This window comes from Aplidium turbinatum, chromosome 1 (genome assembly GCF_918807975.1).
Source record: "Aplidium turbinatum chromosome 1, kaAplTurb1.1, whole genome shotgun sequence".
NCBI lineage: Eukaryota > Metazoa > Chordata > Ascidiacea > Aplousobranchia > Polyclinidae > Aplidium > Aplidium turbinatum.
In genome coordinates, this window is record NC_137472.1 from 46,252,212 (window position 1) to 46,324,300 (window position 72,089).

Sequence of the window (72,089 nt, forward strand, 5' to 3'; positions counted from 1 at the left end):
ATTAACACAAGATCCTCGAAATTCAGACTTTCCCTCGTAAACAATACGTTTTTTTAATTGTGACGTAACAAAGTATGGTAAATACCATTCAAATCCCTTGACATTTCCTGCTTCACCAGCACGCTCAATATAGCCATTAGATTTAAGATCTTTCATGGTGTCAGTAAGGAAATCACGAAGTTCAGGTTGTTTTAAAGCCTTCTTTCTTAAAGCAGCAGCTCTATCTGACGCCAACACAAAATTGTTAGGTAGATCAATATCTTCCTTCAACGGAACAGGTATCTCAAATCGACCATCTTTCAACTCAATATTCGGTTCGACAAGTTCTCTAGCCAAAATGTCATTGCGAGACAATTCACAGGTTTCATTTTGCAAAGTCAAATCCTGAATGACTTTATTCAGGTCTGCTATTTCCATATCGCGAGACTCAATTTTACGCTGAAAGCCAGAGATGACATCCGACTCTGAAGACGTCTGCACTCTGCACACTTTAGCAACGCTTTCAACTAAGGGTGACTTACCACCACAAGCCAACCAACCGAGAGGAGTGAGCAAAGCATGCGGTTCACTACGATTGTCACCAACACGCTCTTCTTTTGCACACATCAAATAAGCGTTGTCGTTGCCAATCAGTACATCTACAGTACTACAATCATTCAAATGAAACATATTCACGTCATGAAAATGACGGAAACCACTTAAATCTTGTTTATGGGGTAAAGTTTTAACATCGTCAGCCCAAGCTGGGTTAACCACCGAGGTTATATCACAAAACAGTTCATCAGTCTCTAACGACTGGATGTTGAGTTTAACAAGGTCAGCACAAGTAGGTTTCTGACCAGCCAGAGTATCCATTTTAAACGACGCTTTATCATACGGTTTAAGACCAAGTTCGCACACCAAATCACTCGAAACAAAGGTCAACTGCGAACCAGGATCATGCTGACAATACACCAACTTCGATTTGCCAGTCATTGGATTCAAAACACGAGCAGCAGTAACGCGGTTAAAGGCTGCTTTAACATTTCCAATCTTAACATTACGCACAGGAACTCTGGCACCAGCCTCATCTTTACCGACCGAATCCAGAGAATCACGTGACGTCACATAAAAATCATGCAGAAGAAAATAGTGTTTCCTATCGTTGGTAGGTCCACACTTACGACAGTTATTTGCATGATTACAGTCTCTAACCATATGCTGGCGCAAACAATTCAAGCATTTGCCAGCTTTCACAATGACATCTCTCCGATCTTTAGGTGTCAAGCGCAAAAATTCTTTACAATTAGACAAAAAATGATATTCAACTTGACCACGTGACGAACAACAAAAACATGCCGGTATGTCACTACGTCTGGCCACACCGCCGCGCGGTGCGCCAACAGCAGCCGAGTACTGCGAACTCCCTGAAATCACATTATCATGGGGTTTTACCGACGTCTGCCTAACCGGACATGAAGGCAATTTTCCTTTGCCAAACTTTTTAAAATGCTGCGACTCACCAGAATCGCCCATTAGCATAATGCTAAAATCAGTCGACTTGCGCGTTTCCTCCCGTACTACAAAATCGAACAAACTCTGAAAAGTAGGTTCCTCAGTGCTACCATACTGATCACCTAAAAAGTCAAGATAACGCTGCTTAGCGTCAAACGGGAGTCGCTTAGCCAAATCCAAAACAAAACGTCCTTCTAATTTATCACGCTGACCATAAGCTTGCGCGTAAAGCAAACACTGCGACAATTCATCTTTAAACTCTTTCAAATCACTGGAAGAGATAGAAGTCAATTTGCTACCATAGCGATACTTTCTAATTTCTGGTTCTGCGAAAAGACCTCCACGAACTCCAAAACGTTGGGACAAGCGAGCTAACGACATTTCTATCCTGTCTTCCTCTGACAAGCCAGGAGTGTCAGAAACCAAATTAGCAATCGTTTGTGCAGCTGTTCTAACACAAGCTGCTTGCAACAAAGTCAAACGAGTTCCCTTAAAGGGCGAAGCTGCCATCAAGGCCATAACACGATTTTTAAAGAAGACAAATGGCATATTATTACCATCGTAACCAATCAAGGCCGCCTTATCGAAGAACGTCCTACTATTTTGGTATTCAAAAAAGCAATCCTGCTGTTGAGAACTCGATTTAGCGGGAGAAGACAAGCTATATCCCTTAAGGGGCTGAGTGGGCTCAGTCACATGCACAGCCCGATCACGATCCTCACACACGTTAAAATCAGGAGACACGATACGCCTCTCACAACCACCCAAATTACGTGTAGCTGGGCGATCAAAAACTAGCGGCGCTGAAAACTGTGAAGGGGGCAAAGCATTACTGCTAATGGCGGCCCCGTGACCTGTACGCTCTGGGGGAGGAGTTCGGTTGTAATTTGCAGACCTTGGCTCTACAGCCTTCGGAAGACCCTTAGCCGCGGCCCCGAGACCTCCTGAAACAGCTGGAAAACATGTGGATTGTACAGGTCCACTTACAGATTGAACAGGCGTCTGGAAAAGGTTAGGTAAATTAAACTGCGATTGATGTTCACTTCTGGAATGCCTAGAAGAGCCCTTCCTAGAGCTACGCCGGGAGCCCAACTCAGAACGATATTCAGCTAAAGCTACCTCCTTACGTTGTTCAGCCCTCAACTGTGCGTCTTTGAGTGCGAACTCAGCAGCTCTCGCTTCGGCTTTCGCGGCAGCCTCAGCTCGTACGGCCTCAGCTCTCGCGGCGGCCTCAGCAGCTCTCGCTTCGGCCTCAACTCGTATGGTCTCAGCTCTCGCTATGGCCTCAGCAGCTCTTGCTTCGGCCTCGGCTTGGATCTGGAGCTCCTCTCGTCTTAGCTGTAGGTTAATTTGTGCAACTATCCGTGACGAGCTCTCAGACATCCTAGTGCTTACATTTGAGGCGCTATCCTCAGGATGTATGTCAGCATCTAACCTATCTGACAACTCACTTTCTTTTTGTTCGAAGTTATTTTTTAACGAGTTAAATTCGGGATCTACCCTATCACGAAGTTCTGCCAAGATTGCAGAGTTAACAATTTTACTCAAAAGAGCATGGAAATGCCGTAATTCCTCTTCTAAAGTAGATAAGTTAGATCGAAAAATTAACAGTTCCTGCTTATCACTCAAAGAACCTAGGGCCACAGAAAGTTTCCCAATTTGAGTCAAAATATCCCGTCTAAGATGCCGGGCCTCTCGAACTGACTTAGCCTCATCGTTAATGGGTCCCTCCCCAGAATGGCCTGCCCGACCGCAAAGAACATCATCAGGCTTAAACTCAGTCGAGTCGACGGCGGTCGAGTCCCTGTCACCACCGAGTGTAGACATATTAAATGTTAGGGCTAAATTTAACAATTAAAAAATTAAGTTACACAAACACACAAAATTACAGTAGTTATAAAAAACTTAACTGCAAAGACCGTAAAAATACAAAAAAGAATTTAAATGCACGATACCGTAGCTGTACGAGTATGTGAAGTCCAAACGTCCACAAAACTTGCTTGGATTCTTCCACTTGAATCTTCAAGCACAGATGGATTGCCTTTAATCTTCTTTCTTGCCAATAAATGTCAAAGTTATTTTTCTTCTGTACCAAACTGAGAAGAAATGTCTTTACTTTTTAGCTTAAAGTTCTTCAGTTGCCTACCGAGAAGAAATGTCTTTAATTTTCTTTGCTTCTTTAGACTACCAACCAATAAGATCTTCTTTTATTATTTCTTTGCTTCTAAGTGCTTCTGTGCCAAACACTAGACAGAGAATCGTCTTTTATTTTTTGCTTCTAAGTGCTTCTGCGCCAAACACTAGACAGAGAATCGTCTTTTATTTTTTATGGTCACAGCGGTAAACCATAATTTCTTCGTGGGAAAATTGTAACTTAAAGTTCCCGGATCCTTTCGTCTGCATATAATGACCGAAGAAACACACACTTGAACTTCTTTTCAAAAAGTGTATTTCTGTAAAAATTAGCCCACGGCTACCGAAAACGAGGGGGTGCAACGCGTACACCACTGAAAACTGTCACTACAGAACAGATTACTTGGATAAAAGACGGAACTTTTGTCCAGCTAGCAAGCACTAAGCCAACAGTTAAATGTGCGGCCAACTTTCAAACAATCATTTTACGAATGACCAGAATAGATAGCAATATCTCAAATTCACGTATGCAGTACTGTGACGCAATAATGAAAGACAATTATGAAGTCATTCCAACAGGTGTTTAAAGCTGATGTAATATTTCCTGTTTAAACAGGCCCAAACAAGTCCAAACAAGTTTGACACAAGTCTATGAACGATGGTGCAATTTTGGCACATTTTCTAGCAACTTCCATGACGTAATATTCAGTAGACTTGAACGGTTTTATATGACGTTTGATTTGTACAGAGATTGGCCGTAACAATACCTTCGCTCTTTTTCAAAGTAAATTTTTCTCATTTAACTTAATCTGGATGCTAAGAGTTCCAAAGCTTTTTTTCCTAGTTCTAAATCTCGTGCCAAATCATTCAACTCATGTTGATGTAATACACCACGTTCTGAATCGTCTTCAATTTCAAAATCTTCATCATTAGGCCTGCCATCACTAAAACAATACATATATTGATTTCCATTTAGGATAGGCTAGGGGATCTCCAGACTAAGAAGCAGCAGGCCAGCGATTCTCCATCAAGTATCAATTAATCATTCTTTATTACAAAATACATGGAAAATCAGCAGAGCCCTATTGGCATATGCATTTCGCTCTAACTGTAGAGCATCATTAGTGCCTTATTCAAATAGATTTTATTTGAATAAAGCACTAATGATGCTCTACAGTTAAAGTTTAGTTTAGTTTCTATTACATATTATTATTATTATATTATTTATTGTTGTTATTGTATTAGTTACAGTTACAGTTTAGTTTCTATTTGAATAAGGCACTAATGAGTAATGATGCTCTACAGTTAGAGCGAAATGCATATGCCCATTGGGCTCTGCTGATTTTCCATATATTTTTGTAATAAAGAATGATTGATTCATCAGTAAAACATTCATCATGATCCAAATCTTCGAGCGTAGGTGTTTGAACGAAAACTGGAACTAGGATTTCAACTGAATGAGGCACTGGACATATAGCTGATGGAAGACTTGAATACTCAATTTTACGTTTGTTTTTCTTTTTATACCCTGAAGTTTGCACCAAGCAAAAGTAACTGTGTAGACTAATGATCTTTAGGCTCTCGCCACAAACCATGGGTCTACCGAATGCCAATTTGTCACGTGTTCCCTTGGTCTACATCCGCAAACTCTCGATACACTGCTTGCATACCTTGTGGGGTGCCCAAGACTTATTTTGATCACCAAGTTTTATTTTTAAAATATGTGAACTAGGCTTGTTTAACAAATGACGTCTTTTCTTTGGCTAAAAATAGTAAAACTGCTGCAAATATAGCAAAAGGAATCCGGATTATTTAGACACTGACGACGAGAAACAGCAGACGCAGACAAGATAGTATTCTAACAAACAAACATGTAGATTGTAGTACATACATGGTTGAAAGTGGAAAGCAACTAACTTCAATTTTACCACGGTAATCTAGTTTCGTTGGATGATTGCATCCTCCTACCAAAAATGGGGAAATAGCCTAGCATCCACCTAAATCGATGCATGTGCCTTTTTTACTTAATAATTCAGTTGAACCTCCTTGTATATAACTTACTATATGATTAGCTTGTGCATTCCTTTTACGTATGGAAAAGCAACACGGCTAAACTCGTGAAAAGTTGCATATTTTGGATGTATGCTGTAGAGCAAAAACTTGACGTGATAGAAGAAAACTGGTGGCATTTTTGAAATCAGCACGCCGGAATTAGCCTAAATCAAGTGCAAAATCAAAGTCAACAAAAAAAAATTTCAAAATTGTTCCCCAGTGTTATTATTACTGCAGCACCAATTTTATCAACCCACTTCCGCCCCTATAGTAGCCTACTCATAGCTCAGTTGGTTAGCGCGTGACTTCTGGAACGAAGAAGCTTCAAGATCAAGCAGCGCTGGTTCGACTCTCGGGGTGTGCGTTTGAGCAACGAACGTTGAGGACTGCTCTCCATTCAGCGGCATCTAATCATTCTAATGGATGGTATAATTCCCCGGCAACAAGACTTCAACAATATTATTGGAAACTTCACTCTGTCAGTCTCGGTGACCGGGCGTAAGTCAATGATTTAATGTGACGTTTGGCTTCGATCACCGCAAGCCCGCGCAAGAAACTAAATTAGTCTCGCGCTTGCCTTCAGATGATCTCACATTTTTTGTAAGTTACACGTTTCATTTTTTGACTACGTTGAGCAAAATTCATCAGGTTTTAGTTTGGTTGAGTTACAGAACGGTTATTTATTTTTTTGCTTATCACTAGAGAGAAGAAACTGAATTAATAAAACAAAAGTGCACAATTATTGTTTTTCTTCATTTTGCAAGGCGTTGAAAACTGAGACCGAAGAAAGAAAAGTGAACAAGTAGCCCGTTCGCGCACATTGGTGACCCCGACGTGATTTCTTTTCGACGTGATCTTTTGGACGTGATCGTTATAGAAACTATATGAACAACGGTAAATACTTCAACGAAGCAGAGAAAGATGGATAAATATTTCAAAGGAAGGTTATAGAAAAGAGACGATTTTCCAGCCAATTCGGTTTAAGATGAAAGAAGAAGGAAGGACTTATAAAAATGAAAAGAACATAGAAACTATATTTTGTAAACATAAAATTACGTATGCAAGCGGGTATTTTATTTGTTAGTATGTTGTCAGTGTTGTTAGTATCGCTTTTACATATCACTTCATAGATATTTAAAACGCTTTCCTCTACCCCGCACAGGTTTCCTTTCTACACTTTATATACTGGCAGGATTGAATAGCAATCCTGGCGGCGTCGCACCAGTCAGATTTATAATTCCAGATCGCTGTGGCACATCCAGAAACAATGGATTTGTGGCCGATGAGATCTGAGCTGACAAATAAAAACATTCGAGGGACCCGTAGACACGTGTGAGAGGTTTGATGGAATTGAAAGCGAATACTTGAGGATAAGCTTTCACAACACATACACGACAGCACACCAGATCCACGCTTTGCAACCCTTCATCACTTTTGCTGAGCACTGCGAATGGTCTGTCCGGCATGATGTTTAGTTTAACTATTAATTTAAGTTTGCTTTGCGACTTGTAGCCCTGATCAAACTAATCATTTTGTTATTGTGTCTGCGTGATATATTTTGTGTTCGCACTTGTAAAGGCGAAACCATGCTCTCAGTTCGCTCGATTTGCATCAATTTCAAAAGATACAAGCTTACTAATGCCTCATGAAGTTGTTATCAATTGTCGAATTCGATTTTTGCCGTCTGAGTTTAGTAACCCACAGCTTACTCCTTATCATAGATTGTAGTTAGGAACTGGTTTCTGCAACTGTTGATAGTTTGAACATCGTTTAAGTGAGCAGATCAGTTATGTTATTGTCGGTTTCTTATACATTGCATTATTTTTTTGTGTACATCAGGGGTCGGCAAACTTTCTGTACTACTGGGCCAAATCTACAAACTTCCGGTAACGTGCGGGCCGCATAAATTTCAACCTATAAACAATCGTCACATTATCCTTAAAATCATGGCGCACCTGCAACTCCTATTCCTGTGTCTATTGCACAATGAGACGTGTCTGTTGCCGTTTTATATTTATTATCAAACACGTATTAAAACGCAATGCATTGTTTTTATTTACTTATCGTTTATCAATGTGAAGGATGATGTTGTTTCTGTGTCATGGCCAAGGTGTTTAAATCAACTGGCAACTTTGTTGATGATATTTGCAATAGGCTACATCATTCAAATGACGATCTAACAGGCGAGTGCGAAGTTTATTCTTTGCGTAATTCATTTTTCAATTTTGAGAGATTTTGTAGCGTACATGGGAGTTACCGAGTAATGTCGGGAGACATGTTAAAGGGCTTTTTGTTATGATATAAAATAAATTCATGCGTACATAATGATGAAACTTTAGTTGATGCACTAAAAGTAAGATCGTTCGAGGGCCGCAAAAAGTTTGTCCGCGGGCCGCATTTGGCCCGCGGGCCGCAGTTTGCCGACCCCTGGTGTACATCATTTATGTTTTGTCGATTCACCATTTTTGTTTGCAATATCACATGGTTCATCTGGGGGAGGGCTGGTGTGACGTTTGGCTTCGATCACCGCAAGCCCGCGCGAGAAACTAAATTAGTCTCGCGCTTGCCTTCAGATGACCTCACATTTTTTGTAAGTTACACGTTTCATTTTTTGACTACGTTGAGAAAAATTCATCAGTTTTGAGTTGGTTGAGTTACAGGACGGTTATTTATTTTTTTGCTTATCACTAGAGAGAAGAAACTGAATTAATAAAACAAAAGTGCACAATTATTGTTTTTCTTCATTTTGCAAGGCGTTGAAAACTGAGACCGAAGAAAGAAAAGTGAACAAGTAGCCCGTTCGCGCACATTAAAGCCTCTATACAAGTATGCGAAACTGCCAGGATTAAGCTCTGCAAGAAGCTTTCCCAGTTCGAGGATAAAGATTCAATCAATCAGTGCCGCAGCTAGAAAAAAGTTTTAAGGGGGCGAAAGCAACTGTTGAAAGGGCAAATATTTTGATGATTGAAATAAAAAGTTTGTTCAAAAGTAGGCTATAGCTTCTGAATGAAGCCAAACTTTTATGAGAGGTCATTTAACATTACAATACAATGTTATTAAAAGGATTTAATAGTCGAAGCGGCGGTCGAATATCCTTGTGGCAAGACTTAGTGGTGCGATACTAATGAGCCCAGCCTCATGGGCGAAACACAGTGCCTATCGCTGTCAATTCTTACTACAATCGGTCAGTGGCGGATTCAGAACGTAATTTATGGGTGGGCCTAGGAAATATTTTGGTGGCCTTCACCAATAATGCCACGGCGGGCCAGCATACAAAAACTTAGTGTTACCGGAGCTTCTACAACCTACACAAGGCGGAGTCTCCTAGGTTTCGGATTAAAAAAGTTGATTATGTCATCATAATCCGAACTGTCAATGAGTCAGATGTCTTTCGTTATGTCGTTAGAATACGTTATGAAACTAAACTAAAAAAAACAACTGAAAACTAAGCACAGCAGTTTACTGAAACTACAGTAAGTAAACTGCTGTACTGGCATAGGTAGGCGCGTAGGCCTACTGGTATCCAAAATTTATAAATATGCTGATTAGGATGCTAACTAAACGTTCGAAATTCAAAACCACGGAATACAAATTTCGACTGAGCAAAAACTGACAAAAATGACACTATAGGCTACAAAAAAAACTGTTTTTATGAATGAAAAGGAATGAACGAGCCGTTCGTAAAACAAATTCGACGAACCCTTACGCTAATCTGCAAGGTTTCGTTGAACCCCAAATTTTCGCCGAATCACAAAAACAAGAATCTACCACATTTAGTAGTAATACATTACTGTATTAACAAGACTTCTGTTGTTGTTTTTCTGAGACCAATAGTGAGATTCGAGGCTTTGTCTCGGAAACAGCAATTCTCATGTCACTTTCGTATGCAAGCCGTTTCGTTTTTCTGTTTTAACATCCACACGAATGAAAAACCCATGCTCGCATAAATAAATGGTTACGAATAGCATGAGAACTTCAAGGGCAACTTTTGTAATAAGAGAATAACTTTCAATTTGTTGGCACCTGTCTTCGTGCTTACTTTTATCATTCTTTGTTTTTAAATATGTTACATTAAAAAAAGTTACATTTAAAAAGGTGTGGCAATCATGAGCCTTTCTTTTTTCTAGCATAAGTAGCCTATCTGTGTCTTAATACAGTGAAGAAAAAAAATGCAGGCTATTCCGGTCCGATACTGAGTACTGACTGATGGCTGACTACTGAACCATGGACTTCTAAATAGTAGAATCTGGACTGGAAACGCAGTGACCAACAGTAGGCCAAACAGTTGGTACAACAGTTGACCAACCGTGGGCCAACAGCTAAGTAACTAACCATGTTGGCCCACTGTGTTCCAGATTCTACTATTTAGAAGTCCATGACTGAACACTACCTCCAGGCTCCAGTCAATACAAAGCTTTAAGCAAACCTGCCTACAAAAAAGTACAAATACAGTAAAGTAAGCGTAGGCTAAAACGTTTTCTTCGATTTCCTTACAAAAAAGAATTTCCTTAGAAATTGAAAATAGAACTAACATGCAAAAAGCAAACGTGAGGAAATTCATGTTTTGAGAAATTCATGTTTTGAGAAACTCAAGTTTTTCATACCGATCGTTTTTACCATGTTACGTAATAATACAGCAAAGATGTCAGATGAACACTTTCAGATGCTTGTGTTTCTTCGTGGAAATTCAAAATAAAACTTGTTTGTTTCGAGTGGTTTATACCGTGTGAATGTTTGGCACCTAGCAAACAAAATTAGTTTACGCTAGTGTATGCACCGACGCAGACGCCGCCAACTTTTTTTACAAGTTACATTGACGTATATGGCGTATGGTTTTTCGAATGTTTGCGCTTACGCTGACAGTGTCAATATTTTTTGTATGCGCGTACATCGCTGTAATACAGTATATATTTTTGTATTCTGTGTTACATGCAGATGGCACCATTACATCACGCATCAAACACACAGATGTTTATTAACCATCACGTAAGCCGCAATTAAGTTTTGGCTGCACAATATTTTCCAAAAGTATTCGCTGATATACCATTCAGTAGGCCGTGTGTTAATGTTTCAGAGGACGTTCGCGCCGAACCCCTTAAACAGCTTCGTCGAACCCCAGGGGTTCGATCGAACCCTGGTTAAGAACCACTGGACTATATGGTCCGTCTTGAGCTAGCGTTATAAAGATGTGACAAGTTCGTGAATGTTTATGGGCTGTTAATATCATGCTGTGAAATAATGCTGCCACAGACAATTCAGTGCCGCTTGGTTGTTCTAGTGTTAAATAGGGCTACCAATCCTACCATACGTCCTCTTTTAAGAGGATTTGTCCTCGTTTTTCAAGAAAAATGAATTGTCCTCCGAGGACACTAAAAAATGCTCAAATGTCCTGTTTTTTGACAGTTTGGGTTTTCATGCTTATATTTTCAACGGGATTATATTGCTTGATTGACGTTTCAGCGACGGCTTGTAGGCTATTTGTTTTCTAAACATTTTGTATAGGCTACCAATGTAACATGCTGATTTACAAATTCTACAAGAAATTGGCGCATTTTATGGAACTGTTGTCGAACGTTCATTGCCTGGTTCACTGTAAGATATTAAACGACATTTTAAAGGCCATGCTCACACTTTTACAAAAAATTATTCGTTTACCTACATACGTTTTATATTGATAGAATACAACGCTTGTTGTACACATCGTTGATTACCAACTCAGTTTCGTTCCTTCGTTACTTGAAACAAATGTCTATAGGCTAAGTGCAATGTGTACAACACCTAACCTCCAGCAAAAGAAATCGTGGCATGGATAGGCCCAGTGGCGGCTGGTGGCTTCCTGAATTGGGGGGGCTGCAATCTGGCATATCCAAGAATTTTTGGAGGGCGATATCAGACGAGCTTCGCGGGCGTGTCGCCGAAGGCGACACCCACGGCGGGGGGTCTGGGGGGCCTCCCCCAGAAAATTTTTTACAATTACATTTAATTTGGTGCATTTTGAGAGCATTTTCGAAAGAAATTTGGGAGTGGAATAACAGTCAAAAATGTTGCTGTAGAGCTTGAAAAGTACTAATATTTCAAATTTTTATATTCAAAATAAGTGCTAAATACAAAGGAAACTATGTTCTATGCACTTCGTCGTTTTCTCAATAGTTCGCTTAGTTTGTTGTCTGCAAATATTTATTGTCGATCGCCGACATCAGGTACGAATGTCCATATACGATCCACAAAAAAAAATACACAGAAACAAAAGACAAACAGAAGTACATTCACAGCAATGACGCTGAAGTAAGCAATAAATTAATTAATCAATCGTCCATTTCAGATCATGCGATCCATATCACACAAATTAAACATGCAAAACAAAATCAATTCAAAATGAAATATGACTTAATCTGTTCAAACACCCAACTATAAAAATAAATTTAAACTTTATCAATCGATGAATGTTGATATCACTTCTGTGCCATAGCAGCCATCAAGGTTAGGTAATATATACGGCATACATAGATGATAGTGGTAGGTAGTTTTGTAGTAGTTTTTGTAATGAAGGAGGTAGTTTGAGTTGCGATAGCAGTCAGACATCATCAGGGAAGCAACAATAGAGTTTGACGATGATTCACATCTTCCAGCAAAAGAAAAGGCACATTTCCGTTGCAATGCATCAAATGTTACACAAGACTTGATGTTCACGTACGCTATAATGTTTGGACAAATTGTGAATAATTCTAAATGCATTATTGAATGCAACACGCAAGTGATTAATGTCACGTTGGTGATAATTTTCCCAAAGGAGACATGCATACACTGGGGTACAAAATGAACGGAAGAGAACATTTTTAACTTCACTGGAGCTCTTGTAAAATTTTGATTTTAATTTATTAGGAAAACAGTATAATGATCGCACTTGTCGATTTATATCCTTGTCGTCACACATTGCCGTGTCAAGAAATACACCCAAATATCTGATGCTATCTACAAATTTGATTTGACTTCCGTTGAGGCGTGAAATTGGATTTAAATTTAACTTTAAGTGATTAGTTAGAAAACACATAGCAAACAACTTTTTGCAGTTAAAAACGATCTCATTACAAAGTGCATAATCTTCGCACACACGCAGTATATTGCAGCATACACGCAGTATATGTAACCGTAACTACATCTTTTTTGGAGCACCTTGTAAGCTATATGCCCACTGCTCCAGAACTAAAAATGCTTAAAAGTTAACAATTTTTATTCTTTCCTACAAAATTATCTTTTGCCAGCTGAAGCCAGCTAGCAACTCTGCATGTATCACAAAACAGAAGGACAAAGACAAAATCTCAATTCTATCACAAGTATAAATGCCAACTGGATGGCAAGTATAAGTCATAACCATTACCGTAACCAATTAACCATTGATCTCGCTCAAGCCATAGGTCTCACATTTCATTTTTGCTACACATTACTGAGCATCACATACAAAGGACAGCTGACCTTTATTTATAGATAAATTCCATTCGGCGACTTTTTGCATTGGCAAAATGGTCAATTACCCTCTCATTGAAATCTTTGGTTTCAGTTATCAAGCTATTTTCTATTGACACCATGGCTAATGCAGAAAGTCTTTCAGTACACATGGTGCTGCGAGAAAAGGTTTTAATCCTTTTTAGTGACGAAAAACAAGGTTCTGGTTCTGCTGTTGACATTGGAGTGGTAAGTAGAATTTTAGCTAGCTTTATTACTTCAGAAAAAGTTGATTGCATTCCTTCCAGGTTTAGCAATGAAAGCAGCTGCACAAGTCCACTCACTGAATGCATGTCATTTCTAGAATAGAGAACAGACAGCTCCGGTTTAAGCTTGTCTTTAATTAGCATAGGGTATGCTTCACAACATTTTTCTAAAGCGTTTTCTGGAAACTGTCTTGCATATTGTGAAGCATTTTTCAAATTAAATAAATTGCTTGCTTCAAGATGATTGGTGAACTTGAATCTTTCTTGACACTGCATTAAGACAACATCACATACTTCTTTAGCATCAATTATTTGGGATTCAGGCATTCTCCGTGTGGGTGAAGGTGACTCATTCTCTGCAGCAATGCCTTCCCTTACTCTTTGTATTGCTGACAGAAAATTATCTTGTGAGCACTGCACTTTGAATGATTCAAGCTCCACAGACTGCAGCTGAGCAAACAGTATGTCAAAATGAGGCATGATTTTCGAAAATAAATCTAACCAAAACACAAATTTTGGATCTATGAGCATTCGTTTTATACCAGCAAAGCCAGTCACCGAAGAGTTGCTTTGTTCCAAAGTTGAGCAGCATTCTATCAGTGCGTCTTTTACCTCAGATACAGCATTCACTGTCCTGCTTTTAAAATTCCATCGTGTTGCTGATGGGCGAGGAATACGCCTTTGAGCAATTTAGTCCAAAGCAGCCATTTTTTGAGGAGATTTGGAGAAAAAACTTGGGATTCCTGAAAGACTGTTAAAAAAGACTCTGACACTGGTATTTTGCGAAGTGGCTTTTTGTATAACCAAGTTTAGCTGGTGTGCATAACAATGGACAAAGTGTGCATTGCTATATACTTGCTTGATTCTTGATTGCACACCATTTCTTGCACCATTCATAGCAGCAGCACCATCATAAGTTTGTGTTACAAGTTTGGATGTATTGCTCCCAAGCAAAACTTCAAGTTCCTGATTCCTGAAATAGGATTGAAGACAGAGCTTCTGCTATCTGGTTAGCTGAATTAAAAAAAAAAAAAATCTTTCAACAGGCTTCCCATGACTTTCATACCATAGTATAATTAATTACCATCTGTGTCTTCTCTGAGATGTCAGTAGTTTCATCACACATGATTGCTACAAACTCAGACTGTGATATTTCTTCTTTGATTTTGCTTTTGCAAAGCTCAAGAATCGTTTCTAAAAGCTCATTTTGAATAGTTTTGGATGTACCTTTGCAAAATTAAAAAGATTTTGGAAGCGTGAGTCAAGATTGGAAGCAAAATCAATTAACCCTATGAACACACCAGGATTTTTTGAGCCTTAACTTTCATCATGTCCCTTTAATGGCAATTCAAATTTGCCACAAAACTTTATGCAATCTATAATCTTTGACAATACTGTTCTGTTCTTCATGATTATGTTTGGAGAGTTGATATCCAGAATCTATATATAAGTGTAGCAATATTAACTCTGCCAAGCACTGAAAGGCTCAAAGTACTGTTCATGTGGAAAGTTGATCTACTATGCTTCTCTGTTTTTCTACTTAAATGTTTCAGGTCTTTCACACCTACTTTGGTCCAGGAATGTTCTTGATCTCCACCAAACAGTAAACAGGGAAAGCAAAAGAAAGCATTTTCACTGTTGCAGCCACACAGCCAGTCATGATCATCATACACATTTCTGTTAAACTTCCTTGCATAAGGGTTACCTTTACTGGTGGATGATTTGGAGTTGGTCTTCCTTGTGCTTTGATGCTAAGTTTTTCTTGTAAAGACAACTAGGAAAACCTAATTTTTTTCAATAACATTACAGAATTATCCATTGTATATTAATTGCAAAATGTTCCAATTAAAGTGTAAATTACTATAGCATAAACCTGTTAAGACAAATGAAATCATAGTCAAATTTTTTAAATGAAGGTAGGTTCAGAGTCAAAATAAGAGTATTCATATATATCACTCCTGACGGATCACTGAGTGGAGACAATTATCGTTAAGTTCCTTGCCCTAGGAAATACTATAGCCTACCAACCATCAATATCATACAGTAGGCCTACCAAAGTGGTCCCTCAGCAGCATGGAGTCACATGCAAAGATCAAAACTGCGCAAAGATCGAAACCCTAACCTTATTCCTAATCCTAACTCTAACCCTTACCTTAATTAACCCTTCCTAACTTTAATCCTAACTCTGGCAATACCTGATTGTAACTATGGCAACAAGTGTGTAAAAATAGCCACTTTGTAATAATAATAGGATGGAGAAAGAAAACCGGACATAAAAGAAACCCATCCTCATGCAAAAGCAGGTTTCGATGTGGCCCAGGAGAGCAAGGTGTTGAGCTCTTTCTATGGTCAGACTGCACGTCACACAGTAGCCTACGACAATTGAGGTTCGAGATCCAGTTTAAGTTATTGTTTCTTGTCCTAGCACTTTTGTTTTCTTGCCCTAGTACATCCTATAACCTGTTGAATACCCTAACCCTACATCTATCACTCCTACATTCATGGCTCATCGCTACTCTGCGAAACAAAACCTAAGTTTAAAAAGTCTGTAAAATTATTCGGTTAGGGAGGGCTGTTTTCCATGCAGCCCTAACAGATTCAAAAATTGCTGTAAAATACCAAAAGAGGTGGAGCTTCAAGGCTATTTTTTAGCCAATCAGAGCGCTCGAAATCCAAAATCTGGGGCTGCAGAGAATGTTGTCCAAAAGCCGTGTTTCCAAACAAAACTTTAAATATTTTAATTTTCGATCCGCAAACCACAAGTGAAAAAAGTAATCGGGTCAGACAAACACAGAGGAAAACATATTTTCCCTCTTTTCTCTTTCTTTCAGTGGGGGCTGCAGCCCTGCAGCCCCATGGCACGAGCCGCCACTGGATAGGCCTACAGCTTTGCAAGGAAAGGGACAGATTTTTAATTTACGCCGTTTTTAGCATCTTCCTTAACGGTTATGTGCAGCCTACTGTTACTTCTTGCTGACTCATAAAATCATTGTTGTCTTAACCCCTTATGCCCTGACTTTTTTATTTATATATTTGGAAAAAAATTGTTGGTTTACTTCCCTTTAGAATGCAATATTAAATACATATCAACACAATTTTGAAACTTTTTGCTAAATTTATTTACCGTAATTAGCAAAACGTTTCAAAATTGTGTTAATATGTGTTTAATATTGCATTCTAAAGGGAAATTAAACCAACAATTTTTTTCCATATAAATAAAAAAGTCAGGGCATAAAGGGTTAATCATATTTCTTGCAAGTAATTTAACAATTTCATTAAGGCTGACCATTCCTTGTTGAAAAAAGTTAAGGCTTGGCCACCTGGAGATCGTGCCTGATTTGTCACACTTTGCAGAGTTTTGCGATCATGGCTGTCTGATTGAAACTGTCTAAAAATTAGGAATTTTTTTCACTTTTTGCTGACTCTTAATAATATAAAATCATTGGTTGTCTTAAGGAAGCACTAAAAATGAGAAAAAATAAGTTAAACGTTCAGTCAATCTGTTTTCTTGTTATTTTTTTGATAACTTTTGCTGCGTAGGCCTATAGCCTACTGTAATGATCTAAATAAAAATGATGTAAACGATTCTTCAAGCGTAAAATTCTACTTGCTGGCAAAACGTGTCCTCTTTTTAGGCGATGAAAATATGGTAGGCCTAGTGTTAAACATTAATATTTTTTTCATGAATTTGATTTTGGGTGGGCCCACTTTCAATCTGGGTGGGCCTGTACCAATCAGGCCCACCCGGTAGATCCGCCCCTGCAATCGGTTGCCGAGAAACACGTTGTAATAGTAGCTTATTAATTTTTTTTTAGGAGGGAGGAGCAAAATACACTTTTTGGAGGCTATTGCTCTCCCAACCCCTTCTTGGCTACGTCCCCACTTTAACCTATCGCTTTGGTGGAAGCCGTAAAATATCGAAAGAAAATAAAAACTCACTAATTTTCAATATCCTAAAATAGGCCTTAAGGCTTAAAAAGTCAAATAACTAGGTTCATAGCCTAAATATGATTTGAAAGGGTTAAAAATTTAGATTGATTGATGCATACAAATCTTTGTGGCTTTTTTTTGTCGGCCTATACGTTTTTTCTCACAGCCATAAACTGTTAAATATATTTTCCTTACTTTTCTTTGTAAGAATTTTTCGATTGCATTGTGAAACCGGAGGTTGTTCCCGCATTGTCACGAATTCTTGTTGCTTTCCGTCAAAATTTTTACTTAGCTCTATATTTCCTTGCTTGCGTTTAAGAATGTATTCTCGATGGTCTTTGTAATCAAATGTAATGTTTGCGGATGAACAAGATATTTTACTTGATCTGCACTTAACTTCATCAGTAACTATTTCTGAACTCAAGCTTTCTCCAGCCTAAATCTCAACTCCTTTGTCAAAACAAATACAGTTGTGCTGTTCAGTCAGAACTCAGAATATGACCTAAATACGCAACAAAGCATTCGTTTTTTCTTTTTCCTGACCTCGTGCCCTGTTCCGCTTGTCCTAAACCATTTGGGTCAGTATAATTTAATAAAGCGAACGGAAGAATGTCGCATGGTAATAAGATTGCCGCTACAAAAGTCTTTGTATTCAATAGCCTACAGCTGCTGCCAAAATGTCTCGACGTAAAAATCGAGACATCAGATGGCCGAGACCAAGACGAGACTTTGACGGTTCGAGACCGAGATGCTAAAGACAGTGTCAGACTTGAGACACTGCAAAATAAGGATGCAAGTCAAAAATAAGGACATTTCTTAGAAATAAGGAGGGTAATATTTTCTGAAATGTTCTTTAAACTAAGGACAAATCTTAGAAGGACGATATAGAAACCCTGAATTTTGGCCTACTCAGCCGCGCCTCTGTACGGCTGCCAGTAGCGTAGCCAGGAATTTTGAAAGGGGGGGGTTTTGACCACCCAGCGGCGGGGGGTCTGGGGGGCCTTCCCCAGAAAATTTTGAAAAATTACTTTGAATTTGGTGCATTCTGAGAGCATTTTCAACAAAAATGTGGGTACGAATATTCCTGTAAAATGGTGCTGTCCGGTAGCATAGCAAAAGGATAAGATCAAGTTTTCTTCGGCATTTTTCGGAAATAAAGCTTAGTCGCTGTGTTTTCTTGTTGCTAATTCCTGGCTGAGATGTTTGAATGTTTGGTATTGGCAAAACTCGCTCTTTTAATGCAATTTTGTTTAAAATTAGGCAATTTTTTTTTAGACTGAAAGCATTATTCTCAATATCGTGACGTCATACGTGTGCCAAAGGGGGGGGTTGTAACCCCCAAAACCCCCCCCTTGGCTACGCCACTGACGGCTGCACTAACTTCTTTTTACTGTGAGACTGAGACGCCGAGCGAAACGCATCGGCCTATGTGCATGCGATAAAACGCTATAAAGACGGCGTATTATTACGGTAGGCCTACTTAAAATTGAAACTTCAAACTCGTCAATTTTAGTGGTCAGGTCTGCATCGGTTCTTCTAAAAATCTATAAAGACTTGTGCCAGGATAGAATATGCCAATTGTCCACCACAATAGCGCAGGCGGTTCAGCGCCTGACTTCTCGAAGGAACTGCAAGATGAAGTGGCGCTAGTTCGGCTGTCAGGGTGTGCGCTTGAGCAACGTATTCTGAGGACTGCTCGCTATTCAGCGGCACCTGATGGATGGAATAGCTCACACACAATGCTTCAACAATCAGAAACATCACTCTGTCAAACTCGATAACAGGGCCTACGTAAGTGATTCAAAGCCTCTACAAGTATGCGAAATTGCCAGAATTAAACTACCGTACTAAAAAAGCTTTCTCCAGTCCAAGGATAAAGATTCAATCAGTAGATCATTAAGATTACGCTTGCATTTCATTCCAAAAAAGTAATCGCTTTTCTCCAGAGGCTACCGTTTGACTGACTTCTGTTTCACTTCGAAAAACGCTGTTTGACACTTCGGACGTTTGGTTAAATAAAAGAAAAAAATTAAAAGAAAGGAAAAGTTGAAACACTTCGCAGCATACTGGCTTTCTGTGATTAAAACAAATGTAAAGTGTTTTTTAAATTGCTGAGCTAGGCCTTTGATAGATTCGTTCGAAAACCTTGGACAATTTGTAGCTTTTGATACATGAAAGCCGAAGGGTGTTTGAAATCTTTAACTAGCCGTTTCTTAAATGCAACGAATTGCAAGGAAATAGAGATAAGGGAAGTGTGCGTGTGTCATTTGCGTTTATAGCAAAAAAAAATCAATTTTATGGCAGAGGTCAAATGAATTTCGCTTCGAATGGGAGATTTCTTGCCCAGCTGTCGTCTACTTAAGGTAAATGAATGACAGCCAAAAGGTGAATGTTGCCAGTATGCCACAAAAACAGTTAATCGACATGTTTAATTGTCAAAATGTTTTGCCTAATTTAAAACCGACATGATAAATGTATATCAACGTCAACTAACATCACAATTTGATAATCAGAATAACTCTCTAGTTTTGTATATCTCATATTTGCACTAGTTTTTACATGTTAAAGTGGTCTAACTTGCACTGGCAGTGAAAATGATAAGTTTTATCGTCATGTGCTGACGAAACATGATCCTTTCAAAGTTTCAACCCATATTTTACTTCACCAAGATTCAACACCAAACATGTCACAATCGTCGTAATAAGTTTAATCGACCGACAAATGCAGGCAAGGCAACATTGAAACAAACGTCAAACCAGGAAATTCTTGGCAAATTATTTCATCAGTTCACTCCACAAAAGCCCAACATCACTCAATTTTATGGTAAAAATAAAACATAAAATGCACAAAGCGACAACCAACAAAACTGTAGAATTCTTTCGTACAAACCCGAGGTAATTGGTAAAATCGACTAAAACAGCGCATCATTCTTTTATCGATCCGTTCCGTGAAGTGCCGGCCGAACCTTCAGCGTTGAGATCAATGCTTTGCCGACGTTAAAATTGCACTAAATGTCGCAGAGTTTACTATCACTAAACTAAAGGAGCAGCAGTGAGCGAAGAGTTTAGAAGTTCGAAAAAACTCGACAAATTAAGGAACGATTTGCTAAAACATGTTTTGTCTTCAGAACATTTCGAAATAAAAAAGTAAAGAACGGTTTGTTGATGAACCATTTCGAAAACCGGAATAAACTCTTCGTAATCGAAACAAAAATATACTTAAAAACTTGTGAAATAGTAAAGTTCTTCTCCGATTAAGTCACTTGAAGCGTCAAAATTTGAATTTTATCATTCTCAGCAAGTAGCGTACGGTATATGAATTTAAAGTAAGGTGGTCAACTTACCTTAAAATCAACGTAAACTGACGTTCAAATTGTAAAAAAAAATTCTTATACATTTTATCGACTTGAAGAATAAGACAATAAAAAATGTCCGCTTTACATCCGACACCGCTTGCAACGAACTTAATAGAATACAACCGAACACTGGACATTGGACAAGTTCCACCACATAGCCGCAGCCAGGAGAAATATAAAATTCTGAAACCGTCATATTTTCATGAAATGAAGGTGGCTGGGGCTCTTCATAGGGTATGTACTAAGAGGGTGGCAAGGCATGTTGCAAATAATGGTGTGTGTAAACATTTGACCCTTGTCAACAACACAGTTGAAAGAAAAGCAAAGTAAAACTGAAATGAGTGAAACAAACATCATTATTTAGTTTAGGCATTTCATTATTAAAATTGATTTCGATTTATAGAAAAAAGCCTCCGGTTTGAAGCACAATTCTCAAACATGACAAACTGATCGCTGACTGTAGTGCGTCACATAACATTGGTTCACAGGCGCCATTTGTCAACAAACGGAAAAAGCACGAAAGCAACCAACTAGACTCTAAAAGAGAAACGGCAACAAGCGAAATAGTGCGAGTATGATGCAATAGTTAAAAATCGGCGAACTCTTTGGCGCACTTCTCGGTCGAGTGGATGCGGAGTTGCTCTTCTTCGTAATCGTCAAAATTTTCAGTGGAACCAGGATGCTTGAACTTTGGAACAAATGGAGCTTCCACCTGGAAGAATAAACGTTTGTGTTTGACGATGTCTTGAAAATCGAAACAAGTTGTTAGTTTTTATTAACGATTTTGAACACAGAAACAAGCCAGCAGTGTAAAAATACACACAGCTCGCGTCGTTTTAGAAATTTGAATGACTATATGCTGAAACACATTACCACAGACTGAAGCGTTTAAGCTTGTCCCTTCACAATCCACAAAGATAAAAGCTGACTCGATAAAAATGTTACTTTACTTTCGGCTAAAGGTTTAGAGTCATTTGAATTTTGTGGTATCTTGGTTTGTAGAGTCAGATAGAGATTGAACCCACGAGAAAGGAGGAGATGATGAGGCTAACGTTATGATCACGCCACAAGCCAAAGCAACTAGCTTTGTTGGTATTGTCCAGATATTTAAATCAATGACCTTTCTCTGGTAGACACTGATCCAATCTGTTGATTGGAACCAGCGGTGGTTCTTTATGTCAGCGACTCCATTCTTCAGATTGCCGAACCGCTTGGTAAGATCGACTTGAAGGAGATTTCGGAGCAAGTCTTTGAGCTCGGATGTGAAATGAGAAGGGAAGCGAACCTGTGGGGCGAGTTGTTGTTATTTAATTGAAAAAATAAAATAAAATAAACGCAAATTTAACGTCTGTAAAGTCTGCTCCGCAAAGCCAGTGCCTCGATAAAAACAACATCATTGATGTGCTTGCTAAACAAAACTCAAAATTTAATAAAATATTATCTTGTTTCCAAATTCCTGGAATAAATACGGAATAACTAAAGCATTTGTTAAATCTAGCCTTACCTTTCCTGATACGATTTTTTCATAAATCTGTATCGGTTGATCAGCAAAGAAAGGAGGATACCCAGCAGCCATTTCGTATATAAGCACCCCGAGTGCCCACCAGTCGACAGCTTTGTTGTACCCCTGGATGGAGAGGAAACAATTACAACCTGAGTTTTGACAAGCACAAACTAGATGTGGTAAAAAAGTACAACTACTACCCAAGGATATTGACGAAAGACCAGACGTTGAAGCTAGCAAAACGTGTATTTGTAACGAAATTTTAAGCTATTTCACAAGAGAAGAATAACATGGCTGTGGAGGTGGAGTCAGGGCAAACTGCTCGAGGGGTATTTCGAAAACATCAAAGTTCGACAAAGATTCGCATGGGACAATGGAATATCGGTAGGCTGAAAACAACTTTTAACTTACTTTGCTCAGAATGATTTCTGGGGCCAAGTACTCTGGTGTGCCACACAGTGTCCAAGTACGTCCTTTTACACGTTTCGCAAATCCAAAATCTGTAACCTGCCAACAAATTTGAATGTAAACAAACCTACAGTCATGGCATATAACAGTGCTACAATTTTTAAGGCATACTAATATCTTGATAATTAATAGTCAAGGTCATGCGTATTGAAAGACAAAGATAAAACCAACCTGAATGTAACCTTGCTGGTCAATGAGCAGATTTTCTGGCTTTAAATCCCTGTAGACGATATCCAGGTAGTGAAGATATTCAAACCCAAGAACTATTTGAGCAGCGTAGAATCGAGATTGAGTCTCCCTGCAGATAACAGACTGTGTTAATTGAAAGAACGCAGCAAAAGCGTAAAACAATCAATTAAATCATCTTTGATATAAACTAACGTGGCCAGTGGTCATTTGTAATTGATAGCATATGCAAAGGAAAGTAGATATTGCATACAAATCGATTAGCCATGAAAATAACGCGAGAAATTGAAAACTTGCAAAACAGTTCGTATTCAAGTTATCGTCCGTGCGAAGCACACATTCGAAATTGGCAACACTGTTGTGAGAACAAAAGCTTGCAACGTCACGTGCCCGAATCTTCCGATTCTTCGTAAATGTGAAAACATCTCTCCTCCAATGACGTACTCTAAAACCATGTACAAGTTGCTGTTGTCCTGCAATGACAAAAATAAAATGAGTTTATCTCAATAATGATGCAAACCGTATTACCGTATATAAATTTGAGCTCATTGCGGGAACATTCGGTGCAATGCGATGACAGATGCAACACCACAGACAACAAGCAGCAAATGGGCCATATACTACACAGACAGCAAAATTCGCCATTTTTACATTGATTCAACGTCTGCAGACGTTGAACAATGTAAAAATGACGGATTTTGCTGTCTGGGTATAGGCATCGAGTCCGCAGCTTTCCCTATTTTGGCATGCCATGAAGTGTCTTGCCGAAATACAGCAGTTCGCTACGGTCCGACGTCCTTTCGACCGGTGCGCAGACGTTCTCAGTTCGCGGCCATGCAGCCGGCGCTGGCATCCTAGGTATTTGGAATGCGCTCATCCTTACTATGTTCGTACGTATCACAAAAACAAAGCGCTCATATTTTCAAGAGAGCATTATTCATGGGGTGAAATTGATTTCATATACATGGCAAGAAATTAAAATATAAATTTCACCAATCACAGTGGAGACAAAACTTATAAATTATGCATTGATGGCAATATACAAGTAATATGGTGTCGTGACTATAAAACACACAACAATTTCTTACGGTGGCATCATTGTCATGTGCAATAAACTGGATTCAAACGAAAAGCATCTAAAACATTTTTGTGTACTAACTTAAATCGATCAGGTTCAGCCTACGTTAAAGATGGTATTGGTCCAGCCATTTAATGCATTTGACTGTATCGACCACAGCGGTACATCAACATGTGTGCATAATTCATTGTTTGAGTATCTTAGTGTTTCCGAGCACAACCATCTTGACGCCAGCCAGCAGGGCCAGTCAACGTCTCAGATGTTGAATCAATGTAAAAAATGACTGATTTGGTGCCTGAGATTGGATAAGGTTGCTTTTGCTTAATGCTTAGGACAGTAGCTCACTAAATGGTGATGACAATAGCGCCTGTGTAATAAATCCACCTTCACTACTGTATTATACTTGGTTGCCACATACATTGATGTGATGTGTCAAAATATCAAGGGTGTTGGACAATTGTAAAGCAGGGCCTAAAATCGGGGGCTCTTACTTTTTTAAAACATTTACGTTGATCACTAACATACTGTAAAATGTGGAGGAGGCATAGACAAAAACAGTGGCATTCAGGTTTAACTAGGGGTCTTAAATCAAAAAGATACAGAACTACACCCGTTTGTGACGTACTCTCTCGAAGGGTTACAAGATATCGTACTTTTTATAGCTTACATAAAAGTATGGAGTGAAGTTAGTTTTAAAGTAATTTGATCGTATTTCGTTGAAAGCAAGCTTGCAGCAAGGCGCAAAAAATTGTCGAATTGAGAATTAATCTTTCTAATGTGGCCAGAGAAGCGAAGCTTCGCCTCTGTAATGAAGCGTCCCTCCTGGGTTTTCGGCACAGAAAATGGCTTCAGTTTGCTCCGTGGATGCCATCAACACCAAACCTAAAAAATTCGTCCTTTGCACATTAATGCAACTTTTGCAGGTGTTGAATCAGCTATGTTTGTTCAGCCATGGACACCAATAGGCCTACTTTTGATGCTACTCTAACTGGAAGATTGCAAACTTTAATGTTTTAATTACATAGTCCAACGAAATCAATAAGAGTCCAGACAAAATCCTTTGAGGAAACTCCATTGAAAGAATGGCTTTCCAGCTCGCAAAATCGGCTGTTTTTATATTGACACATGATTTATAACTTTCTAAGGTTAATTTGTGGGCACATCAAATTTAGAATCAAATTTATGGGCACATTACCTATTTCAATCAGCAGCAATTAGTCTTTCACTATTGATGGTTGAGATACAACCTTGCTAAAAAAATTGCAAATCGACTGTTTTCCGGTTGTTTAAACTTAACGGAGACTGAGATGGTACAAGGAAAACGAACAAAGGACGACAAAAATGAAATATTTTGACAATATCAAGGAAATTACAGGAATAAAAAGCATGCCGGAAGTACTACTGAAAACCAAAGACAGAACAAAATGGAGGGAGTTCATATGGGAGATCACAGCTGATCAAACATGATCGATTTGTTGAAGAAGAAGAAACTCTATAACTCGTAAAGAATGAAGTTGAAATCCAGCTTCCTGTCAATTACGTCAACATCATTTCTGGTTCTGACGATAATTAGACAAAAAAAAATTGTTAAAGATTTGACGTTTGGTGGCGGAAGTATAAATGAAAGAACATTTTCGAGAGATCAAGAGCGGGATACAATCATGAGCAACACGCAATTTACGTACCTTGAAGGAATAGTCCATTTTGACAAGAAAAGGAAAATTAATGGCTTGTAATATTTTTTTTTCGTTCAAAGTATGTTCGACCTGCTTTAACTTCACCACCTGCAAAGTAAATTTATGCGTCAGAAATCCATCGAAACAAAACTATTTCACAATGAGATGCCAGATTTCGCACCAACAAGGTAATTGAAGTAGATTGTAACCTAGCCGAAACCAGTTAGTAAATGAAAGGCTGATTTGTTGGCTGGATAGATATCTCATCTGTTAAGAGCGGAATGGCCCGTTTCGGTGAGTCCGATTCGGTGAGTCCGATTCGGTTAGTCCGATTCGGTGAGTCCGATCTCTTAACGGGGGATTTTTTCAATTTTTTTTTTAAATTATCGGGTGCCATAGCCTAATTATCATTGCCGTTTTAGGGTTAGGGGTTAGGAGTTAAGGTTAGGGGTTAGAAGTTAGGAACTCACCGAATCAGACTCACCGAATCGGACTCACCGAATAGTAGCAGACCCGTTAAGAGTGGTATATGATGAAGAACTAGGGAAATGGTAAATGAATTTTTAGTGATGTCAATTGTCAAACAAGACTGAGACCTTGTTTTTCAAACTAAACAATCTTGCGAACTCAATTCATCAGACACAAAACTTATGTAGAATAATGAACAGGCTTGCTGAAACAGCGTAACTACCACATCGCAAGATTGTCATCAAAACATCGAAAAAAAAAGACAAATCACGTCAGTTATGTTGGGATTACATTCAATTGCTTACATCCATGTCCACGATCCATGCCAAGCATGACAGGCTGTGATGCGTTGCTGTGCCATTGCAATTATCTATAATCCCTCTTGCTAGTTTGCTTTTGATAGTAATAACTAACACAGCTTACATAAAACCACAAGACAAGAATCGTCAAACAAACTCAAACAGCTTCGCAGAAATATGACGACCTATTAAAATCAAGCAACTGTCGTTAGGTCATAATATAAAAGGGCCGTCGATGTACTGTATCTTCTCTCCTGCAACGTTTGACTTATATTTTATAAGTCTTATCAAAAATCAACACGAGAACATGTTCGTGAGGTGAAGAGTGCCTTCACATTGAAGTAGTAGCGTTGTGATATTTAAATAAAATATGGTTCATATTCACGCTTTCACAGACAAAAGGTCACCTTGGTGTTTTAAGAAGTAAAACACCTAGTGCAGTGGTTCCCAAACTTTTTCAGCTTGTGGTACACTAAAATAAATATAAAGCGCTCGCGCACACTTACGTAAATTTTGAAGCTATTTTCTGGAAATTAGAATGAAAACCGATTTCCTGACGTTTTTTCATCTCAAACACTTTATTTCGATAAATTTGTTGGAAAAAAATTTAATTTCTATGCGCACAGTACACATGGCTATTATCTTGTAAAATATTTTGGCTTTGTGATTTTCATAGCTACCGTTATTAGCGATTAATTATCACGGGGCTAAGATAGCCCGTGACGTACTTTCCGCGTACGTAAACAACTCGTATTAAGATAGGGTTAAGTCGCATCTGCATGTCTTATTTTAAGTATTTTAACAGTTCTTTTCCAAAATTCCAAAACGATTTGCGGCATACTCGAGAATCTGTAGCGGCACACTAGTGTGCCGCGGCACACAGTTTGGGAATCACTGACCTAGTGTATGTGAAGATGAGTTTGGAAGTTAACACCATGCAAAACTGCATTAACTCATAATCAGGAAATGCACAACATATATTGAGAAAGCAATTTCGCAGAGATAGTTGAAACTGTTGTACGGTGGATGCTGTACCTTTCAAGAAGCGTGTATGTTAATTGTTTGAGCTGGCAACTACTTCTAGTAGTTTATCTTTTTTCACCAAACTTCTATAAATTGTCAATCGCATTGGAGATAGAACTTTTACAGTCAATCGCAATGAATGCATAGCACCGAGGTAATGCCTTTTACAGCAAAACCAAACTTGAAAGACTAAACCATAGCAGTGCTATAACAGACAGAAGAGCATTTACATTGTTCTCTGAGGTATTAAAAACAAAATTGGCCTATGCTTCCACTTGGACTGCACTGCCCAAGTAAAAGTCAGAAAAGTGTGGAATCAATCACCTTTTGTTTGTCCAAAATCTTCATCGCATAAAAAGTGGCATTTTCTTTACTCTTCACTAGTATGACTCTACCGAACGAACCGGTGCCAAGGGTTTTTAGCCTTTCAAAATCATCCAACTTGGCGTTGTTCTGAAAAAGTTCGAGTTGTTAGGCAACAAAACAACGTTTCGATTAGAAAAATGCACATACCAACTCAATAAGGCATTGCATCAAATAACAGCAAGAATGAAAAACGGCTATATTTAAATCTAGTTCAGCTACGACTAAGTGCTACTGGTATTTAATTAACAAGATTATAACCTTAACCTACTTGTGTGGGAGACTCCCATTTTCGTAAAAATTCTTCTTTTGCTTCGGCCAAAAACGCTTTGACTGAAAAGAATGATGTTCAATTATTTATAGAATATAAAACGCTAAACTTGAAAACATTGTTGGAGTGGAGCATCAATACATGCGTCCCATAGATACTAAATGCTCAAGACCTTCGCTAGCTTAGACTAAGAAAAAGCGGCTAACGCAATGAAACAGTACTGCGTATTTCAGGCTACAGTACTACACCAGGCTATCACAAAGTGTTAAAAATTTGTAACATTAAGTTGTTATCACAAGCAACTGACAGGCCGAATCGAAAGCGAAAAATACGTAACGAAAAACATCACTCATGCTGACAAACTCCAGTCAGCTACAGGCATCATTGCTAATTGACACGTTATGAACAAATCAATTGCTGTACTTTCAACCACCGGAGATCTCACAGCACCAGTGAGATGTGCGTGTCTAATGAATTTATCTTTCTTTACTACAATTATAATTCACAACTGAAGTGCATTCTTAAATTAGAAAATCCCCTTTTTTTCACATTGGTTCAACACCTGCAATTCCTGCATACATTTGTAAGACTGCGCAACGGAGCAAGTGCCAAGTGAATTGGAAGGACTTTTACTTCTGATGACCAAAGTCAAAGTGAACAAAAGGATAATGAACATTGAAAATACTTATCATACAACTATTATTATCACACGCCATCGCCACAAATGCTAACTACAGTATATCCAATTTTTCAAAGTATGTCAATTTACAAGGAATTATCAACATCACGCTGCAAGCTAGTACAATTAAAGGAAATAACGAACAAGAACAAAACATGAATTACAATGGCGACAAGTTTTGTTTCAGAGAACACATGAAAAAAAAAATGATTTCAATATAAACCTAGAAACGTGAATCTGTGGTATATTTATTCACTGCAGTTACCCGGAGGCAAAAACGAAAACAACAAATTGAGCAACCTCATTATACATTTCCGGCTAGAAAAGCTATATTTGAGTATTGTAAGGCTATTATATTCTGTATGTGTATATGTGTGTACGTGCTGCTGCTCGTATGGTACATAGATTTGGATTTAAGAGAAAACATATATTTGTAACTTACGACTTCGTGTAAGTCAATGCTCTCTTTCCAGGCCATAATTCACAGTCATTTATTTTAGTATAGTATATTTTAGTAAATGAACATGGGAAATTTCGTGGAATTCAATTCTGACATGGTCGCTTGCGCGACCAACCAGTAGCTGAGATTTATTGGCTTGTTTTGAAACTGGTGTAAAACAAGGAAAAAGGAATTTGGCAAGTCACCATTTAAATGATAACAATTTTACTGACGAAAAATAAAGACAAATCAGGACTCAACAGTCGGCTGCATAGCCGAGTGGTGAGGGCGCTGGAACGGCAATCGAAAGGGCGCCGGATCGACACCGCTCATGAGCATACAGTTGTGTCTTTGGCAAGGCACTTAAAGGCATGCCTGAAGGTGGACACGAAGATTGGCTTCCTTGCCTTCCCGTCCACTTAATCTAAATCTTCAACCACCAGGTGTAAACCTGGATACGACAAACAAAAAAAAACAGTCAAATGACAAACAACTCAAATGATATGCAAAAAAATGAGGTATATATATACTATATATAGGCAATTTAACGCATTAGAGAACAACCACACGCCCAGTCAAGCCGGTGCAAGAGAGAAGCCTAATTACAGATCTAAAGCATATAATGCCTGGAAATTCAACGTTCAACTTAAATGACGTTTACATCCCCAGGAAAGACTTCATTCTGACGTACCGGTATAGAAACTATTGGTAAAAACTAATATATAAGTAAAATTCATGGATGAGCGATATGAGGAGTGATGCCATAACTATTACAACAGATTCCGCATCAATGTGAACCTTAACAATGATACACTTGCACAATCCTGCAATTAGTACTCGCCAACATATACAATAACTGCAGAGAAAAGACCTGACATTGTAACTGGCGTTATTGCTGCAAACCTGAGGCAAAATATTTTGCTTGGTACTCCTCTGATTGCTTTTGGTGATGACGACTGTCTTTGTCTTTCCCAAAAAATGAATACAAACCATGCATTGCTGCAGAACAGTGTATTTTCGAGGAAATCGACTTTTCCACTAATCCGAACAGAAAAACAAAAAGCAGCTACCGCATCGATCTGAGCAGTTTCGAATAAATTTAGAAACAAAACTCCACTGGTACTGATGCACTACTTCCTGCCATAGCATGAAAGAATTACTGACGCAACGCGTCGTTCTCGCCAGATATGCAAGGACGCACAAAGCCTGAATGATTAACTAGTGCTGCAAATTCTGTGCATTGTCATTCTTAATTCATGATAGTAGAAAATTGTCAGTGCTCAAATAAGGAGCTTCAATCTGACAATTAACCGTGTTTGGGTAAACAGTTGTGACTTCAAAAGTTTAATTTTTATAAACTTTTCCGAGTCAACCTCATAATTAAATTAATTTATTTCAGAGTATGTTGGCGCTATGCAACAACAGTACCGATCTGCCAAATCTCAACTGACAGACCTATTTTTGGAAAAATTCGTTTCCTTTTTCTGTTTTGACACAACTGGAGCACATCAATCAAACGATCATTTACAAAAAAAACTTTAACTACAGCAGTGATTTTTACATAACTTTATCGAAGCATTTTTCTACTTATCAGCTAACTGAAATGTCTAGCCCACAGCGATGGTCCAGACATACTCAATTTTGAAACGAATGCTGCTACTCATGCCACAAAAAAACTTAACGCTCATACATGGAGACGACATCGAAGCCAGTCCAACACACACTGCTCACACTCAGACGCCTTCCCAGACAGCAAAATCTGTCATTTTTACATTAAACCTGGAATTAGTGTTAAAATTACGGATTTTGCTGTCCGGGTTATAATACCAGCCTACCCGGGAAATCGTCCTTTCCTGGTGAAGTTAGAGATAAAAAAATTAAAGATACGAATCAAAAATTAACATTACAAGCCAAAACGCTTTCGCAAATTTAAGGTTCTTGCTTATCAAGAGTAAGCAGGTCACTGTCAACATGCGCCAAGCTCGATCCAAATTCAAGTCAACTGCACATCAAATCAGCATTTATCCAAGGAGGCATTGGCAGATGAATATGTTTGACATTACTGGAAACCCAGCTAACAAATTCTGTGTCCTTACATCGATCCAATGTACACACACTTTAAATCGATGTAATGACGAGTATTGTTAGCTGGGAACTTCACAATCAGGTGAAGACTTCATCACACCGTTGATATCACTTTCGTGAGCAATGTCTTTCATCATTTGATCCTTCAATTACTGCAAAATCAGTTGTTTGAATTTTTTTCATTTTTGTAGCTCTTTCTTTATCAGAAACGGTAATTTCGTTTGTTACAAAACGAATTATGAAGAAAAGGTGGTTTTCCGAGAACCACGCAATGCTGAGGCATAATTTTTATATATTGACAGTAGTTTATGCTAAAAAGCCGATGTGAATTAAAGTCCATAAAGCTACCAATTTTAAGAAAACCGCAACTTTTACACTTTCAATCGCAAATCATCGTACATGTTTTATTCATTTTGATTTTGCTTTTAAAGTGCTGCGAAGTGTCTATGCCACCGCAATCAACCAGGACACGCATTGCATCTTTGCACAATAAAGCATTCAAAAAATGTAAGCAGCACCGCCTGTTGGGCTTTGCTGTAATTGTGATGTCTTTGCCTGTAGCATTCATCAAAAATCAAAAGGGAAAAGGTGATCAAAAGCAAGCAAGAGCGTAGTGACTAGTGACGACACCGTGGTCTCAAAACTTCATTATTAAGTCAAACATGAAAAATTAACTTATAATTTAAGCATGTGTGCCTGCTTTATTTTGCATCAGTGAAAAATAGGGTGATATTTGTTTCTTTGCAATCCTTATACAACATAAGCATCACCCAAGCTAACCAAAGTAATCACTTTTACTTCGTTTTTATATTAAAGAAGGGCCCTTCTTGCATTAAATAAATCCAAGCAAAAATAATGCTAATTTAGAAAACTCAATATAAATTACGTACCATAATCCTCTTTAGGTGGTTTCGAAGGTTTGTGAGCAGCGTCTTTTTTGCCAAACCAAGGCATTTTGATTCATAGAAATCGTCAATTTAAAGCGATTAGCCCAACCAAAGGCCAATACTCTTGGTTCAGCACTTAACTGATACTAAAACAAAAGATTGAAGTCAAAAGTCTAACAGAGATGCTTCTTGTCAACAAGGTAGTTCTGGCCGCTTTTTCCACAATGATACAACGTCTGCAAACGTTTGTTGCCTGAGTGAGTCAATCAACACTGGGTGATGTGCCATTTCAACAAAAAGGTATGCTCTTTGCATACTCGAGATGTTTCCCTTACGTGTAATGTACAAAATACTTAAAAATGTTAGTCCTATAAAATCACAATACAGCAAACGAAGTGTTTAGCACAGTCCTTGTCTGACATCTTACAAACTGGAAGTTAAGCGAAATGGTTCGTCTTGTTGACGCCACATGACTCAAACAGAATGTTAACATAAAATGACTGATAACAACACGGTTGAAGCCGATCGATTATATTCGCCCTTTCTCCTATCATACAATCTTCAATCTTTTTCAGACTTCGAACTTCACTGCTAAGGTCTCAATCAATTCTATGGAATTAAAAAGAAGAAATTTGCTCTTTGAGACAAAAATTAACTTGTACGTTCGTTTTGACGAGGTGTAATAACCACCTGGTTGTTTATAGCTGAACTAGTTGCCCTTGCAGTTAGCCAACCGCGAGAAGAGAATCAATCAGTTTATTTTATTTGGATGTAATGCGCAGAGGTTTCAACAGTGTATTGGGTAGCCAGTAATCAACTGAAATACATTCCAACGACCGGTACCATGGTGCAACTCCACAAACAGGAAACACTGGTACATGAATGCTTGGAACAGTGGCAAGACCACGTGCATACGACGAAAGAGTTGGTCGATATATTGTTATGATCAAACATGCGGCACACATATTATGGCTTTGGACTAATCCACATATTTCTTAGCGAATCTTTCCTTTCATTCAACGCACTGCGACAGCTATTCAAACAAACTGACAACTCTATAGCAGGAACATTTCAAAGGTCTTTTTAAGCTGATTATCCTTCAAAGTCAATCTGATTATCTCTCTACTTGTTTTCAACCTTCCAAAATCATCACTTGAAAAAATCGATGAACCGGAACCGAATGAGATATTAACTAACACCGGAAACGCATTGCATAGCGTGGAGACGCAAGCCACTGCGTGTTCCATGCACGTCTGTATAGCTTGATTGAAACATGCACGTTTGTCGTTTATACAGCGCTACATTTTTTTGAAGGGATAAACGCAGTGAGCACTAGAACAAGCTGAGCAAGTGACCTTCTGGCATATATTTCGTTTCATGAAACGACCTTTTCTTCAACTACAGACACTGTCGATTTGTCAACAAACTGATGAAGCCAAGGCTCGCGAAACATTGACATTTCAGAATGCTGAGTAAGTCTAGTGGCGGAGCTTTCATTCCATGTTCATTTTTCACAATGTCTGCACTAATGCAGTGAAATATTACCACAAGCTTAATTTGACAAGCGAAGCGTATCTAACGTCCATTCAAAGCCAGATTAGCAGGTAAAAATAGCGCTTCATCGCAATCGATTTAAAGCCGGCCCAGAAATGACTCAGATACACTTTCTGCCGGATAGAAAGTTTGCGTTTTACTAAATAATCCCATCCTATGAACCCTGTATTGCATACAAGGTTTTAAGTGCTCATTAAGAATTGGTATTTAAAAAAGACAAGAAAAGTACTAAAACAATACGAACATCACTCTGCCTCTGTGAACGTTCTTTCATTTGATCGAAAAGCGTTACGGTAACAGTTCAACATAATAAGCATTGCTCAGTCTCTCCAAGGTGCGTTAACCGTAAGTTTTACTACGTTATATGATGTCGGTTTATTGTAAAAAAAAGGCACAGTGTTTGCTCGCTTCAAGACAAACTTTGATGAGGTTATGCATACAAAACATTACCAACTACATCTCTTTGCCTTGTGAAGCTCAACAGAGACACGGATAGTTGTCAATCATAAAACGTACAGAAACATTGAGTAAATGCGAAACTGCTCGGATTCCTCGATAACAGCGATAATGCGACATGGACAAACAGATTAGCAAATGATTGACTGCCAAACGAGCAAAGCCACGACAGGGCCGTAAAACGCTCCAATTACATCTAAGACAATGAAGTAGTATCAATTTGTTTGCTTGTAAAATCAACTTGGACATTTCACATCACCATCAGTAATACTGAATAAAATGATGAAATCGACTTATGAAGTGAACCTGTTTCTTATTGAGATGCGTGTCGGTTGAAAAACTTTATCACGAAGGACCGGCGTACATGCAGAACTCTTCACACGTTCAACAGTTATTATAAAGTAACAAATGCGTAACAATTTATATAACGTAGAAAATACATAGGTACGTGTAAGACTGTGATGAATTTCACAACCGCATGTGCGTCTCTGTCGCAGCATTCAGCAGCGATGACTCAAAGATAACATTTTTTCAGCAAACAAAATCAGTCCATTTAAAACAGGCTGAACGTCGACAGACGTTGTTTCGCAGAAAACAAAACTCATCGTTTTTACATTGATTCAACGTCTGCAGACATTGAATCAATGTGAAGTTGACGAATTTTGCTGCCTGTGTTAATATCAAGGAGCAATACAGAAATGAAAATAAACAATACCGCAGAATTCTTGTTGATCTGAGGCTGAGACCCATTTACTCGCCGCGTGAAACACATTGACTGCTTTGTCGTCTACAGGCCAACTAAAGCGTCTTACTTTTACACAGTCGGTGCAGTTTTTCTCTGTACTAACGTGTTGATTTATGCAAAAACGACATACAGGTTTTAATACTTAGAAATATATAATATAACATAGGTTGAGCAATATGGAAAATGATACAATTAAAGACACGAAAAAAACAAGTTAAATCTCAACCAACACCGCACCAGGCTTGATTTTTAAGTGGTCAAAACTGGTTTTAACCACTAAGCCGTTTAAACCTGGTTTTAACCGGTGAAAACTAGGTTTAAACCGGTCAAAACCCAGAAAAATATTTTTATGTAGTGAATGGTCGGCTACCTGGGCTATTTAGGAAATATACAAGCAGTTGTGAATTGTGACCATTTTGATATGCAGGCCTCGAAATGGGAACGCGCCAGAAAATCAACAAGAGAAATAGATCAGTGTCGCATTTATATCATTTGCCTTGATTTACTTCATTGTTGGAACGATCACACAATCGTAGCAATATCGCCACTGGAAGGAACTCAACAACGGCTTAAGAACAAAATCGGTATCATAAGATCATCACCCGCAATAGTACCAACAACGCATCTACATCGCACAATGACATATATCATCAAATAATTTAAGAACATACAACTTATTATCACAGCAACAGAAACTACACATTGACTGCACAAGACCTTATCTAATACAATTACATCATTAACTGAACAGTATCAAAATCGACTGACTAATATCAAAACCGACCGCCTAATATCAAAATCGACTGCTTAATATCAAAATCGACTGCTTAATATCAAAATCGATTGCTTAATATCAAAATCGACTGACTAATATCAAAACCGACTGACTAATATCAAAACCGACTGACTAATATCAAAATCGACTGAATAATATCAAAATCGACTGCCTAATATCAAAATCGACTGAATAATATCAAAACCGACTGAATAATATCAAAACCAACTGCCTAATATCAAAATCGACTGCCTAATATCAAAACCGACTGACTAATATCAAAATCGACTGACTAATATCAAAATCGACTGCCTAATATCAAAACCGACTGAATAATCTCAAAATCGACTGAATAATGTCAAAATCGACTGAATAATACCAAAACCGACTGAATAATATCAAAACCAACTGCCTAATATCAAAATCGACTGCCTAATATCAAAACCGACTGATTAATATCAAAATCGACTGACTAATATCAAAATCGACTGAATAATATCAAAATCGACTGACTAATATCAAAATCGACTGAATAATATCAAAACCGACTGACTAATATCAAAATCGACTGAATAATATCAAAATCGACTGAATAATATCAAAATCGACTGAATAATATCAAAATCGACTGAATAATGTCAAAATCGACTGAATAATATCAAAACCGACTGAATAATATCAAAACCGACTGAATAATATCAAAATCGACTGACTAATATCAAAATCGACTGACTAATATCAAAATCGACTGAATAATATCAAAACCGACTGCTTAATATCAAAATCGATTGACTAATATCAAAACCGACTGCTTAATATCAAAACCGACTGAATAATATCAAAATCGACTGCCTAATATCAAAACCGACTGACTAATATCAAAATTGACTGATTAATATCAAAATCGACTGAATAATATCAAAACCGACTGACTAATATCAAAATCGACAGTACAATATCAAAATCGACTGCCTAATATCAAAATCGACTGCTTGATATCAAAATCGACTGACTGATATCAAAATCGACTGCCTACCAACAAAACCGACTGACTAATATCTAAATCGACTGCCTAATATCAAAATCGACTGACTAATATCAAAATCGACTGAATAATATCAAAACCGACTGAATAATATCAAAATCGACTGCCTAATATCAAAATCGATCGCTTAATATCAAAACCGACGGATTAATATCAAAAATCGACTGAACAATATCAAAATCGACTAGTTGCTTAACCCTTTGAGGACCATTAGTTTTCCTCAAAAAAATATTTATATAGAATTTGTTTGTTTACACTTCATATGTCATATAAACAACACCTACGCAAAAAAAAAATAAAAAAAGATGTCTATCCTAAAATTAAGCATAGATATCGAATACTACGTTAGGGGATCAGCAGTGGAAAATTTTTTATTTAACTGGGGGGTGGTCGGCTAATTTTTATGGGACCCATCGGTCCTCAAAGGGTTAAAAGATCAAAGTCCCAATTGGTGTACAATAGAAAGTCCAGCCCAAGCTTTTGCTCGCGTTAGGCTAATGCGATAAAGCAATTATCCCTTGCTCCTCCCTGCAGACAATGGAAGAATTGCACTTGTATAGCGGATTAGTAGGCCTACAGTTTTCCTAGAAAACTGTCTGATAACAATAGACTTAATCTACTTTCTCGCTATTGTTTGTTTTCGTTCCAACTTTGGAAAACTAGTCCAGCTGTGATTATTATTTAATGTTGAGGTAGGTGCTGAAAATACCGTATTATATTAAAAGATAATGTATTTGATCAAAATTATTGAAATTATTTTAATATGCTGTAGCTGAATAATATTTAGGAAAAGTCAAGAAATCTCGTAGTCGTAGCTTCAGTGATTTCAAAGATACAACTGTTGATACAAAAAAAGTTGAATTGACATCCCCCCAACCCCATAGCGTAGCCAGCCCAAAATTTTTGGGGGGCCAAATGTTTTGACTTTAAGCGATTAACAATACTTTGTTTAAGGCATCGCCCATCCAAGCACATCACGACAAAAAATGCTTAGTTGGCAAACCAAGTTACCGTAATAATTAAGCTAAGCTAGTCGCTATAAATTTCATCAACATAAAATCCACTTTTCCAAACAATTTTTTTTGATCTAAAACATGACAAATGTTTATGACGCCATAAGCAAACAGCACTATGATCAAACCTCCATTCGTCGCTTTCCGTCAACTAAGCTCGTGACAACTCGATAGTAGGTAGGCTACCTATGGCAATACTCTACCTAATGACACTTTGAACCAGGAGTTTGCAACCTTTTTTCCACCGCGACCCCCTCAGTGCAATCAATGGAGTCTTGCGACCCCCTTTAAAAGTATTCAACAAAAGCATATTTAATGCAAAATTTACCAAATTCGATTCATGCCGACATCCCGTTATGTTTAGTTTTGCTGTTCCAACGTATACTTCCGAAACGAAAAACGTTTTTTTGCGATGTTGTTAGGCCTACGGCTTTTATTATATTTCCTCCGATTGTTATTTCCATTTTCTATCAAGCTTGGATAGATAGATTATAGGGAAAAAATAATGAGAATAATCTACGTTTTCGCACTTTCACCGGTTGAGTTTATTGCAATCTTTTATGGATTTATTTAAATCAATTTCAGTGAGATATACTGTATAACTAGGCTATCAAGTTTGTCAATGCGTGCACATGTTGCTAAAAGAACTTCCAAAATAGCCGACACTAATTTTTTTAATGCCGTTGAAAACGATACTGAGAAATCTATATTTTGCATAGGATTCTACATAATTTTGCTTTTTTACCATAGCGTTGTTAAACGATATAATAACCTCAAGTAGAGGAATGCTCAATTGCGAAAAAACGCAGTTTTTAATCTTTTCTGGCAAAAAAGAATTGAAAACAATACACTGGAATTTCAAGCGCCTCGCAACCCTCCGACAAACGGCTCCCGGTTGAAAAGCCCTGCTCTAAACTCAATTTCAATAAAAGTGGCGCCTACGTGGTATTGGAAATGGGCTCTTCATATGTATTGACTCAACTCAGTCATTCGTTTTTAAGCAAAAACTGTAGGCCTACTGTGCTGGATCTGTATCACTACCAGCTTTACAAAAATTTAACCTTAAAAAAATAATTGAGGGCCGAATTTTTCCTGGGCCTAAGGCTATAGCCTTATTAGCCTAATGGTTAATCCGGCCCTGCCTATAGCCTACTCCTATGAATATGATTTTGTTTTTATCGTGTGAAGCTGACAAACAATTCACAGTTCATACGTAAAGTTGCGCCAAAAACAAAACGTTTAGTGTTTTTGTGAAACGATTAAGCTTACTTTGATCGCTCTGTATCTCAACAGTTTTGTGTTTAAGTATTCGACACCATTCACACCAGGCACTAAAAGTTTATTGTCATTCCAAAATTTGCTTTTCAACCAGAAAATGAATCTTTTCCGAAGAAATACTGTACTGTTGAAAATTAACTAGGTTTTTCCTCACAATTTTCTTGGGACAATATTGTTTGTTTTGAACAGTATATTGCACAAAATGAACATGTTATCGTACAGTAGGCTATCTATCAACAATCGCCTATAAGCAATTTGTATTGAAAATGTTGCCACTAAAAATTGTGGAGAAACAATCAAGTTCACTTTGAACAGTAATAACCTATCTCACAAATGGATACATTTGTTGATCTGCTCTAAAATGATTGGTTTTGCTTTCAAAAAGACAACTAGAGAACAGTGGCGTAGCCTACCTAGAGAATCGGGTAAGTTCGGGTAAGTTTGAAAGTATTGCGCTCGGGTCGCTCGGGTAAGTTTGAGAGTTTGCACCCCTCTAATGAAGTCAGCATTAAACAAATTATGTCATTTTGTTGTTCTAAAAATAATGTTCTTGTTTAATAGCTTTTTTCGATCCCAATCGCAGCAAAAGCACAGTACCAACTACACGATACACACAACTCTGGGTTTGAAGGCAGAGTCCCCAGCTGCTGAGAAATGCTTTTAGTGTCATTGATCGATAACCTTTTTTAGCAAAAAATGTCACTTGATAAGGGCCCCCACTTTCAGCTCAGCTCAGGGCCCCATAAACCCTTAATACGGCCTTGAATATAATTATAGGGAAAAAGTGACTGGTAAATAAGACTAAAAACGCTGTTTAGACATTATAGAACGTAAAATTTGTGAAACATTAAAAACTGCCAAACATTTGTTGCAAAAGTTATTGTAAAACTGTTTATAAATCAGACGTAATTAAATACTGAGAAACAATGGAGGCAAACTTATGCTGACTCTAATTTCCTGATTGATCTGAGTAGCCTACATTGTTTCTCAATATTTAATTACGTCTAATTTCTGAACAGTTTTACAATAACTTTTGCAACAAATATTTCGCAGATTTTCAATGTTTACAAATTGTACTTTTTAAATTGTCTAAAAAGTGTTTTTAGCTTGAATTACTCGTCAATTTTTCTGTATAATATTCTTACAATTTCGCGTTATTTATTTACGTGTGCTTTCCAGATACTGAAAAAGTTACCGAAACTGGATGATTTTGTTTACTTTGTACATTCTATCGTTCGGGTCGCTTCCTAGTCTATCGATCCTTGTATAATGTGTAACTCTCCATAACACCGAGAAGCTGGAACAAAAGTCGGGGTACATCAGCCATTACTTTCTTACTATAATGTAACCATTGATAGGCAAATCTTAGAAATTTGGGAGGGCATGGCCCCTTTGCCTCCCCCCCCCCCCGGCTACGCCTATGTCCCAACCTTCAAAGTGTCAAGCCACGATTAAAGGAATTTCACGTGCAAAACCAAACATTTACAGGGTGTACAAAATGATCGGATGCAGTTGCAGGTTTAATAAAAATGAAATAAAGTAAATAATGAAAAAATTACGTTTCTTTTTCGGATAGTACGTGTCTGCTAGTAGCAACATGAAAAATTGGTTCTTAACGAAACACAAAACAATAAGGTAAGACACAAGTAGCCTATACAACAAAGTAGAAACATTGGAGCAACACAAAAAACAGCGACGAGAGATAGCGAATAAGACCAACCTGAACATCATCATTGTTTTAAAGTCGAATTCACAAAGTCGGATCGCATCTCCTATAACTCGACCTCGGATTGGGCCCACAATTTTGTAGGCTTATTCAGAAATTAGAAGTTAATCACTGATTCGCCACTTCTTTCATTAATGAAAGATTGTTTAAATCTGAGATGAAAGACAAGTAGAATCAATAATCAAAGATTAAATCCGAGTTTGTGAACAGGAAATTGTGGGTTCGATCCAAGATTCGATCCGACTTCACGAATTCGGCCTTTTGCTGAAGCCTAGAATTGGGCGAAACCAATTTCAAAATTGATAGATCGTAAGTGACGCTGGTCTACTGACCCAGTACATTCATTAAACTAATCTAACATGCAAAACAAAACACAAACAACGTTAAAACTATGAAAATATTTTAATTATTTTGGCCACAGTTACACGACATGTCGGACAATGATATCCCAAATCTACGATCTGTGACGCGCAACTTTCACATGCATTAGCGTGGCCACAGGGATCGAAGCAAAATGTGGCTGAACGAGGCTGAAGGCAAACGACATACTTTTCTTGTGATGGCTGACTTGTCACAACATCCGTTCCAATATTCGAAGCAAGATGAACTGCTTCTAGATCTGCTTCATTGGCTGATATGGACTGGATATATTCCAGAAGGGTAATCTGATTACTTCTAAACTTCTCCTTCAGATCAGTTCTCAAATCGAACAGATCTTGAGTAGCCTGTCTGCGTGGCCGCGAAATTTCCAGCCCATTTGCTAACCACTGATATTCGTTGTCGAAATCAGCTATAACATTGTTAATGTTCTTCATAAAGACCCATACATTGGGCTTGTTTACTTTCACACGCTGCTTTAGTTAGGCGTGAAAGGACTCTGCACCGTTGTTTGTGGCGATGTCAACATCAAATACAGAGAGTTCCATCGCTTGCACCCTATCTAACCAGTATGATTTAACATACTTTTTGAACTTTTCTAATTTCAGCAATACTGATGGTTGTAAAGTGATGTCGATGTGCTCATTCAATGCATCATATGCAGCATTTATATCTGAGGCGGGTGCGAACGGAAGTGCCATTGCACATTTTATGCAATTTTTCAAGGAGCTGTTTGAAAAGTAACTACTGACTAGACCATGGTGTTGCAATTGGCGCCAAAGTGCTTGTTTGTAATGAAACATACAACCTACAAGGTTGATGTTGGGAAATACTTCCTTAATAGCGCCTCGTGATGCTGCCTCAAAATCAGAGATGGCCCTTGTCGGCTGAAATGAAGGCACCATTGTTTTAATTTCTAAAAATACTGCCGTGTAATGTTTCTTCGTTTTTGACACCATAAAACATATCACGGCTGGTAGCGTATGGTTGTTTTTGAAGACAAATATGGTAAACATCTGAAAGAAAAGCTTTGGAACTGTAAAAAAGGTTCCATCAAATTGTATGGTGTGCGAATTTTCAAGTTCACTCTTCATGGTATCGCTGGAGAGAAGGATGGCACACACACTTCCTTCGCACTCAACATTCCGTTGATAGTAGGTGTTAAACCCGCTTTGCATCAAGGAATCAATAAAGTCTTCTATCGTTTTAGGGACTTTGGGCACTGTAGAAGCTCTTCTTTTTGACATCGAGCTTTCCATTTCCTTGAATGAAATACTTGCACCAAAGGGGTTACTTCTCGTTTCGTTATCGAAAAGTTCACGCAAACTTCCTGTTTCATTCTCAGCTTTCCTTTTGAGAGCGCTTTTCAAAGCAACAACTTCAGCTTGATACAATGTCTCATCATGGTTATGAGGTTTCGTAACCAATATACTCAATGACGATGCATCAAAAGTACCCGCACCTTTGCAGTTATTTGATTTGTACAAAGTACATCGCACGTACATCTTTCCATTTCGACTGTAATTTAACAAATATCGAAAGCCTTCGTGTACGTAAATATTGGAACCACGCCTTTGGCCTTCTTCAATTTTAACACTCATTATCAGTAAAGCACACGATTATAATAGCAAGCAAAAAATACTTTCAAAACTAATCTGAAACAAGCAATAACAGTTGAAACAAGCAAATCGATTGAAGCTGAACGTTTCGTACAATATTTTCCGACACACCTAAAATACGACAACCAAAATTAGAGTGATCTAGCCTAAGTCTGCTTTTTTTCGTGGTTACTGGTCGAGCGGTCGTATCTGCATGCTGCTGATATAGGGTTAGGTTAGGCGGATAGTTGCAAAAAACGCTGTTCGAATAACGAAGTTATCCAGACATTCGTCTGAAATTCGCAGCTCTTACCAAATCCTTGATTCGTAATACATGAAGAATCACTGCAGTTTAGTCTGTAGGTGCCAAAACGAAATGCTCTCAAATAATTTCTATTAATTTCCAACGTTTCCACTCAAAAAGACAGTAGCCTTGCAATAGACAAATTCGAAATAAACTATATCAAATTGAGATTGGTATTTAAAGACAAAGAAAAAGAGAGATTTCGAATAGTTGTGGCAAACACCTACAACGAGCTTAAATCTGAAAGATAGAACTAAACTATTACTGTTTATATTCATGCCATAAATGAAGCTGCACTAAAAGTGCGAATACATGCTATGGCAATGCTCACATCAAGCTACTAAACTGATCAAATAAATTGAAGGATGGATGGAAAGCGCCGTTTGCGCCGTTCACTTTCGACTGCGCTTAGAAAGCAGTGGCCCATATCTTTACTAAATACATAAAAGTTCCGTTGAACAACAAAACACAGACATCATAGCGAGAGGGCAAGAAAGTCGCTGTCCCATGATTCCACAGGATTCGTATCGAAAGTTTAAAACAGCGCCACTCTGGCGACAAATGTAGGAGACCTAAACATGACGTTGCCAAGACAAATATTTACGCAATATCTACGTAACATTAAAATCAGAGAGAAAGCATTACAACCTTCCCGAACCGACGATGTGTTTGTAACAACTCCACTGTTGTTTTCTTACTACAATAATTGACGAAAACTAATCGCTTAATTCAGTGGTTCCCAACCTTTTTTAACCGGTGGACCCTTTCAGTCGTTATTCAAATCTAAATTCCCCCCCTATAAATTTAGTTTGTTAAAAACTCGTTTACATTAATATTTTAATCTAAGTCTTGGAAAATAAACTAAACTTTCGCTAGTAATAAGCTTTTTAGCCTGTACGCCTAATATTCCTTTTCATACTAAAATAATTTAATTAATGAAGAACGGTGCTAAAAAGTATTTTATTCAAAGAATACACTCAATCAAAATACAGTATAAGAGTCAATGCATTTAACAGTCTGTGTGAAGCTTGTGATTTGTTGTTTTGACAACTAATGAATGTGGTGGAAGAATAGTGGAAAGAGCACAACGAATATCATTCTCCACGTCTAATCTGTTTCGCTCTTTTGTTTTCATTTCCAAGAGTTGAAAAACCTGATTCGCATAGATAAGTGAAAGCAAACGGGAGGATATTTCGAATAGCTTTCTCTGCCACTTTGGGATAGAAATTACACATTAATGGCCAAAATCTAGTGATTAATTTTTCTCTGAATAAGTCTTTTGCGCAAGAAACCGTTTTGAGTTGTAAAATTTCATCCTGCAATTTATCTGGAAGGTTTTTCATCAACAATGTGAATGAATTTCCTATTAAATCAAGCTCATCGTCATAAACTTCAGAAAAATATCGAATGAATTCCAGTTCTAATGCTGTGAGATGTTGCAAATCAATTCTTTTTCCAACTCTGGAAAAACTTGTTCTTTGCCGTCAACAAGCAGCACCGATGACAATTCTTTAAACATGGCAACATTTGTTTGTTTGTTTGTTTTATTATCTTTATCCTGCATTGCGGGAAAGCGGACTTGAGCGCTATGCATCGGTGTACGCCTTCCGACGTACACCTGACCCACGCTGCAGCCGACTGCAATGTCTGTTTCCGTTGTCTACTCTATTTATGACTTAAATTTAGTACTACCCATTACTCGAAATCGATCACTGGGTAGAGGCAATTATCGTAAAGTTTCTTGCCCAGAGAAACAACAGAAAGTGCGGGTGGCTGGAGTCGAACACGCAGGCTCTCGACTGCGAGCCCAACGCGCTAACCACTCGGCCACTCCTGCCGACCAAAGCATCTTTAAGTGCTGAGCGGTACTGGCATCTGCTTCTTGAAGGGCCACATGTTCAATTGTTCATTCTAACTTGAACATGTTACCATGTTTAAAGAATCATCATCGACTTTAAAGAATTGTTCATTCTAACTTTTCTCTTTCAATTATCAAGCTTGCTGGTGAAAACTACCAAAGCATCTTTAAGTGCTGAGCGGTACTGGCATCTGCTTCTTGAAGGGCCACCCAAGCCAGGATGGTCGAAAGGTAGAGGCCAGACAAAACGTAGTCCCCCTCGACCAGGACAGCAGAGCCTTCTAGTATCTTAAGACAACTCCTAATAACAGTGACATTAATCAATCACTCACTTCCAACCTGCCTTGAGCCAGCATGGAAGCAGTAGGCCTACAGCTTGTAAATTCACATGGTAGCCTACCAATATCTCAATGACTCAAAGATACAGATAACCCATGTTGAATTGTTGATGCGCAATCTGCTTTGAACGGAGATGGCGATTGGATATATACCGTATACTAGTGTTTTTCCCTTGCATTTTCAGATTTAGTTAATTCAATGGACCAAACAAATAAGCAAGTAACCTAATCCATTTGTCATCATTCAGCAATGCAACAAATTCCAATTTTAGTTAAAGGTCAAAAAATAATTTAAGCTCGTCTATGAGCTCAAACACTCGTTTGGTTACGTTTCCTCTTGAAAGCCATCGAGTATTTGAATGAAAAAGAAGTAGGCCTACGTGATGGCCTGCATCCATGTCAGTGCACAGTTGCTTAAATAATCGGAAGTTAATCTAATAATAATTTCCTCTTTAACACTCTAGTGTAGGCCAACTTACGAGGCTTAAAAAGGTTTACATTTCCTAAAACCAAATTCCCCCCTAAAAATTGCAAAATTCCCCCCCCTAGTGGGGAATTCACCCCCGGTTGGGAACCACTGGCCTAATTAGTAGGGCTAGGGCCTATCATATGGCGACAAAACCCTGCGAATAACAAGAGATTAAATGTAGCCTACTTTTGTTTTATATCTGCTAATTTGATTTTGATATTATGCAGTCGGTTTTGATATTAGGCAGTCGGTTTTGATATTAGTCGGTCGGTTTTGATATTAGTCAGTCGATTTTGATATTATTCTGTTGGTTTTGATATTAGGCAGTCGGTTTTGATATTAGTCAGTCGATTTTGATATTACTCAGTTGATTTTGATATTATGCAATCAGTTTTGATATTAGGCAATCAGTTTTGATATTAATCCGTCGGTTTTGATATTGAGCAATCGATTTTGATATTAGGCAGTCGGTTTTGATATTGGTCAGTCGATTTTGATATTAGTCAGTCGGTTTTGATATTAAGCAGTCGGTTTTGATATTAGTCAGTCGGTTTTGATATTATTCAGACGGTTTTGATATTATTCAGTCGGTTTTGATATTATTCAGTCGATTTTGACATTATTCAGTCGATTTTGATATTAGGCAGTCGATTTTGATATTATTCAGTCGATTTTGATATTAGTCAGTCGATTTTGTTATTAGTCAGTCGGTTTTGATATTCTTCAGTCGAATTTGATATTATTCAGTCGGTTTTGATATTAGTCAGTCGGTTTTGTTATTAGTCAGTCGGTTTTGATATTCTTCAGTCGATTTTGATATTAGTCCGTCAGTTTTGATATAAGTGAACTGATTATTTCAATCATGTGTTGATATTGGTGATGTGATGGCAACGATGCTGAGATGGTATTCATATTGCGATGATACTGTTGTGGTGGTGATACAACTACTAGGATGGTATTGACACGTGGCTGATATAAGTAACGTTTAGGTTACGTTCCTTCATTGATATTGCTATGGTGTAGCTCCACGGCTGCGTTTGTGATTAATACTACGGATTTGATATTATTCAGTTGCTGTTTTCAGTCTGTTGTTGGTACTAATGGTGGAGTCCCTCGAAATAGCTGGCAGCCATGGCCGCCTGAACTTTCATTAATGGCCGCCAATACCGACCTGTCAGGCAGCCACAGATGGCTGCCTATAAAATTCGTACGAAAGATTATATCTATTTTGGATTTTTCTCTTGTTTCAGCGCCGCCAAAAACAAGACATCAAACAGCGTTAAGACTACTACCTTAATTACATGTCGTGCTACGTCTTATGTACTACGTAACGGGAGGGCAAATGTTGCGCAAATTTTATGGCAAATGTTTTTCATAAAAAAAATTGTTGGAATTTAAATTCTTGTACTTCAGTTGGCTGTGCAAATGGTTCATCGTTCTACCAAGCATTTTTTGGTTCATCAGAAACTTACTTTTAGAATTTAAATTTTCTCAATAATTAAGATAACCAACTGATTGAAATATAAAAAATAAGCAGAGAAATTGAATATTTTTTGTTCCAAATCCAGTATTTAGGTTATTGTTGATAAAAACAAAATATAGTTGAACATCATTACTAAACATGGAGGGTAATATTTTTAATTCAATTGAAAAGCAACTTGATTCATATACTAAAGGGGTTTTGACCAGTAATAGGTGGTCAAAACTGCCCGGTTTAAACCGATCAACCCTGCACCGCACAAATCTTTACTGCACCAGTTTAAGTTAATATCACAAAACTCAAGAAGCAGAATACGTTTCGGTATAAGAAAATCACTAAATATGCAATAGACATATGTTTAATTCCGAAGTAATTACACGGTTTGGTTAAAGAGTAAACACATGTCGTTATTCAAGTTTTACCATTCCATAAATCTTACGTCTTCTTTGTGACGTACTAGCCTACCACGTTTAGATAAATAAACTAAACGTTTCATGCGTCCCAAAACAGAATCTTTGCGCACATAAGTAGAATTTGAAAAACCAACACAAAACACGCCGTGTGCTCTTTAAAGATCCAGGTTTGACAGACTCGCACATGAATCTAACTCCTTATGTACATTACGTGATATGACAGTTGCCCAATACTATTCTGACACGCCAAAAGTCTTCCTAGGCCTGATTAGAACACCGAAATTATTTTATTTCACCTGTGACGAAAACTCATTTAGTTACTTGCTTGACCTATCAAAATCATTATTTTTTCTATAAGGTTTGATATTGAATTTATCTAAGGTATAATATAACATAAATTGAAATCAAAAATAACTAACCCCTAGCCTACTTCGTAAACTTTCAAGGATCGATTATAAGACCTCAAACACCAAAATCCTTCCAACTCTACAGCAGTTTTCCTGGGTGTGGGACCCTTTGGACTGGAGTCCAACTTCTAAAAATTGAAAGCACAGCTAATCTGCTTACTCTGCCATCTTTCAAAATCAACCGCAAATTCTGAACCTCATGTCTGCCACTCAGTACAATAAAACGGATAAGATGGTGGGGTTAAGATCAATTTTAATAGGCTACTTGCATAACGGAAAAAGCTATCTGGCATCTTTGAAATTGACTTTTAGTGAAGTGAGCGAGGAGAACTATTTTCCTTTCAAGGAGCCAGCTCGCTAAACCTCTTCGGTTTTGAAATTCACGTGCTTGCGTTCAATAAACGCTATTATTTGTACACTAACTCAACGTCACTTCTGAAGGCGATTCGAAATAACTTCATTGACATGCAGCTCAGTGTGTTAAAACAGCTGCTCACTGCAGTCGACCGCGGATATAACTAATTTATAACTGATGGCTTTTTTCTTCGTCCGTCGCAAGATGAGATTTGTGTTCTTTCACTTTTCTTGCGATTAAATCGACTTAGCAAGCGGCTGAGGTTAAATGTTGTGGTCGGATGCATGAGCTCTGGCAGCAAACTTTGTAAATAAACTGAAAAAATTCTAAACAAAATAGATAATTACTTTCTGCTGACGCACAAAACGATGCACAATGGCAATCCAAAAACAGGTAAGCACATTCAACTACTTACATGTTATACACAATATACAGCTATGGTTTTTTGGTATACTGCATAGTGCATATTGAAGACTAAGGCAACTGCTCTATTCCCTTTTATAAGTTTCAGTTTTGCTGATAATGCTTGTTAAGTTTCAGTTATCGATGCAGAACCTCTTTGTGGTCGGATTGTAAGTAGCTATCTGTGACACGTTTCGTTGCAAAGCACGTCTGCCGTGAACTGTTCATGCGATATCGCGTGTGTTAAAAACAACGGCTTCGCAAGAAATGAAACGGAAAATTGGGGTTTTGACAATAGATCGATCAGCAAAACAACCTTACCCTGAAGTAGCTGTTTAGCGTTTTGAAACGATAACCCCGTTGCAGATAGTCAACTGAGACACTTTGCTTATGCAATCATGAAAGCTTCGTAGAACAAACATTATGTGTGCGTTGAAAGTGCTTTGGCGGCACCTTACGTTCAATACACAGACACAAAATGAAACGAATTGGGAAAACTTAAAAAACTTGCTGTAAAAATTGTTATTTTACATGGTGACGCAACAGCTGCCATGTATTTGTTCATAACATTGATATTCAGTTGATGGGCAGCTATCAGTACTGAACCTTATTAGAATTTCAAGCAATGTGCTGTCACCAGACAGCAGTGCATAATGCTTTGGTCTAATTTGGATAACTGTGTAGTAACTAGTATTGCTCTTGTCACGACAGTATAAAGCCAATGAAGTAGCAATCGCAGAAACTTTATTAAAGAAATATCAGAAAATGAAATTTAAAGTGTATTATATAATGCAATTAGTGCATAGCCTACCCTACCTACCTTAACAACAAACCTGTCATTTTCTACATTGCTTCAACGTCTGAAGACATGAAAAGGACTGATTTGTTGGCTGGGTGAAACAAAAAGATGTATCGCAATACGACTATTCAATGGTAAAAGATCAATGACGGAAGAACTGAGCAAAACTGATCGCGCACAAAAGCAATGGCTGAAGTTCTGGAAAACTTAATAAAAATTACAAAAGCACAGTGCAAGTTTATTGAAAGGATTTACAGAAGCTTTTCGAATTTGTAGTCATCAAAGTGTCATATTACAACATGTTCATACAAACATATGGTAAAACTGTACATAGGTAATATTTTTCCTATGTTTAAGTGCAAAGTCGAATGCTTACAACAAAAGAAAGCAAGTTGCCTACTGCCAATATGCACATAGTAGGAATTAATTTTGCAACAAGCATCAAGGACAAATAAGTTGTGTCTAGGGATGGGCAAAATAGAATAATTAGCTATTCTAGAATATTCTAGAATACTGAAACCGAATATAGAATACAGATATGTATTCTAGAATAATTGACAGTTTTTACCATCGACACATTTTAATGATTTTTATGACTTTACAAAAACAATGAACATCACAAAAATTGCTTACCGCAGTGTAACTTTCACCAGTCAAACGAGATCTCAACTTGGTGGCAGTTAAACCTGCACTTGAAAAACATCTCTCTGAAGAAGCAGATGTAGCAGGTACACAAAAATATTTTGAAACTAACTGACAGAAACAAGAAAATTGGTTTTTGTTTTGCTTTCCATCAAACAAGGGCGTTTTGAAGAGATGTAGTGAATGCTTTCAACAACGTGAGATATGTATCTATTTCTGAAGCAGGGGAAACCAAATTTGCTGATTCATCTTCACTACTGCAAGCAGCATCTTCAATCCCACAGCTCAACAAGTCGTCCATGTCACTGTACTGGCATGTACGGTATTACAGGCCCGTAGCCAGCCGGGGGGCCTCGCCCCCCCACCTAAAAATTGTTGCCCCCTGGCAAAATCCCAACATTCTCGAGCAACAGCTACAATTATAATGATTTTGTCCATTTAAATTTTTTCGGCCCCCCCTAAAAAAAATTGCCCCCCCCCCTTGCTCTGCGACAGTACAGTAAAGATGATGAACTGTTTTATTTTGATCAACGACGCACGAGTACAAAATAATTGACACGGCGAGAAGAACACAATAAACATAGCCAGGTCAGAGACTTTAAAGAACCGGCCTGCCACGCCCCGTGGAGGCGGGGAGCGGCGATGCACCCGGAAGGGAAGTCCACCAGCTTAGGTCGCGGGGGAGTCTAGGTACCTGTGGAAGGAAAGTGTGGATCGAGAATTTTGTGCGACTCGTCCGCAAAAGTTAGAATGGCGGAACGGGCCAGGGAGACGGGCTTTGCTTTCTGCAAACGCAAAAAGGTCAGCTCACGACGGACCGGGCGACAGACGTTTTATAAAGCCAGGCAGCGCCCACGTCTCCATCACGTGACCGTAACACAGGTTTTTTTTTTTTTTTCTTCGCGCAACGCTCAGAGTTCAAGATGGATACCACTACATCTTGCAGGTTACATCTTGCAGGTGTACCGAGCCCACGATGTTGGGTAGCTTAGCGAAGGCAAGTCGACTCTTGTATTCTACCAGAAACAACTTAGGTTTGTGGTACCGAAATAGAGAAAAATCCTGAAAGCGGATTAAGCTGTTTCATACCACACTTCCGCAAGACTGTGAGGACTACAAAGCGCTTGACAAGAAAGATCTCTTTAATGCGAACAATGAAACTCGTGCGTTTTTCCGACGCCGCATCGCACTGAATCGATAAACAATTCTACTTTCGCTGCAGCGAATTCGTTGCGATCAAACGGACTAGTACGAAGTAGATCGTTAAAGCGGTTTCAATTATCCGATTTCATATGCATTTTGAAACCGGTTAGACTCTACAACCGGTTATTCTATATTCGGTATTCTATTTTGCCCATCCCTAGTTGTGTCTAGTTTCGACATACAGGTGATCAAGATGACATGGACATTCTATCTTCCCATCAGTACCAATGGCGACATAAGCTGAGAGAAGCAAAACCCGTGATTGATGCTTTCCACTAAAACAATACAGACTTGAAGCCGGACATTCTCTTTTGAAGCAACACTGTTTGACTTAAACAGTCTCTCAACCAGTACCACAGGCCACAAACACCTACCCTACATGGGAGGGTGTCAGCTCACCGCAGTTTTAAAAGGTTTTGCTGGCAGACTGTGAGATGCTGGCCCCTCAATACTAATTACAAGTGCTTTAGCTTACGCCCAGGCTAGGGTGCATCATCTCCCCCTTATTTTTTAAATCAAAGTTGTGCCATTGAGAAATGGTGTCCATTTTAGGTCAGATTCAGCCAAAAAAATTATGGAGGTTGTGGGACCCCCCCTACCACCACCTCCGCAACCCCCCAAATCCGCTTCACTAAAATCGCAATAACTCAAAAACTAAACAAGATAGACAAATGGTGTTTGGTATCAACATCATCGCAACTACTTGATTTAATTCAAATCTGCCAAAAAATTTGCAGTTTTATGTGAATTTTAATTTTTGATTTTGTGACAGGGTTCGTATGTTCATGTGTAATACAAAAATATTTGAAAATCAATCAATTTTTGAAATATCATTTGCTATAAAATATCTGATTTTGTGATAACTGGCCTAATAAAGTTAGTTCATAGCCAATTTGTATTATTTTAATGTTGTCATACAAGTTTTTGCATTATTTCCATCTTGGTGTAAAGCAAGCCTGCTGTTATTTGCTGCCATACCCAGTTTCCAATTGAACAGATACAGATACACATACACAACACACACTGATAGAGTGAAATATATCAACACATTGCATATCTTTTCAGCTTTTTGGTGTCCTTAGGTTGTAAAACCAAGCATTTTCTGGCATTATTTGGATCCATCACTTTTTCCGCCTCCATAGATAGCAATGAAAGCTTTATTGCATAAATCACTTTAGCCATCCATCGAGCTTTATGAATTTGAATGGCTTGTGTGGGAGGGGGAGGGGGGTTTGAAAACTAAAAAGAAGTAGTTGTAAAAGCTCTTCATAGTCCGCCCTAGGGATATCACTGCTATCATTTTTTGTCAGCAGTTGAGCAGCAAGGTCTGTAGCATCTTTTCTTTGTTTATTTAGGAAATCTATTCCACTGGTTGAAATGCACTCGGCTTCACTGAAATAAGGAGGAAAAGATAAATTATCTTGAGAAACATGGCTAAAGAAACTTCGAAAGTTTTTAAATATTGTGATCTCTGGAAACTTGGATGTTTCAATTTGCAGTGCATCAAAAACACTGCCAGCAATAAGTTCGCCAATGTGCTTTCTGCAGGCACACCATAACAGTGGTTTGCTTAACCGGTCTTGCAGTTCCACACAACCTCCTGACCACAGACCAGTGTTTGTAGATGTAGTGTCAAACACCATACTTATGGCCCCATCTATAGAGCACTTCCATTCACATAACAAGTCACAAGCGAAGTCACTGATAATGCTACCAGCGGACCGACCAACTTTGGGGCTGAAGGATGGCACATCAAGAAGTTTTGTTTGATGACCATCTGATACTAAAATAGGCATAACTTCAACCTTTTTGTATTTGTTGTTAAATTCTGGAATGAGTTTAGAATCCCAATGTATGTTATACAACAAGGGTGGTGTCCAATTTTCCTTGATGGTTTCCGCTATGTTAGCATTTGTTTTTCTTTTGTATCGATCACAAGAAGCATATGACAGTGTAAATTTTGATAGTAACTGTGTGCCAGTCAATTCTTCTTTCCCACTTCCCAGTGTATGTTGATTCCATTATGATGCTCTGTAGAAAAGCTGAAGCAGATGCTGGAGAAATACCGCACCTTGTCATAGTTTCAACAACTGAATTTCTTGACAGGATATCATAAGGCACCTCAAGCAGTGCACCAGTTTTTAACTTTCTCCTGTGAACCTCTGGTGCTGTGCTACAGCTGGGCACATCGTCCTCAGAGCTTGCACCATCAGTTGATGATGATGAGCATGGAATATTCTCTGATGGGACCATTTCAAACTCGCTTCTTGTTGCAGCAGTTGTAGCATTCTTCCTTTGAACTGGTTTGGCCTCCTTTTGTTGTTTTTGATGAATTTTTACTAAATTTGATCTGTCATAACTTCCAAGAGTTGCTGTTCGATCTCCCAACATTGAAGTCAAAAACAGTCTATCTTCTTCATATGTAAATGATTTTGAAAGTGCATCAGGAGTTGTAATAATGAAAGTTTTGTTCAAGAAAGTTTCATGTTGTTTCAAATGATGCTTGAATTTTTCAGTTTTCCGTAATGTTGATTTTGTTTTTCTTGTTGAGTTATCTTTTTTTACATATTGAATTAACTTCTTTTTTGCTGCTAGGTCTGTAATGAGTCTGTCTTCCAAATTTGCTTTGGCGTAATATACTTTCACTTGAGCTGTAGTACAGCTTCTGCACTTTCCCATTGACTTAGCTTTGTAAACTGCTGGTGGTACTTCATGCATCGAATTACTTGCTTGTTTGTTGGAAGTTAAGCTCCTTTCAAAACTGCATCCTCAAATGATATTTTGCCACCAAGCTTGTTGTTATCATCATATAATGCTCTATTAGAAGTCATACAACTTGCAACAAAATAAACAAAAGTGTGCTCTAGAAATTAACAAGATTGATAGCCGTGCTTAATTACAGTACGGGTACTTATCCCTGTAATAGAATAAGTTCAAATGTTATGAATATATTGAGAATGACTGGAATACTTTTGAGCAGTCTTAAATTTAACCAGCCAGAAATCTACAAGCGACTGGAAAAGTCAACATGAAGATTGATTTTCATTTTTTTCGTATTACACATGAACATACAAAACCTGTCACAAAATTGAAAATTAAAATTCACATAAAACTGCAAATTTTTTGGCAGATTTGAATTAAATCAAGTAGTTGCGATGATGTTGATACCAAACACCATTTGTCTATCTTGTTTAGTTTTTGAGTTATTGCGATTTTAGTGAAGCGGATTTGGGGGGTTGCGGAGGTGGTGGAAGGGGGGGTCCCACAACCCCCATAATTTTTTTGGCTGAATCTGACCTAAAATGGACACCATTTCTCAATGGCACAACTTTGATTTAAAAAATAAGGGGGAGATGATGCACCCAAGCCCAGGCCCATGTTGAGTAGCCTACTGTGCTGCAACTTGATGCAGAAGAACCCACACTGGCCTTGTCAAGGCTCCAAACAATAATGGGTCCATGTCTTTTAGGTGCAGACGGTTAGGCGCCAGTCAAATAGGCATGCACAATCGCACACAGTAGCGTCAGGATATTTAGGTGCGATAGTTCATATCCTGACGCCACAGTCTGCGAGCCTATTTGACCGGCGCCTAACTGTCTGCACTTAAAAGACATGCTCCCACAGCAATTGCCTGCAACCTATAAATGAAGCATGCATCACATACGTTTGATATGAGAGAGTGAAAGTGTGCATTGTGCAAGATAAGCAAGGCACTCAATGACATGTTTGAGAGTGGACACACCTTTCGTGGTCATTTATACTGAATTTTTAACTCCTGAGCAAAAATATAACAAAGTGATCCCATCATTCTTACAACAAGCAAAATGAAACAAAAATCCCAAAAACCAGCAAACAAAAAGATGTATATACAACTGTTTGATATATAAGTCACTGAAATCACTGGGAAATGACAACAAACATCAATCTGTTGAAAATACAACACTACCTTGTACATGTATATATATCTTAAAGTATTACTATCAGCAAAAAAAGTTTGAAGACAATTAAGTAAAAAGCCACTTAAAATGATTCCATCTTTCATCAATCTTTTATGACAAAAATCCAAACATATAATAGTAATTACAATCTGAAAACATTGTGGCCTACTGGTACATCCAAAACTGTAACTACCCGTATAAAATGATCACCTTAACTTAAAATCTGATAAAAAATCACAAATAAAAAACCAATCAGCATGATAGGCTAAATCAGGATAGGCCTATATCAAAGTCAATATGCCATGTCCCATAATAACTTGTCCACCATGATAGTTCAGTTGGTTATCGTGTAACTTTGTGAATAAAAAAACTTCAAGATCAAGCGGTACTGGTTCGAGTCTCGGGGTGTGCGCTTGAGTAATGCATTTTAAGAACTGCTCTTCATTCAGCGGCACCTAGTGGATGGAATAATTCCCCGGCAACAACACTTCAACAATCAGAAAAACTTTACTCTGTCAATCTTGGTTACCAGCTTTTTGTCAAAACCCTCTATAAGAATACGAAACTACCAGGAATAACCTATCAAGGCTTTGTCAGTCTGAGGATAAAGATTCAAAACCAAACCAACTTAGAAATCAAATAATTACTTACACGGTTCTCAAAGCTAGGTAGCCAACTAACAGCTAAACAAATATCAATATAACAAATCAGTGAATTTTGATGTAACTTTTTCGCTTACCACTTTCAGGCTGATCTCCTTTCTTTGCTGGTGTATTTCCCATGACTGTATTATTAGCCTACTCTAAACTGAAGATACTTTGTTCAAAAACAATCAGTGCGTTTTTACAATAAATTGATCAAAAAGTTCTGGTAAAAGATAAATTGCAAGAAGGGTTAATTTATATTCTTACACAGTTGCTTGTGAGAAATTTTATCCTCAGACTGAAAAAGCTTCAGGGAGAGCTTAACCTTGGCAGTTTCACATATGTGTAGACTGTAGAGGCTTTAAACTAGTGATACAGGCCTTGTTACCAGGATTGACAGAGTAAAATTACTGGTTGTTGAAGTAGCCTATTGTTGCCTGTATGCTTTTTCATCCACTCGATGCCACTGAATGGAGAGCAGTTTTTGAATGCGATTCTTAAGCACACACCCTGAAAGTCGAACCAGTGCTGTTTCATCTTGCAGTTTCTTTGTGAACAATGTTGAGCACTCAACCAGCTGAGCTATCAAGGCAGACATTTACGTGGTTATTATTATTTTTGTTATTATATTTCTTGCTGTTTCAGATTTTTTTTACAACAATTTATTAGTCCATAAAAGGAAGTTGAATTTTTTGCACAGGTAACCAGTAGCCAATGAGCTATCATGTCTTCTAAATACCAAAAATTGTTGACTAGAAATTTACATGTCCCAAAATGGACCAACATTGAACTACGCTATGAAAAAAGCCTTAAATGAGTGAGTTTACACTTTACAAACATATTTTGAATCAGGAATCAGAGGTCTGGTTCTGTTTTATTTATGGCAGCTGCATTTTAATGGAATAAGACAACAGTGTTGCCAGATAACGCCAGAGAGTTGTCTTAGCATAAAGTCTCCAAGAGCAAAGCAAAAAAGCTAAAGGCAGCTCAATGACCACTAATTAAGGGTAGGCAAAGCCGACGCATCTATTAAGCAAAGTAGGCGGTCGACTAGGACGCAAAACTGTTTTTTGTTTCAGTTTTTTTTAACTAAGACGTTTTTGTGCTTCGAATATTATCGCACAACCTAAATTCACTTATAGCTTATATGCTTGAAGCCTAATATCATCATCATCATTTTCAGCCTGTGAGAGCCCACTGCAGAGCGTAAGCCTTCCCCTTTTCATGCCAATTTACATAATTATGTGCTAGTTGGTACCAATTGGTTGTATTGCATTGTTTGTCAATGTCGTCCTTCCATCTCACTTTTGGTTTTCATTTCTTTCTTTTGGTTTCTCGTGGTGTCCATGTTGTTAATTTTTTAGTCCATCTATTGTCCTGATATCTTGCTACGGTATATGACCTGCCCAGGACCATTTTAGTTTCTTGATTGTGCTTAAAATATCTCGTAATTTCGTTTGGTTTCTGATCCATTCGGCAGTCTATTTATCTCGCCATGTTAAACCCATCATGATTCGTTCATGTGCTCTCATGTATGAAGCCTAATATAGGCTACCTTTACTACAGGGGTTCCCAACCTGGGGGCCATGGCCCCCAACTGGTCGATGAACCTTTTTCAAGGGGGCTATTAAAAATTTTGAAAAATAACAGTTTTTTTAATTTATCATCTCTAAGTCCACTCCAACAATGCCCACTTGGGAGATTTGATGTAAGAATTCAATTCAATTTATTTTTCATTGCTGGCGCCAGGGATTCATAGTATGGCTAGACTATGAATCCCTGGCTGGCGCAAACATCAATCAATCATTTTATTTTTCGCTTAAGGTCCACCATCAACATGTAGAGAACAGCAAAGTAAACACACGAATTTGGCACCAACAAAAGGGAAAGATGGCAAAACTAAAAGGTTTAAAATATGCAATAACAGTGTTTAGATGTCACTGTTTTTAATTTGCACAGCCACCAAGTATTTCCCTGACATACCAGATCAAGCTGCTATACTAGTAAAAGATCCTTTGCGTTGTCCTGTGACTAATATTCCAGACATAAACGGAAACGATGGTGCGCAAAGCGAACTCTGGAAGCTGCAAGAAGAGATGGCAACCTGAATGAGCTTTGAGAAAGATAGTTTGACCACATTTTGGGCAAAACTAAGCAAATCGCACCCTAAGCTTAATGAAATTTTTATGCCATTGCTGTTGCCTTTCCCATCTACATAATTATCGTTGTGAATGTAGGTTTTCAACAATGTTACTTCTGAAGACAAAGCAGCGCAGTGTCTTGCCTTTGGATATTGTAATGTGTCAGTGTCTTGCGCATGTTATGGAATTCATAAGAACATATGGCAACAGTGGGAGCAAAAAGATATGGGTAGTGGTAGTGCGTAGAGCGTAGTGTACAGTGGTGGTTTACCACTGTGCTACTGAATCATGAATTAATTGTGAGCAGTGCTTAAGAGCAACCACAAAAGTTAAACTATCTGTAACCTATGTAGTTCAGTTTATTGTTTTGCTGGCAATAAACAAACAAAAAGTACATACAAATTGAGTGTCTATTAGGGACAGAGGAATAACGGGACGACTCGCTTTATTGATTTTTCTTGCAATATGGACAGCTGGAGGGTCACTGCAAAATTTAAAAATTGGCAGAACTGCGAAAAGTATTGTTTGCTTTTACGCAAATTCATTTTTAACAAATGAAATGCTATATTTTGCGCGAGGTTTAGGATGCTAGAACATCGACAGAACCTTGCTACAGCAGTGTGAGGTTAACTATTGCTACCACTGTAGCGTGAAATCTATTGCTGCATCATTATATATAACTAGTATAGCATTACATAAGCATGATATCACATATTTTCATACGTTTATTTTGGCAATACACACTTTGTACACTTGTAGACAGGTCAAACATGCTGCACCTGGGTATGCGACATATGACGGTAGACCTCAAGCTGTAGTTGCACCAAATTTTGTCATAACACTATGACCCTCCAGTTGTCTACCTTCTTTTTGAGTGAGAAATCCCCTACTTCTACCCAGGGCTGCGATTTTTTCTTTCTTGTCGAACGACCAAAAATTCTACGCTTGTTTGTCGAATAGTAATATGACGTCACAAGAGTCAGATTATAAGCGTTTGGCCGCGAGTTACCGCACAAGTTGATGGTATCAGAGTCACTTACTGTTTTTAATCGCACGCTGATTGAGTGATTCCATCTACGACGGCAAAAAACATTGCCGTCGCCAAATCAACACACCTTAGATTGCTGCGACAATTGCCGTATGCTTTAATGTTTATTCAAACGAAATTTTATGCGCTTCTTCATTGCGTGTCACACGGCGGTAGCCCAGAGCATCACGCAAACTATTTTATGCGCTGACAATGCTCTTGTGAACTGTAAAAAGTTTGCCACCTTATGAATACTGGCTTAATTGTTACGCAAATGTTATACTTTCATCGAATGCTTATTGTTTACCGGTGTCGTTGCGAATATAAATTATAGTGAAAGAAGATACAGTTAAAAAGTGGAATTTACCTGCTATAGATTATCAAACAGAAGGAAAAGTTAGTGTGGTATTTTGCAAAATTTGTAAAGAATTTTATGACGGAAACAAATCGGAATTAGAAAGCTAGGGGGTCAAGTTAAAAAAGTAATACGAAATTAGATAAACGGTTCTTCGGCAGAAAAGAAAAATAAGGATTCTGATTCTGATCATATGGCATTGCGCGTTCATGAACAGGCAGTTTTGCGTCTTCAAGTATTTCAGTGATGATGCGACAACCTCATCCTCCCATACAGCGTCTTATGATTCCGATTCTGACGGCTAGTTCTTTATCAAACAGACTCGTGTTTGCTCGCGGTATCTCAATTGTGCCGAAATTATGTTAGTGTAAACGTAAATCGAGGCAATCATCTCGCAGTGAGATATTAATTTGTTACCGGTACCTGGTTGAACAATTAACGTTATTTTATGATAATTCAAAGTCGCTAGATGTCGAATTAATGTAAAACAAACGTACATTTCTTCTTGGGCATTGTTACGCAGGCAGCAAAATTCGTTATTTTTGCATTGACTTCACGTCTGTAGACGTTGAACCAATGCAAAAATGATGATTTTTGCTGTTTGGGTACGCAATGTAACCCGCCAGGAAAATTAAATAGATTTGTGCTGAATCGAACGTTGAATCAACCCAAAATTAACTTACTTTTCCCCCTGAGTTATTTAACGTAACAGCGTGCGTATCGCTACTTTTGGTACATCACTACAAATCAAACAGTGCGGTCGTGACTCGTGATAGACTACTCTAGTATATTTTTTGCTTCTCGTTTTTTCGATTCAACGTCTGCAGACGTTGAATCAATGTAAAAACGACGGGTTTTGCCAGCTGGGTTGTGTGCTTTTGTAAATGCAAATGCAAAATCGCCCATTACGTAATCACAGAAACCCTTTTAGTGGATGGAAGTCAAGTTGTAACCGTGTTTATCTGTCTACTATTCGTTATTCACAGTGCAAAACATTTCTGCAAGCTTGGAACAACAAGTGCATAAGTCAGACATAAATACAAACTTGCAAACACGTTGACAATTAAAGTAGCCTACTTCGGTTATTTTATCTATAAAGGAAACCCGTTGTGTCGAATAACACAAAACGTGTGTGGCGAAATGTTTGTTGCCAGGCGTTGGAACTTCGATCAAAGCATTCTCCCGCAGTGTTCAATAATGGCGGCGCTGACGCCTTGGGAGTTTCTCTTGTGAAGCGTCACATTTAGACCTTGCTTTGAAGTACCTGGCGCAAGAAAGTTTACGTAAGTCAGCACTCTTATGATTGCATCACGTGATGCTCCCCCCCCCCGATTGTTCCTCGACCTGACGACGTTTAGTCCTCTCTCAGTTTTTTTTTTACCTTTTTATTTTCCTTTTTTTTTTTTTAAGGCACGGCGTTTGTCGAATAGTGATGGCGCGTGTCGAGTGACCTCGTCACCGAAAAAGGCAAAAATCGCAGCCCTGTTCTACCATCCCTAGTGTCTATCAGCACAACAGGATGGCAACGAAAGACCTGTAAGGTCGTCTATGTCAGCTGCCACCCTAGAAAGTGCAGCCACCCTAGCGAGTGTAGCCTACCAAACCACTTTTTTAGGTAAAATGTACGGTAACTCGCATTGGATTTCTGAGAAAGTGTTGGGGAGTCTGGGAGGCGAATCTCCTCAGCAACTAGGATAATCACAGTAAAATTGCTTCCTCCTACAAGAAATCTGTTTAAAGAAGCCCTGAAACGTGGCAATGAAGTTGTTCTTCCAAAAGCTTAAGGTCCACCATCAACACCCAGACGGTCCGGATTCGGACCGTGGTCCGCCAGTTGAGTAGCCCTGATCTAGATCTTCAAACTTATATATATACAGTATCTTTTCAAATGGATATAAAGCATATCGGTGCTGGTTTAGGATCGGCCGCCTTGGTTAGTGACGTCACAAAAATCTGTGACGTCATGCAAAAAAACGCAACTACTTTTAGGAAGGGTGCAAAAACGCGGAATAGAAGTAAAAGCGGAATGCCTATTGATTTTTAAATATTTGTAGGCATTATTATTGATCTAGCGCTAACTTAAACTGTTACTATTTTGTACCAATTCTCAGCAATTCATTTTTACAATAAAAATACTTGCTTTATTAACGTAACAACTTTCACGTTTATATGTTATCTACAAAACGAGCAATCGTGGTTCAGTATAAGCCGCCCACAGTTTGCTGTGATCGATGAATACTGCCTCCACCAAATATGCTGTAGCTTTTTCATTTCTGCTCGGATTCTAACAATTTTACTATCGTTGGATGGCATTATGCTTCATCTACTCGAATAGATTAATTGCCAATCTAAAGTAGGCATTACATTTATGTAGCGCTAACTTAAACTTTACTATTTTGTACCAATTCTCAGCAATTCATTTATTACAATAAAAATACCAACTAACACAAATTAAAAGAGTATGTCTTGGTTTATTCATATGTTAACTTTCACATTTATATCTAATCCACAAAACGAGCAATCGTTGTTCAAACGTAACCGCTCGACGAAGCTTTTTACCAAAACAATGCAAACACAAAGCGATCAGTTTCCAGTGTTCATTACAAGCCGCCCACAGTTTGCTGTGATCAGTGAATACTGCCTCCACCAAATGTGCTGTAGCTTTCTCATTTCTGCTCGGATTTGAGAAATTTTACCATCGTTGGAATGCACGATACTGCATCTATCCGAATTCATTGGTTGCAAGTTTAAAGTATGCATTATATTGATCTAGCGTTAACTTAAACTTTACTATTTTGTACCAATTCTCAGCAATTCATTTTTTACAATAAAAATACCAAACCAACACAAATTAAAAGAGTATGTCTTGGTTTATTCATATGTTAACTTTCACATTTATATCTAATCCACAAAACGAACAATCGTTGTTCAAACGTAACCGCTCGACGAAGCTTTTTTCCAATGCATTTTTCAAGGCGATTCGATCGTGGTTCAGTATAAGCCGCCCACAGTTTCATGTGATCGATCAATACTGCCTCCACCAAATATGCTGTAGCTTTCTCATTTCTGCTCGGATTTTGACAATATTCCTATCGTTGGAAAGCATGCTGCCTCAACTACCCGAATGGATTAATTGCCAGTCTAAAGTAGGCATTACATTTATGTAGCGCTAACTTAAACTTTACTATTTTGTACCAATTCTCAGCAATTCATTTTTTGCAATAAAAATACCAAACCAACACAAATTAAAGAGTATGTCTTGCTTTATTCAAATGTTAACTTTCACATTTATATCTAATCCACAAAACGAGAAATCGTTGTTCAAACGTAGCCGCTCGATGAAGCTTTTTTGACAATTTTACTGACGTTGGAAAGCACGATACTGCATCTACCCGAATCAATTGGTTGCATGTCCATTGTCCAAGGCAGTAGCGTATTTAGGGGGGAGGATAAAGGGCGATGGCCTCCCCCTAATGATCAGGTAAATAAATTAAATACAAATTTTGCAAAAAAAAAAGTTGTAGCGCAATAATTGCTTGGATGATTCATCCTAGCGCGGGGGGCGGGGTATACTTTTTGCAATGTAATTTATCAACAGTTTTTCTTCCTTTTCTTGACAATTGCATGGCACAAATTCATGATAGATTCAATGAGCACTGCTCAGCTATTAAAGTCAGCACATTTCTGCCTTCATTGATTCATGAAGATGAGAACTGCACGATCGACGAGATTTTCGACTTCTAACATGGAATGCTGGATGTTGAACCAAGCAATTGCTTTGCAGCTACTATTGAATTGCGAAGATGGAGAGCGAATTGGCTTGCAGTTTCTGTGGATAAACGACCTGCGACTCTTGTGGATGCGTATCAAGCGGCTGAACAACTCGGCACTTATCCGATTATCCATAAATTATTACTTCGAATCTTTGCTACGCTTCCAGTTACAACTGCCTCCAATGAGCGATGTTTCAGTTCACTAAAGTAACTGAAAAATTATTACCGCACGACCATGACCGAGCCACGTTTGGATGGTCTAGCTCAGATGTATTTAAATAAGGATATTGTACTCGAGCATGATGCAGTCATTGATATATTTGCCAAGCACAGCCATCGTATTAAACTGTAAATTGTCATTGCGAATCGCAGAGAATGTTCAAAAGGTATTCGAGGTCGGGAGGACTAACTTATTGTTTATGTTCTGAAGTGTTTCATATCTTTTGTTGGTTCATTGATCGGAACAGTAACTTACTTCTGCGGATTCGCTCTTGATTTTGGACCCTCTCTCCCCTTATCTGACAGTTTCAGCTAACCCCCTCCCCCCGTTCTGACGCATCATATGACATTTTGATATACCCCACCCCTATTTAAAGGCTCAAACAAGTCTAATTTCAACCCAAGTAAAATAAATTTAAACCAATTAACTGCCATTTTCATCAAGTTTGAGCTTTCTGTGTACTACCGTTGACTACCCCGTGTGTACTACCCCCAGACCCCCATTGGACTCCAGCCGCCGATTCAGCCGCTGCGCGGCTGACTGACTGTAGATGAAGCCTAATGCCATCCAACGATAGTAAAATTGTTAGAATCCGAGCAGAAATGAGAAAGCTACAGCATATTTGGTGGAGGCAGTATTCATCGATCACAGCAAACTGTGGGCGGCTTATACTGAACCACGATCGAATCGCCTTGAAAAATGCATTGGAAAAAAGCTTCGTCGAGCGGTTACGTTTGAACAACGATTTCTCGTTTTGTGGATAACATATAAACGTGAAAGTTGTAAGGTTAATAAAACAAGACATACTCTTTTAATTTGTGTTGGTTTGGTATTTTTATTGTAAAAATTGAATTGCTGAGAATTGTTACAAAATAGTAAAGTTTAAGTTAGCGCTACATAAATATAGTGCCTACTTTAGATTGGCAATTAATCCATTCGGGTAGATGAAGCATAATGCCATCCAACGATAGTAAAATTGTTAAAATCCGAGCAGAAATGAGAAAGCTACAGCATATTTGGTGGAGGCACTATTCACCGATCGCATCAAACTGTGGGCGGCTTGTAATGAAAAATCGAAACTGATCGCTTTGTGTTTGCATTGTTTTGATAAAAAGCTTCGTCGAGCGGTTACGTTTGAACAACGATTGCTCGTTTTGTGGATTAGCTATAAATGTGAAAGTTAACATTTGAATAAAGCAAGACATACTCTTTTAATTTGTGTTGGTTTGGTATTTTTATTGTAAAAAATGAATTGCTGAGAATTGGTACAAAATAGTAAAGTTTAAACCATCAGTTAATGGCTCCAGTGTTTATTTGTGAATTAGGGTTAACTGATTCGTATAGATGAAGCATAATGCCATCCAACGATAGGAAAATTGTTAGAATCCGAGCAGAAATGAGAAAGCTACAGCACATTTGGTGGAGGCACTATTCACCGATCACATCAAACTGTGGGCGGCTTATATTGGACCACGATCAAATCGCCTTGAAAAATGCATTGGAAAAAAGCTTGGTCGAGCGGTTACGTTTGAACAACGATTGCTCGTTTTGTGGATTAGATATAAATGTGAAAGTTAACATATGAATAAACCAAGACATAGGCTACTCTTTTAATTTGTGTTGGTTTGGTATTTTTATTGTAAAAAATGAATTGCTGAGAATTGGTACAAAATAGTAAAGTTTAAGTTAGCGCTACATAAATGTAATGCCTACTTTAGACTGGCAATTAATCCATTCGAGTAGATGAATCATAATGCCATCCAACGATAGTAAAATTGTTAGAATCCGAGCAGAAATGAAAAAGCTACAGCATATTTGGTGGAGGCAGTATTCATCGATCACAGCAAACTGTGGGCGGCTTATACTGAACCACGATTGCTCGTTTTGTAGATAACATATAAACGTGAAAGTTGTTACGTTAATAAAGCAAGTATTTTTATTGTAAAAATGAATTGCTGAATTGGTACAAAATAGTAACAGTTTATGTTAGCGCTAGATCAATAATAATGCCTACAAATATTTAAAAATCAATAGGCATTCCGCTTTTACTTCTATTCCGCGTTTTTGCACCCTTCCTAAAAGTAGTTGCGTTTTTTTGCATGACGTCACAGATTTTTGTGACGTCACTAACCAAGGCGGCCGATCCTAAACCAGCACCAGCATATCTAGCTTAAATTTCAAAATTACATCTGTCTCCAGTGATTATTACCAGAGATGTACGTATGCGCCGCAAATTCTACGCCGCATACTTGCGGCGTAGACTTTTTGTTTGCGCTAACGCTTGCGGCCACATTTTTTTGGATAGTTTGCGCTTGAGGATGCGCCGTAAAGTTTTCGCGGGTTTTTAGCGCATAGCGTCACCGCATACTTTTTAATGTCTTAGTTGTTGTTAACAATTTTTTTTTTGTCAAACTGCGAAATGTTGACGTCTTGCAATTGCCCATTGTTCTAGTGTTGTGTCACAGTGTCATCTATTGTTCAGTCAGCTGGAGTTTGTTTGTATATCGCACTACTGCCTTTGACGCTAGAGTCCCACGTGGAGACTGAAGTCATGCAGAAAAAAAGAAAGAATTAGTTAAAACAACTTAGGCCTACTGAGAAATTACTTAGTAAATTACGGGTCAGAACAGGAATGTAATGTAAGCAAGCAAGTAGGTAGGTTGATAATGTCGCTCCATGTAAAATGTAAACAATGACCTGGCTTCGTAGTGTGAAGTTTTTTTAGTCAAGCAGTGTTGAAGGTGTTTGTAAGCAATTGTGAGCACTTTAATTTATATTAGTTAAGTCTTGCATTTTGGGGCAAATCAGAAACTTCTCAGGCAATGAGCAGTGCAGCCTATGTATCTAAACAAACTCAAATATTTGGTCTCCGACCGTGATTGCTTGCATGATGTTGTACTCTGTATGTCATACCGTATGTAGTATATTACTTTGCCTTTGCCGGTTATTCTTGTTGTAGGCTATGTAGCGTAGTAATGTGTAGGCCTACATACAGTAGGCTATCAAGCTAAGGTAATTTTTACTTGACAATTTATACATTCTGTTGCGTAAGTATGTAATTATATATATATGTTTTGTAACTTGATGAGCAGTTTAGCAAAACATGCATCCAGGGACCAATTGTGAGAGGCTTTTGAGTAGCCTACTGCTAATAACACTAGTAATGCTAACTATCCCTAAATGCTAATAACAAAGAGTTTTGCAGTTCAGAATCTAACCTTGCTTGTGTCTGGCAGTTTTGTCTTCCATTAACCCACTTTTTAAAAATCTTATCAGAAAAAAGCATAGAGCTTACTGAGAGAATTATGGCATTAAAAGCAACATTAGTCTTATTCAAACGGAATCATTTTAAAAATAGTGTTTTTTATAATGGATTTTTAGGGAGCGACAGTTAGTATATTACTAGGAGCGACAGTTAGTACCGTATAATACTAGAATTTTCTTGATAGGCATATCATGCTACAGTTTCTTACACTACACTATTGTATTCAGGGAATAACTTACGGTAATACTAATCTCCAAGACCCAAGTGAAATGGAGCATGATAATACAAATCCATGGCCCTACATGGAAAAGTAGTTTAAGCTCTCTTCTTCGAAAGGCAAAAACTTATATTTTTAATGCCAGATGTGCCTTCCGGCAAAAAGATAATTTCTTGTAACGAGAAATCGCAAAGTGGCTTGAAAAGTGTGTTGTTCCGAGTGGTTTATACCGTGTGAATGTTTGGCACCTAGCAAACAAAATGAGTTTGCGCTAGAGTATGCGCTAACGCTGACGCCGCCTACTTTTTTTACAAGTTGCGTTGACGCATGCGGCGTATAGTTTTTCGAACGTTTGCGTTTGCGCTGACGGCGTCAATATTTTTTGTATGCGCGTACATCACTGATTATTACCGGTACATGTTAGCAAGGCCTCGGTATAGAAATTGGCGGTTATGGTTTATCAATCAAAGGCCTCATGTAATGAATCGTCATTAAGGTATCTCTTTCCCTACTATTTATATATACAAAACTATTGTAAGTACTTGTCTGGCTATTTAAATTGGTTTCATGCTGATTGAAAAGTGTGAAGTGGTGCATATATGATACAATTTGATTCTTCATGACTCTCACTGTTCACTCTTTCCCTGCTCTGCCATTGTTTAAGCTTCGTGTTGACTGATCTTCTTCTTTCGTTTGAGACTAGATCAAATCAAATTTCAGGGCAGGTGATGGAGAGCCAGGTGAGTGTAGCTTCGTCCAGCGTTGCTATACCATGCGTTCCATTTGGTGCCTTATAGATCGAACATTCGAGAACGACATGGTCAGCAGTTTGTTCCTCCGCGCCGCATTCGCAGGCCGGTGAGGGAGCCAAACCCCACTTGTGCATGTTGGAATGGAAGCGACCGACTCCGGTTCGGATTCTGTTGAGCTTGACCCAAGTCGGCCGAGGCAGGTCCATACCAGGGGGACGCGCCACCGGGTGAGGTATAAAACGATGTAGTTTCGTGTCGGTGGCACACCACGCTGCATTCCAATTGTCTTCCATGAAGTGTGCTGCGCTGATGGCATGATCGCTGAATGGATGTAGTAATTCAACAGCAGCTGGCACAAAGAGGTGTCTTGACTTTAATTGCCGGGGAGATTCCTGAGGTGGGATGTTGAGTTTTGCATGAAGCAAGTGGTTAGGATCCCCCGCCCGGTGAGCCAGGTGTATAAGGGCTCCCTTTCGGCGAAGCTCAGCAGGTTGGATGCCTGTGAGGATTGGTAAATACTCTGTTGGAGTTGGGCGCAGGCATCCAGTTACAGTTCGCAATGCGTCATTGATTGGGCTGTCGATGAGACGGGTGTGGGCACTGCGGCACCAGGCAGGGGCGCAGTAGGCTATTCAGCAGTGGAGTGGACCAACGCCAGGGTTGCAGTGCGCAAGGTGTCAGCACCTGCACCCCAAGTTGTGCCTGCCAAACGTCTCAGCAGGGTGACGCGAGATGTCAGCTTTTTGCGTAGTGACTGTAAATGGTAACGGTATGTGAGTGACCTGTCAAGTGTAACCCCAAGGTATGTAGGTTCTGGGCAGGGCGGCAAAATTTCGCCGTTAACGGTCACTTTCAGGTCACGTTTTGCCTCCCTGTTGTTGAGATGGAAGGCTGCCGTCACAGTTTTACTTTCGCTGAGCTTCAGTTTCCATTGGTGAAGGTATCCAGATATGGTCGTCATGTCTTGGCTCAACGTCATTTCTAATGATTGCCAGTCTTTCGCAGAGTGCAAGATGGCCAAGTCATCAGCATATGCATATTTGTCAGATGTTGTTGATGGTAGGTCATGCATAATGCATATAGACATTGAAAAGGAGGGGAGCCAAGACTGATCCCTGTGGGACTTCGTTTTTGAGTCGCCGCAGTCTACTTGGTTTTCCGCTTCCGGTGGTAAGGGTAAAACTCCTGTTGTGGATGAGTTCCATGATCATTTTGACCATGTGCCTGTCAGGGAGTAGGCGGAGTAGTTTGTAGACTAGGCCACGATGCCAAACAGTGTCATAGGCTGCTGTTAGGTCGATAAAGACAGCCCCCGCTTTCTTTTTTGCCGAGAAATTCTCCTCAATATCCTGAGTTAGTAGTGTGACTTGGTCTACAGTTGACCTCCCGTGTCGGAATCCAGCTTGTTCTTTGGGAAGCAGTGGGTCAATTATTGGTTCTACACGAGCATAGATCAGTCTCTCAAGGATCTTGAAAGGGATGCAGAGCAAGGAGATGGGGCGATAGCTCTTTGCATCGTCTAGTGGTTTGTTTGGCTTAGGGATCGCGACGACCAGAGATCTTCTCCATACTTTAGGAATCTTGAGGCGGCGCAGGCAGGACGACAGGAAATCGCATAACCACAACTTTAGAACATAACCAGCGTGCATGATAAGGTCTGGACATATCCTATCTGGACCAGGGGCCTTACCAGGTTTTAGGTGCTTGAGGGCAGCATTAAATTCGCTCCGTGAGAAGGAGCTAGAAATGCTCTCCTGGTCGGTGTGTTGATCTTCCATAGCTTTTTCACTTCTTTGGTAACAAACCGATCGGAGGTACGATCACACGGCTTATATATCCCATTTTTTATTACCTGCAATGCGATCTTATTAGCAGGAATGGGACATTGTCGGGGTGATTGTCTTGATCGTCCTGTAAGGTTATTGAGTGTGCTCCACGCTGTACGGCTTGAGTGTGAGAGATCGATAGATTGGATAGTCTCTGTCCAGCGTTCTTTTCTTTTTGCATCGAGTCTTTCCAGAAGAGCATTGGCGGCTGAGGGTGTTGTTTGACCATCTGAAGAGCTAACAAAAGATTGGTAGAGGCGCTCGCACTCTGCATCCCAGCATGGAGTGTAGTTACTTTTACGACCTCGCGGGATGGCTTGTTTGGCACATGTTAAGATGGTGTTGCAAAAGTCCTGGTAGGCCTCGTCCACATTGTGACAGTTAGGTGGAGGTAACTCATTTGTGAACTTGCTGGTAAGGAGGCTAAAGCGATTCCAGTCGGCTTTACGGAAGTTCCACCGCTTGACTGGTTCACTCGGAATTGGTGTCTTGAGCGGTATTGCGGTAATGAGAGAAGGTCGGTGTTGGGACCGAGGGAACTTCTGTAGCACACGTCTGTCCGGAAGCTGATTGTTGTTGCCAGTGCTAGCAAAGGCCATGTCTGGGTTTGTTCCAGTGCCCCATCGCCCGGATGTAAAGCTGGCTTTGTCTTTGGGGTTGTACAGTGGGGCATAGTTGTTATTTGATGCCCAGTTAGCCAGACATGCACCAGAAGGGCTGGTGATGCGGTATCCCCAGTCGACGTGCTGGCAATTAAAATCGCCAGCATGGAGGCAGGGGTGGGGGTACACTGGGATAGCCGTCGGAGTGAATGGCGAGGGAGGTGGCTTGTAGATGTTTACGATTTTGTAGCCGTTGACGTCCACACTTAGCCATTCAATCTCTGAGTCTGAAGGGGATTGTTCAACCAGTCTCCAGTTCAGCTTCTCGTGGACAAATGTGGCTAAGCCGTGTGTCCTGCTTAGGATTGACCCAGCTAGTGAGTAATTTGGGATCACTAGCCTATCTGCGCTGTGGCAGTGGGTCTCCTGGAGGATGATGATAAGGGCCTTTTGTCGTTGAGCTATTCTTTGTACGACGTCGATTTTAGCAGTCGTAAGGCCTTCAACGTTAAGCTGTAGGATGTTGGGACTTCTGGCTGCTTTCTTCAAACTCTGGGGCCGAGGGTTTATCCTTTTACCACCCCAGAGACGCTCTGATGTGTCTCTGTTTGTTGTCATTAGCCTGTTTTGTGCAGTTACCGGGACTCACCACGAGGAGGTTGACAACATGAGTCCCAATTGACTGATAGTGATAACATTTAAACTTTTTTTCTAGTTTCAGAATTTGCGTGCGATAGTTTTTGTTTAAAAGGTAAATTTCATTTATGCAAAGCATGTTTAGTTGATTAAGGCAACTTAATCTCTTTCGCGCCCAGCGATTTTGCACGGTTTGACCGCAAAACCCAGGCATTTTTGCTATTTTTTCTCTAACTTTAACGAGTTGACACGCGTGACACCGATTGTGTATTTTGGAATGGAATATTTTATAGGAAAGATAATTTTAAGTTCTGACTATAAATGTTAGAAGCTACTTTCCTAATACAACATATTTGAACTTTGAAGATGCAGTATTTTCAAAATGTGTATATACTTTTTTAACTTTTTTTTTTGTTAAAAATTTTGTGAAAATAAAGCATTTTACAAAAAAAATACTCCCACCTTTTCTGTAGAACCTAAAAAGATTTTTTTTCTTCAGTGGACTTCCTAATGATATGAAGTGTCCAGAAAAAATCAAACATGCCTTGTTCCTTTAGTACATACTTTTTTTTTAACTGTCGGCTAAAGTAACCACACTTTGTCAAATTTGAGCAATTTTTTTTTTTTAAAAAAACACGAGAATATCAATAAAATAAGCATTTTGCAAGGGACCAGTAAATTTATAGATATTCTGCTACAAACACAAAGTTTTATATCACATATCAAATAGCATCATTTTAAAATGATGCTGGGCGTTTTGCGTTAAACCTCAAATCATTTTAAAATGATGCTGGGCGTTTCGCATTAAACTGCAAATCAGTTTAAAATGATGCTGGGCACGAAAGAGTTAACTTTTAGATATCAATGCATAAACAGTGAATGTTTGATCTCAACTATCATAATGCTGTAATTGGTTTTGAACTCACATATGGTACCGGTACATTAAATCTAGTGCTTTCATAGATCTTGGAAAGTATGAATACAACTTTTGCTGGAAGAAAGTATGAATGCTTATACTCTAATTTTAGATAGGTTACCGTAAAACAGCACAACTTTGTCTAATATTGTGAGTTAAAGTCTGACCACAAGGATCTGCTACTATTCGGTGAGTCCGATTCGGTGAGTTCCTAACCTCTATCTCCTAACCCTAAAATGGCAATGATAATTAGGCTACGGTACCCAATAATTAAAAAAAAAATTGAAAAAATTACTGAATAGGGATCGGACTCACCGAAACGGGCCATTCCGGACCACAATAGGGTCTTCATGTTTTATTGGATTTACCTAATGGATAATATTGTTAAATGTACTGATTTCATAGTACAGTGTACTGATTTATCATTTTTCAGGAAAATT

General features: G+C 38.6%; 2 protein-coding genes across 5 annotated transcripts in view; one reads left to right on the forward strand and one right to left on the reverse strand.

Annotated features, from left to right (window-relative positions):
• Window positions 1-20,004: 20,004 nt before the first annotated feature.
• On the reverse strand, window positions 20,005-56,143 carry LOC145781111 (cAMP-dependent protein kinase catalytic subunit alpha-like). 3 transcript variants are annotated; one of them, XM_082592885.1, is made up of 10 exons: window positions 56,015-56,143; window positions 28,010-28,071; window positions 27,700-27,828; window positions 25,595-25,693; window positions 23,222-23,304; window positions 22,817-22,943; window positions 22,589-22,684; window positions 22,178-22,300; window positions 21,794-21,958; window positions 20,005-21,385 (listed from the first exon to the last, which is right to left on the reverse strand). In XM_082592885.1, the coding sequence occupies exons 1-10, from the start codon at window positions 56,055-56,057 to the stop codon at window positions 21,260-21,262; spliced, it is 1,053 nt and encodes a 350-aa protein (XP_082449011.1). In that variant the 5' UTR covers window positions 56,058-56,143; the 3' UTR covers window positions 20,005-21,259. The 3 variants fall into 3 exon arrangements, with proteins under 3 accessions (XP_082449011.1, XP_082448995.1, XP_082449004.1); XM_082592869.1 differs by lacking the exon at window positions 56,015-56,143 and adding an exon at window positions 32,103-32,508; XM_082592878.1 differs by lacking the exon at window positions 56,015-56,143 and adding an exon at window positions 32,103-32,508 and having other exon boundaries at window positions 22,817-22,939; window positions 23,218-23,304.
• Window positions 56,144-67,325: 11,182 nt separating this feature from the next.
• The window catches only part of LOC145770390 (ubiquitin-like domain-containing CTD phosphatase 1), a 15,633-nt gene continuing 10,869 nt past the window's right edge, over window positions 67,326-72,089 (forward strand). The window contains exon 1 of one of the 2 annotated variants that reach the window (XM_082582027.1): window positions 67,326-67,413. In XM_082582027.1, coding sequence (XP_082438153.1) covers window positions 67,370-67,413 — 44 coding nt within the window. In that variant the 5' untranslated portion in view covers window positions 67,326-67,369. Of the gene's footprint in view, window positions 67,414-70,818; window positions 70,849-72,089 lie in introns of those variants that run through there. The other variant, XM_082582035.1, reaches the window with a different exon arrangement.

Bases quoted from the DNA above. Each gene is read 5' to 3' on its own strand.
- LOC145781111 (XM_082592869.1), bottom strand. From the start codon at position 32,166: ATGCCTTGGTTTGGCAAAAAAGACGCTGCTCACAAACCTTCGAAACCA. The intron at 28,072-32,102 runs GTACGTAATTTA...CATTCTTTTCAG, and splicing joins ACCACCTAAAGAGGATTATG to TCAAAGCGTTTTTGGCCGAA. The intron at 22,301-22,588 runs GTAAGTTAAAAG...CTCTCCATCCAG, and splicing joins CAGAAATCATTCTGAGCAAA to GGGTACAACAAAGCTGTCGA.